Source organism: Lutra lutra, chromosome 10, assembly GCF_902655055.1.
Source record: "Lutra lutra chromosome 10, mLutLut1.2, whole genome shotgun sequence".
In the NCBI taxonomy this organism is placed as follows: domain Eukaryota; kingdom Metazoa; phylum Chordata; class Mammalia; order Carnivora; family Mustelidae; genus Lutra; species Lutra lutra.
In genome coordinates, this window is record NC_062287.1 from 20,313,042 (window position 1) to 20,384,948 (window position 71,907).

At 43.0% G+C, this 71,907-nt stretch overlaps 1 protein-coding gene and 1 long non-coding RNA gene across 16 annotated transcripts; one reads left to right on the forward strand and one right to left on the reverse strand.

Annotated features, from left to right (window-relative positions):
* Positions 1 to 2,862: 2,862 nt before the first annotated feature.
* On the reverse strand, positions 2,863 to 34,577 carry MSANTD2 (Myb/SANT DNA binding domain containing 2). 11 transcript variants are annotated; one of them, XM_047691079.1, is made up of 4 exons: positions 33,816 to 34,577; positions 10,426 to 10,525; positions 8,776 to 8,836; positions 2,863 to 4,395 (listed from the first exon to the last, which is right to left on the reverse strand). In XM_047691079.1, exons 1-4 carry the CDS (start codon positions 34,575 to 34,577, stop codon positions 3,543 to 3,545), a joined length of 1,776 nt encoding a protein of 591 aa, XP_047547035.1. In that variant the 3' UTR covers positions 2,863 to 3,542. The 11 variants fall into 11 exon arrangements, 10 of the variants coding, with proteins under 10 accessions (XP_047547035.1, XP_047547034.1, XP_047547038.1 ...); XM_047691078.1 differs by having other exon boundaries at positions 10,426 to 10,681; XM_047691082.1 differs by lacking the exon at positions 33,816 to 34,577 and adding an exon at positions 14,422 to 15,483.
* On the forward strand, positions 34,395 to 52,862 carry LOC125078428 (uncharacterized). Of its 5 annotated transcripts, none has more exons than XR_007120890.1 (6): positions 34,395 to 34,532; positions 36,134 to 36,295; positions 38,294 to 38,352; positions 39,280 to 39,441; positions 43,384 to 43,478; positions 50,448 to 52,765. It is a non-coding gene; the product is annotated as an uncharacterized LOC125078428 (long non-coding RNA). The 5 variants fall into 5 exon arrangements; XR_007120891.1 differs by having other exon boundaries at positions 38,302 to 38,352; XR_007120894.1 differs by lacking the exons at positions 39,280 to 39,441; positions 43,384 to 43,478 and adding an exon at positions 52,823 to 52,862 and having other exon boundaries at positions 50,448 to 50,547.
* Positions 52,863 to 71,907: the final 19,045 nt, after the last annotated feature.

The window sequence follows — 71,907 nt, forward strand, 5'->3', positions numbered from 1 at the left end:
GCATAACAACAAATTCTTGGCGCTGCCTGCTCTGGGTGGCAGTTGACTGGGAAAAAAGCAGCCAGGCCTCCGATTCCATTTATTCCACACAGTCCCGCTCTGTTTTAACACCAGGTGTGGTCCAGGTGCCTGCGTGGAACGTCTTTTTCTAGAGTTGCCCCACACACCCTCTCGGATGCCTCTGCCTCGTGTGACTTGCCTGACTGCTCTTCAAATACCTGCCATGCAGTGGCTTCGAGAAATGCCTATGCAAACACTAGACCGCTCATGCAACCCTGGAATCCAATACTTAGCAGCTGAGAGGCAGCAAAGGCAACAGAAACAGATAACTGCTAATCTCATACCCTTATGCAAGGGCCTGGCAAGGGCCTGCAAACTTGGATTGTCAAGGAGAGAGAGAGGGTGTGTGTGTGTACTTGGGGACTGTTGGTTTAGTTTTTCTATTCTGTCACATTCAAATTTTCCTTTAGTTTATGCTGCAAACCACCTCCTGTAAACATTCCTCCTTCATTTCCAGACTAGGGTTAAGTTACCCCAAATCGGTAACTCCTTCCAAGAAAGGTAGTACCAAGTCTCTTGATTGTATCCCAGGAACACCGAAGCATCTAATTACATGGGCTGTGCTCACTCCTACCAAGTGCTATATATTCACTCTCTGTACACACATGCATGCGTGTGTGTGTGCGCGCGTGCGCACACACACACACACACACACACACACACAATTTTCTTACTCTCTGTAGCTAACTTCTTTGGAAAGTAGATCCCAAATAATATCTTCCCCATGTAACACAGGGGCCATCCCGTTAGGACTCTTTCAATGCCCTCGCCCCAACCAAAAGATCTCCTGTTCTAACTCCTATTCCAACCACTTCTTTCCACTGACCCCGGGTCAGTCAAAGTGACAGAAATTAGCAGAGTGGCTCCGTTCCTTTCTGAAAGTTTTTGCCAGGATGCCTTTTAGGATGAACACTGCTGTCTACCCTTGTGTAAAATGAGAATGTTAGCAGATAACCCATGAGTGGCCTGGGGACTGCTTCCATAAACGGATTGAATGAGAGAGCTAAGTTCATGGTTTCCTATGTTAGGAGACATGCAGGTCACTAGTGTTTCTTCCGATCGTACTTCATCTCATTTCTCAAAGCATAAACATAGTGTCTCCATCCCCCTTGACTCAGTTCTAAGGCTTAAGGTCCATGTTGTTGTTTTTTTTTATCTTTAATAATGCTCAAATTAGTTACATGATACCCTGCTACCCTCTCCTCAAGATTGTTCTGGCCAGAGAAACTGGATATTCAGTTATCAGCAAGCTGCTTTCTTTCCTTTCCAAGCTTTCATTTCCCAGTGCTGTTTTGTCCTCTTGCCCCTACTCTCACTCATCCCACGCTGAGTGGTAAAAACACACTGGTTCTTGGATCCAGCCAGCCTTGGTCCTCTTCTCCATGCTGCCCACGGTGCTCTAGTAATGCCCCCTTCTCAGTAATGTTGGGTAGATCTGAAATACCCTCACTAAATGGTCCCCCAGCTTAAGTAACTCAACAGCAACAGAAAGCGGGATAGAAAAAAATGCACGAAGCATGTTGGTTTTGGGTTTGGTTGGCGGCAAAGTTTGGGGGATGCCATATGCTACTCCTGGTAATGCTTTTTCCTGTAGCACTTAGCACTGAATGTTAAGAAATTACTGCTAAAAGATGGTCAATGGAGCCTCAGCCTTTAGGTCTGTAATTCCAAGTTCCAAAGAAGAGCAAAGTCATGAGAATTTTCTAAGGCCCATACCTGTCAACTGTGCCCAGAGAAAAGAGGTGCTACACTTAAATTCCAAGAATATTTGTATTCCCCCTGAACTAGCATCCACTTATATTTTTGTTTGTTTGTTTTATTAAGTAAGCTCTACACCCAATGTGGAACATGAACTCACAACCCTGAGATCGAGAGTCACATGCTCTACCAAGTGAGCCAGCCAGGGGCCCCAACTAGCATCCATTTTTAGCAGCTCATATCAGAAAACAGCCAACTCCTTAAACTTAGACTAAAATACATTAAATAAGACATTAATAAAACTCATCCCATTGATTATAAGCTCTCTAGCCATCAGAATATAAGCGTCAGCCAACCAAGAGGTATCAGGATGAGAAAATCACTGATTTAAGGCCATTCGGGTTGTAGGAAGAAGACGACTATTTTTTTTTTATCAATATGCAATTTTATCTTCAATAGTATAAAAAAGATGGGTGAAATTATAGCTCTTACCTGGATTTGCAGTCCATCTAAAGGAGAGCACCTGAGACATGTTGAGGAATCATTGAAGATACACCATCAAGCTAACAAGTCCTGGCCATGAAACCAAAGTAATCTTTGCCTGCCCTTCCAGTAAACTAGTTGTTAGCCAAGCTAACCTCTAAGTGGAGTGTTCGTTAGTTGATGCCAAGAAATCCCTGAAAGGTCTAAATGGGATAGCTGCCTTCCTAATGGACAGATAGGAAGCTTTATTGTGGATCACTTAAAAAAAGTTTTTGGATGTTTCTGTTATATTTTCTGTTTTATAAACAGCATGATGACAATAATTCCCCACTATACTCTTTGAGAGAGTGGCCCCTGCTGACTGAGCGTTAAGATGAAGAAGGAGAATCTCTTGCAAATTCACGTACGTAGGGTCAGAAAGAATATCCCATTTTTCAAAAAGAAATATAAAATGTAACATCCAGTGACTTTGGTGCTCTGACAAATAATGACATTGGTCAGCGGGGTGCAGAGAGTGAAGATATCCTGCTCCCTTTGTTCTGTATGTTGTGAGCAGCGAAGTCTGCATAGGTCATACCACCGGTGTGCCTACGCCCTGCTACAAAAAAGCTCAAACAGTGCTCCAAGAGGCCAAGAATTACTTTAATAATTTTTTTTTAAAAAGTTCAAATGGCAACACAACCGTAAAGTTGGTACATCACAGAAACAAAGGTCTTTGCAGGCAACACTGATTGGGAATAGCAAAACACTTGGCTGGTGAAAAAAATGAAACTCTAAATTATATACAATAGTAGCTAAGGGTGATATTGAAAAACAGTCTTATTTACTGTGACTCGCGATTTAACTTGCCATTATCTATTGCTTATTTATTCAGGGTTGTAAATAATACTTATATAGAGACATAGAGATGTGTAAAAATGAAACATTGTGAAAAAAATACAATTTTTCAATTTCATATGAAACTCAAAGTGTTTTTGTCCAATATGGAATGTACCTACATTTATTTATAATAGGGCTCTAAAATCCATTTAAAAATTGTCTTTTTGTTTTTAAAAAAAGAACAGCTGACCCACCATGCAAGTTCGCTGTGAATCTTGTTTGCTCAAAATGAGCATTTTCAGGTGAGGTCTGTTTTTTCTGCCCAAAGTCTGGTATAATTCAGTTGAAGTTGTACTGGCCCGACTGTGGAACGAGTTTCCATGAAGAGTCTGATGGCAGCATCTGGATAAGGGGGCAGTCTCGGGAATGCAGAGTGAGTAGAGAAGGGAGGTAAGAGCCCAAATCCTTATGAAGGATGACGTTCAGTTGTTAAATTTTAAGGGGTATCCAATGGCTTTTTCCAGGCACTCAACTAAAGAGCCGGCGGAAAGAAAATCCCTCTCTACTTCTACGAATTTGATATAGATAGATTTGGGGGAGACTCCGGGATCCACAATACAGTTCTGGGATAAAAACCCATTAATACCAACCCAATCTTTGCTGAAGGTTTTGGTATTTGCTTGGAAATGTAAAAATAAGCATTGCTGGAGAGTCCTGACCTCAGCAATCCCGAGGTAGCAATAGATTATTCGGGTGGGCTCGATTTCCACCTGTAACGAGGCTTGCGCCGAGAGGGTCTCCAAGTCAACCCGGCCCTCCTTTCCTGGGTCCAGAGAATGTCGCTCCAGGTGTGGAGATGGGGGCCTCTCCATACATTCTTCGTAGCCAATGGCATAAAGGCCTGGACTTTTGGGAATGCCTCCCGGTAATAAATACTGAACCACGTTCCCCCCGGTTGGTTTGGAATGGGCAATGGGTATCCAGTCAATCTCCATGTGCAGTTCCAAGCACCGAGCTTCGCTAATGGTGATCTCTAAAAACTTGTAGTAAACATTTTTCCAGTTCATTTTCTGCACGCGGGTCATAATGATCCGTCCCTCGGGCTTCTCGGAGTTGAAGTATTCCCGCAGTCGCTTGCCAAGGGGCACCTGGGAGCTGATCTCAGCATAATGGTAACGAATATCCTCTTTCCAACGGGTGTTATAACCGATTCCAAAAATGGCCAGTTTGTTAGAAAGATGAAGCCTTGAAAAGTCCGTCCAGCTCTGAAACAGTTCCCATTTCAATTGTACTGATTCCAAAATCTGGACGATATTTTGCATGATGTCTCTCTTCCTAGAAAGAGAAATACAAGGTCAAATTCTTCAGGTGTCTAGCTCAGCATGGTGCACCAGCACTTTCTGCAATGATGCAAATGTTCTCATCTGTGCTGTCCAATATGGTGGCCATTAGCACTTAAGATGTGATCAGTGTGAGTGACATATGAAATTTTTAGTCATAATTTGAAATTATGTTTAAATAGCCATGTCGGGGCGCCTGGGTGGCTCCGGCATTGAGCCTCTGCCTTCGGCTCAGGTCACGATCCCAGAGTTCTGGGAACAAGCCCCGTATTGGGCTCCCTGCTCAGCAGGAAGCCTGCTTCTCTCTCTGCCCACTCCCCGTTCTGTTGCTCCCTCTATCGCAGTCTCTTTCTCTGTCAAATAAATAAATAAAAATTTATAAATAAATAAATAAATAGCCACATGTGACTAGTGGCTACCGTACTGGACAGTGCAGGCCAAGATGAACATAGTATTAAAATCTGAGAAACACTCTTTCCTAGGAAATTTCTAGCAATTAATGATAAAGTGCTTTCCATTACTTCTATAGTCTGGCTATATTAAACTTAGTAACTATTGATATGTAAGCCCCTGGGGTTTTAGAAACCCAAATCAAGAATTTAGAATTTTTTAATTTATTAATCAATTCCAGTATAGTGAACACACAGTGTTATATTGGTTTCAGACGTACCATCCTGGGGCTCAACACCTCCACACAACACCCAGTGCTCCTCACGACAGGTGCACTCCTCCATCCCTGGCCCCCATTTCCCCCTCTGGGAGTCATCAGTTTGTTCTCTATAGTTAAAGAGTCTGTTTCTTGCTTTGTCTCTCTCTTTTCCCTTTGCTTGTTTCGATTCTTAAATTCCACAGATGAGTGAAATCATATGGTATCTCTCTTTCTCTGGCTGGTTTATAAAGTGGCTATTATAATGCATAGAATGGCTTTCCAATCTAATACCAAAGGCAGGCGAAGGGTGCTCTATTCAAAATGGCATCCTGCATCACTTAAAATAATGAAGAGCTTAATTTCTAACCTGGAAGTTCTTAGAGTTCAGTAATTTTGGCCCATATGTGTTTGCTGTAGGAAATGCACAACCAATTATGTCTAATGGCCTGATGCAGAAACAAAACGGTATTTTCTTCTGGTTGTCTGAAACTCATACTACTCCCAAATGTCGAAGAATTGTCAGTTAAGCACAGAATTAAGATCTGAGAATTCAGATGGAAAAAGTCTACATCAAGCTTAGAAGGGAAAAATGAATGGGGACTATTGCTAAAGGGGAGCAAAAGTATAGAAATTATTTCAATTTGGATTTGGAGAGTTAACAGAGTAAGGCTGAATGTGCTGGGAAGTTTTTGTTTCAAATGCTGCTTAACTCCTAAAACCGTAACTGATACTTTACTATAATTCATGCACTATATATGAGCATATGTAATTACAAGTTTGTTTCTCAGGTATGGCAAAGACTTTGACATTGAAAGATGGAAGTCTGTTAAATGTTTACTTAATAACAATCTACTACAGTCTACATCGGTCATAGGTTTAAGCTACAAAAATACTCAATGACCACCCTTTGTACGATCAAATGCAGGCAAAGAGAAGAGGGTGTATAGCTTCTTGGAGGGAGACAATGCTTGAAAGTTTCCTATTAAATCCTTTTATCTTCTAGGGGAAGAGTTTGGGGAACAAACTGGGGAACCTCCCACGTACTCATTCTCAGTCTGTCCTCTTACTCTCTTTGGCTTTCTCTGCAAGATGACAAAATGCTAAGATTTTGTCGCCTGCTGCTTCTCGAAGCAGAGACTGCCCTAGACTTATCTTCCACTCTTTAGTTTGTCACAGAAATTCTCAAGTACTAGAGTGGCCATCTCAATAAAATCACTGCATTGCTGGAGAACTGCTCCTTCTCAGAGTACACAAAGGCACTCAGTGATCAGTCATACTCAGCTTGGTGCTCAGGAGATAAAGATAGAGGACCGTGTGTCTGCATGAATGTTGAAAGAAAAGCTCTCACATACAGCCACCATCCTTCCTTGTCCTCTTTTGAAATGCTACAATGATCTCAAGGACCAGGCTAAGGAGTTGGGATGGTGGAGGGCAGAAATTTTCATCGCTTCTGCTCACTGATCAACATCCCAGTGTCTGCCATGAAGTAGGCACTTGGCAAATAAATGTCAACTAAATGAGCAGGTTAGGTGACTCTACTTTATGGACGAAGGATGGCGCATATATACATATTTTTTTTTGAGAGTTTTTTTTTTTAAGATTATTTATTTGACACAGAGAGAGACAGAGAGAGAAAGCCCAAGCAAGGGTAGCAGCAGGCACAGGGAGAGGGAGAAGCAGGCTCCCCAAGGATCAGGGAGCCTGACACAGGGCTCGATCCCAGGAACCCAGGATCATGACATGAGCCGAAGGCAGCTGCTTAACCAACTGAGCCACCCAGGCATCCTGAAGGTTGGTACGTTTTAACTACACACTATGTCCGCTATCTTAGGCTCATCCCACTTATACTTGGAGAAATAAATATCCAATGCCCAGATGAAGTTATTTTATTCAGCATTGTCTTGGCCTTAAATCATCCATAAGGAATAGTTCTGAGGAAACTTGCACTGGAAAATAAATGGCCTATTAGGAACCACTTTAAAGCTTCTCACTGTGTGAGCTAAAACCTGGAGCAGAGGCAGCAAAGAGGTCCGTTTCTACGGAACTTGCTGATCTGATGTCTGTCTGGAGATCCCTGGGCCTAAAACTCAACACATTTTCAAAACTAAGGAGCACAGTAAAAATGAGACCTGGTTATTTAAATGGCTCCAGAGAAGGGTCTATTTTAGTTCCTGATTTCTGAAATTCCAACCACGGGAAAAGTGCAGATGGTAGGGACACCCATTCTGTGAGATCTGAGTTCATCTCCAGTTAGGTCACCTGGGTCTCACCTCAAGGTCCCAAGCAGTTGAAAGGGAGAGACGGGACATTTTAGTAAAGGAGAGACGATGGCCTTTTTGGAGACTCAGGGCCTGAAGGGATGGACTAGTAATAATGCATTTTTAAAAAATATTCATCATCAGAGTTTCCCTTCCTTTGGGACATTCTGATGTCCCAACTGGAAAACAGATCTACTTCCCAACAAGAAACAGCCTCAAGCTTACTGACTTGAGTCATAAACTTCTTTGTTGAGGCATGGGGAGTGGTTATAACTTTGAGAAATAATTCTTGATCCCTAAACTTTTACCCTTTCCCCCGACAGGGGAACAGCTGATACTGGGAATTCTTTTGTTCTACAGATACTCTGAAAAAGACAGGAGCATTTGCAAAGTGGGTGATGGTAGTGGTGGTTGGCTCAGTGAAAACAAGTTTCCTTTTTATATTGCTTGTTGCTTATCACAGCTCTTTCCATCTCGCCTATTCCCCCTTTGTCCACTGTCCCCTCAAACATCAAGCTCGCATGCGCACAATGAAGTACAGAAGGAAAAAAATGGGTGCTATCAGGGTTTCCGGGTGACCAGATTGAAAAAAAAAAAAAAAATGGTGTCCCTCTACTTTCCCCCTAAATTGATCTTTTAATATATTTATTTCATAGACTTAGTGAGGGACTTCCTTAAAGTTAATTAAAAGAACCATAGGGACGCCTGGGTGGCTCAGCCATTAAGCGTCTGCCTTCGGCTCAGGTCATGATCCCAGGGTTCTGGGATCGAGCCCCACATTGGGCTGCTTGCTCAGCAGGAAGCCTGCTTCTCCCTCTCCCACTCCCCTTGCTTGTGTTCCCTCTCTTGCTGTCTCTCTCTCTGTCAAATAAATAAAATCTTTAAAAATAAATAAATAAAAGAACTACAAACATAGTATCACTGAAACTCAAGAGTCCTGTGGTCTCCTTACAGAAGAGAGAACTGAACTCAGGTGATGTAGCCAGCAGAAGGACCCCAGCCCGGGATTCCATCTTTCGTCTGTCAATGTCTTTCTTTTTCAAATGGATAAAAAGGCCACCTAGGAGCTTGCTCTTGATCCCCGCAGAGTAATATCATAAGGCATGCAAGTGCCCCTCTAGCCTTTCTGGCATCGCAGCCAACCCCAGATTAACTCAGGGCCCTGTAAGTCATCTCTGTACCGTAATGAAACACCTACATAGTCACATTCAAGTACAGGCAAACACCATCAACACACTTGTTTTTGTGTTAACACATTTATTTCTTCATGTCATATACAAAATTCTCAATGTAGATTAACTACTGGCAAACGTAAGCTAAACAGATGAGACACTGTGAATACAACTGCTCCCTCAATGGTATGGCTGTATTTTCCATACATGTCTAATGACAGCAGTGACTTTCTATGTCTTCCCAACGGTCATTAAATTTAGGTTAATATACTTTGTAGAAAGAAGCATCTACTTACTGTGCCTCTTCAGAAGATTCTTGTTTTATTTTTAATGTTCTCTTTGTGAGAGGTATTTCATCTGAAAAGCAAGGTTTTTGAAACAAATTATATTTTTCTAAGTAGCATACATTTAGGTAGAGAAGTAACTGTGTTTACTGTTCATTTCATACTTTGAATGCAAGGCTGTAATTCTAGTGTCAAACACTGTCCAATGCCAGATTTATAAATATAACTCTTATATAATGAGATGCATACATTTATATGCAAGATCAGAAACCAGCTCTACAAGTATAAAATTCTTCAAGGTCACCAGTGGATTTCTAGCTAGGAGCTTAAAGCTTAATTTCACGGCAAACATGATTTTTAAAGAAACGAGAATGAAAAATGATTCTCTCCTACTCAGATTTTCTATGTAGGTTTTACAGAGCAATTATTCCCCCAATATCACGATCAATATACTCTGCATGTTATTTTTTCCCAAAGGTTTGGGTGGAACTTAACTCTCTAGGGCAAAACCCGAGTAATGGGATGCCAAAGCCATTTAGACCTTATTACCATTTAGAAATTAAAGGGTAGCGATCACTTGGCATCAGCCCTTTTTAGTCTCCCAATCTTTAAGTTTCTCACATTGTGTTCATCTTATAGTTTTATAGCCTCTTTCTTCTCTCCTTTTCCCTTCCAATATTTGAGAGATTTAAAAAATGTAGCATTTGTAAGAGATATTAGCATTTAATCCTTTTTCTTTTGAAATTAGCATTTCTCTATCATCAGGAATTCTGTAACAGCGGGCCTGTGGACTTTTATCGTGAGCTAAGGAAGCACATTTACAGTGCCAATCCTACTTACGCTTCCTTGGAGGCTGCCTGAGCAGCTCACTGGGGAGTCAGAACGTTTACTTAGAAGTGAACACTCATCACACAACTTGTTACTGAACCACAGTGCCTGCACCGGACACTGGGTTCGGACTTCCAAATTATGAAAGCCCAAACTGGAGCAATTGTTGCAAACACAAACAAAAACAACTACATATACCTCTTTTTCAATTAGGCCATCCCAGTTTGAAATCAATGGCCAAGAGCTTTGTTTTCCATTTTTAATGCTAATCTAAATCATTCCAGCTACTGCTTGGTTGGGATCCTTAGTGAATTCTGAAGGAGTATGATCACTGATAAAATTCAAACATCAGCTCTTTTCAATGTAAACTGAGTCTTCTTTTTTGTTGTTGTTGTTGTTCAGACTAAAGTCTGGCTGGGGACCTTTTCCAATTCATAAACAGAAAAGTATTTGGGATAAAGCAAGGAAAAGATAGTCATGTCCAGAGAAGTTGCACCAAGAGTTAACACTCCTGGCAGCTGTCTTAGAACTCAGGAGGTGCAGGATATTTTCAATTGCATAGGATTTCACTTGTTCCTGATTAGGAATTCTGCATCTTCAGGAATTTTGTTCGTAGCCGCATCCAAATGACTCACACCAAGCTCTAGCTGGCAATTTAGGGCCAAAACAATGATGCCCACGTTGCCCCAAGAAGGCTGGCTGTGTGCCTCGTGTGGACAGTGGGAGCAGCACCAGAGGCTAGGACAGCGACTAAGGGTGGGTGCACATATGAAGGGGTACACACACACACACACACACACACGTGTTAAATATCATACATATTGGCTTTCTTACCCAATTCCTGATCTGTTGGATAGCCATGGAGATCCTGACTGTGGTTTCCCCAGTCCTCCTGTGAATAGTCCTCCATAGTGCTGCCATCTGACTCCAGCTCCTGGTACAAGCCACTACTGTTAATAAGTACAGGCTGGCAGGGCTGAGCATCCCATCCTCCCTGACCAAACACCTGTTCCAACTGTTCAAATGTGTAACTGCTCTTTCTTTTCCCAACACCATGTTCTTTCACCCGACTGTAACACCTGCGAAGGGTCTAAGACACAAAGTCTTTTGTTATTCCTTTAAAGCTGTACTTCCTCTTCCAGGTACGGACCACAGATATTAATTACTATTAGACAGACACAGACAGACAAACATAGACACATTGTTACAGGAATGCTAGATTTCAAATTCAGTATTATATTAGAAAAAAAAACTAATTTAGCATTTACTCAAACATGTTATAATTCAAACAATTATTTTGCAATTAATCATCCATTAAACAACAAGAAACATTACAACATTATTGCATGTACCCCATACATATATTTTTATACCCCCACCCCCCCTTTAAAAAGAATAAGAAAAAAAAAAAAGAAAACAAGAAATACCAGCCAGCCAATAGGATGCACACCTGCCACAGAAGAGAAAAGAGCTGCTATTGTGCCCAGAATTTGGAAAAAGTGAGGGAAGGGAGGACAGAAAGAAGAATTTCCCAAAGCAAAGAATATAACCTTCCTTACTCCTAAGAAGGAAAACAGGGTCAAAACAATTGTCTAAATGAATCAGCTAGTAAAACATATTACTTACGAAGTCCATAGTCCTTAACTAACTTACTCTATCTTTAGGGAGGTTGCTAAAATTTGAAAGAGGTCAAACGGATTATGCTACAGATCCCCAGTCTCAAACACCAACCATCCAGAAACAATACACTCATTCCTACATCGAAAGATTAGCCAGTACTCATCAATTCAACCAACACAAATTGCCAGCTAAAACCAACAAAGAAGGCCAATAATTTCCTTTTGGGGGGGGAGGGGAGGGAAGTGAGGTGGACAGGGTATCATCTTACTTCCTTCTCTGCCTTGTGCCACACAGCAAATAAAAATCACTATGTGAGTCCACAGAGAAAACTCGGACAATTTTATTATCTTGCACAACACTTCCATTTTCTTCATGGTGTTTCAATGCATACTTCCGATCATTCGCCTTGCTTCTTTAACGCTGTCTTACATGTTTTAAAGGATAAATCAAGGACTTAGTTCCAGCATACACATTTAGTTCAGTGCTATCCAGTGTCTATCCCATCTCTGCTGCTTTTGTTCCTTTGAAGCTCCCTTCTCCTTGACTGGATTTCACTCAGAATTTTCTTGAGAGAGACAAAACCCTTTCTCCCTGATGGCTCTCAAATACTTTCTGACACAACTCTACAAAACCCGTTCACCTCAGACTTAATGTATACATGTTAGCCAGACTGTAGGTTTCTCCTAAATGTGAGATTACCTTCCATAAGCCAATATATCACATATTCTCACCAAATTGAAACAACTCTTAATAATCTTTACAGAACCTCCATGAAAGTTCCGCATCTTTAAATCACAGTTGACAAATGACAAGACACCGTCAAATACTTTGCAGATCTGTCCTTTGAGACCAGAAATCCAGATGGGCAAAAGGAATAATCTAAGCAGGACACACAGGATGATCTTCCTCAGACATAAACAGAGCAGTGAGCAGGCTCCCGTCAGAAAACCAGCCAGCCTACCCCCTGCATACACACCTGCCTCTTCCCGCCTCTTTCTAGAAATCTCTTCTGGTGCCTCCAACGATGCCTTAGAGAACTGAGGTTTCTGATTAATACACTCTTTAAAAAAGTGTTCCCTCTCTTTCTCTTTGTAAAAGATAGTCACAACTACATAACACAGAACTTTCTAGAGAAAAATCGGGCAGGAACTTGGGAAATGTGTCACAGGGCAACCCTTCCAATGGAAGGAGACAAATGCCTGCAGCAGATCTCATTTGACTTTCTATATACTCCCCTTTCCCAGTGCCCTCTGCCCTCCTTGCAGGGATTGGAATTTGAATTGCAAACATCTCCTGCCAATTTATTTTTATCTCACAATGTCTAGTTTCTGCCTCCAAGAACACCCCAACCACTCTTTTCAACTCCTCCAAGGACCGTACATGGAGAGTCCCAGCCATGTGCCTTTCACCCTTCCAAGGCCATAAATGGAGATGCCACCACTCACTCCTTACTGGCTGCCTAGAGAAAAGCATGCAGCACACAGAAGAGCCCAGTGGGATCTGTCACTGAAGGTTATTTCAGAAGTCAAGGAATAAAACTGATGTTCCTTTGAAGAAAGGTGCCAGCCTTCTCAGGATGTGATATGAGCATAAAGCAAAGCCACCAATCATTGACTATATACATGACAGGAAACCACAAAAAAGATTGGCTTTCTTTGAAACCACCAAATTGAGCTGACAATTTTACTTGGCTTATGTAACTGTGAATAAGGAAACTAGTAATATCTAATGATTTTAGAGACAGAAGAATAGTCAGGATACATTCTATATTTCATCAAAAAAGGCTGAGATCTTGCCACCTCTTTCTTCATAGTGTACTTCTGTAATACACTTTAATAGTGTAATGTGCTGATAGGTAAAATATCTATCAGGGGCCTGCAGGAAAAAGGTTTGGTAATTCATAAATCCATATGATAGGAATTTGATATGTTGAAATAATGTTAAAAAGATTTCCAGATTGACTTTAACTCTCTCAAGACATAAGTACACATAAGAGGTACCTTCTGAGTTCAGTAAAAGATCCACAGATCCAAGGAGAGGCTGTTTGAATAGGGACACATCAACTAAGATAGAAAAAAAAAAAGGTGAGAACTCAAACATGAACTTGACCACCACTACAGGAGACACTGGAATTCAGTGTAACTGCAGGGACTTTAGAAATGGATAAAAGGAGCATATGGAGACCTTCCAATCAGAAAAAGTTACACTTCCCACACTCTAAATGATGAACCAAAGCAGGCAATTAAATAACTGTGTGTCTGTGTCAACAGTCCTAAATAAGCCAACTTAAAAACCTACTCTAAATCTGAGATTAAGAGAATGCTCCAGAATCTAGGAAAAACAAAGTCTCACCTCCCATTTCAGACAGCCATGCCAAACCCAACAAGAATCTCAGTTTAGCTTTCTTGAAGGCCATTTCCTACCCAACACAAATACCCACCTCACTGCCCTTCCTTCTTTCTTTAGCTCACTAGTCTTAGAAATGTATGGAAAATTAACCTCTAACATTTTTTTTTTTTTAATTATGATCTCGGGGAGGGGGTAGGGGCAGGGAAAGAATTTGCTTAAAATTATTAAAGACCAGTCTATTCACAATGGAGAAGAGTAACACTTTCCTTATTACTAGAAACTTCCTGGTAAATCAATATACAATCTCCCCTCTGGGGAAGAGGAGTGAGATAATACTGTATCTTGAACGAAGTCAGAGGGATAGAGGTCAGGAGGAGTCAAGAAAATCTGGAAAGAAGAACTAAAGGAGAGGTAACAACTTGATCAGGTGGTCAAATCAGAAGAGTATGGAGGTATTCGGTTTGGAAGAAACGCCAAGTGGTTAATGACTCCAACAGGAAAAGAACCAGAGAAAAGGCTTGAAAGATTTTCCCATTACCAAAGCAGGGAGGAAAGCAAGATGGCTGACAATCGATAATTTATAGACAGAGGGAAAGTTTCACCAAAGTTTAAGACTGGAGTGAAAGGAAATGAGAGAATAAAGATGACATTCATTGTGGATGAATGTAAGAAGGGCCTATGGGGGGGGGTGCGGGTAAACAAAGGCAGGAGTTCTAGATTGGCAGGATTGGGGGTTTAACGGCAGCAATGCAGAGAAAGACCCAGGGTTACAGTACACGTAACATTAAATACAGTGCACAATGCAGCTATCTTGCCAAAGTAAGTAAATCCAGTATTGGGTTGTATAAGCAGAGGAATCACATGTAAGCTATGAAGGTGGCTCTTCCTCTCTATTCAGCACCGGTGAGGCCACAGCTGGAGCACAGCATTCAGTTCTGGGCATCGAACCAGCTACAAGAGAGGGAAATTGTAGAGTTCAGAAAAGGGCAAATAAAATAATGAAAGGCTTGGAAAATAAGATCTATAAGTAGGGCCAGTGGTTTCATCAAAGCCCTTCCTGACATCACATGAGCTACTTTGGGGGTAAAAAATAAGGTGTCTTTCACTTCTGTGTCCTCCAATTCCTCCTTTGACTTTCAGGAAGTGGGAGGAATTGAATTCTTCCCTGCTATGGCAAAGCAGGAAGCAAACTAAATAATCATATGGGCATATGCCAACCAATTCTGCTACTGGCTCAATCATTGTCTCAAAATTTGCCCCATTCCATACAATCATAAAATAATCACCATGACAAAACCACTGTTCTAACCGAACTGACTACAGGTGGGACAGGGTCTGTAATAAGGAAGAATAGAAATAAGGCATAATAGCCACATAAATGTGTCATTTAGGAAACACTGGCATGATCCATCTAAGATGTCGGATGAAAAAGTCAAACTGCGAGGCAGGACAGCTTAGTTGTAATAGCAGGAAACAATGTTATAAGAAAACACAAGCAGTGAAACAGATTTTCAAATGTAGTTGTGGAACTGGGAACACTAGAAATGGATTACATAGTTGACTTAACCCTTTGGCAACTAAATAGGATAAATTTGAGATGTTTTAAACCCAAATGGTTACATAAAGAACATACTTATTTGCAGTCAGAGTCTTAAAAATCACATGTTCTATTCCACAAAAGATAGGGGAAATCATCCTGGGGGCAAATCGCCAAACTAATCGTTTATAAAAGTGTTAAAAACAATACCTCAGCCTAAGCACACATCAGTTTTTTAGCAAAAAGGTCTTTGTGAAATACATCTATCTTCTTCCTTTAAAGTTACTGCTTTAGGGCACCTGGGTGGCTCAGTGCCTTAAGCGTCTGCCTTTGGCTTAAGTCATGACCTGAGGGTCCTGGGATCAAGCCCCACATTGGGCTCCCTGCTCAGCGGGGAGTCTGCTTCTCCCTTGCACCTCCCTCCCCACCCCCACCCACCTTGTGCTCACTCTCTCTCTCAAATAAATAAATAAAATCTTTTTTAAAAAGTTATTGCTGTAGTGTAACTGTTACAGCAAGCTGCTCTTAGTTAATGAGGCAACAACAAAACCACTGAGTTTCTTCCAGTATCTTTTAGAGAAACTCAAAAGTTCTTTAATTTGTTTTAGTTGCTTACTGGGAGCACAAAAGGTGGGAAAAAAAACAAACAAACCCCGAAACAGGAGACATAAGCAAATAAACACATTTCTTCATACAGTAAGAGAGATATTTTAAGTCTAGCATATATTACTACAAATGCATGTCTATTACACAGAACTGTAACTAATGATTAGGAAGTCTCTCAAGGTGAAATCCATCTGGGGGCCTGCAGAAGTTTTACTACCTATTTTTTTTAGGTTTTCCATCAAAATCTGGCAAGTGCATTTGCCAATCATCCAAACGCTTTAAAATCAACCCCAAACCCCAACAGATCAAAACCAAGACCAAAAATAAAACACTTTCACACTCTCCCACTTCTTAGCGCTACAGAGGAGGTTTTGGCAAGTGAAAGATCTTTCTATTCTTAAATTTCTCTTTTCCTTTTCCTCTCCAGAACAGAGGTTCTTAACTTTTTTGGGTCATAGATCCCCTCCCCAGCAAAACGCACATATGAAATTGTTCCATACAATTTCAAGGGGCATATGGACTCTGAAAGCCCATACAAGAATCTTGGGTTAAGGGACGCCTGGGTGGCTCAGTTGGTTGAGCCGCTGCCTTCGGCTCAGGTCATGGTCCCGGCATCCTGGGATCGAGTCCCGTATCGGGTTCCTTGCTCAGCAGGGAGCCTGCTTCTCCCTCTGCCTCTCTGCCTACTTGTGATCTCTCTCTCTCTGACAAATAAATAAATAAAATCTTAAAAAAAAAAAAAGAATCTTGGGTTAAAAAGCTGCTCTATACCACGGTGTTGTTTCTTCCGTCAAAGAATAGAACAGGTATAGTCAGAAGCCCTAAAATAAGGTAGGCTTAATTTGTGTATTAGGTATTACAAGAAAGATTGGGACAACCAGTTAAAGTACAATTTAACCAATTTGCTCCGTATCCTGCTCCTTTAGATAAAGCAGCATTAATATTTCCTTTAAGAGATAAATTAGCCAAATTCCCCTGCTTTTTGAAAGAAGCAATAGCTAGCAGTAAAAACATACAAGGATATCAATTTACTTATTACAAAAATATAGGACTTTTCTCCCACCTGCTAGGGAAGAAATCTTTTTCCGAGGTGGTAATTAGGCAATATTAAATGATTCATAAATTTTACTGATTATTAATTGGATCACATAATATGTGATTATTCATTATCTGATTCACTTATCAATACAGATGCTAGATAAATTACCTACGGTAACAACTTACAACAGGGAAGTTCACAGATCTAGAAACAAGTGTAATAAGTCTTGACTACTTTCCTTAGTAGTCATAATGGCTAAGCTCTAGCATCCTCCCATTTTAATACTGCCTAAAAGACCAAAGGGTCTCAAGGAAATTGGCAATGTCTACACTAATTAGTCCTTAACCCGATGAGACTAAGTCTGATCTATTATTCTGCTGGAATTGTTCATATCATGGTTAGCAATATCTTAATTACTAAGAAGAATGACCCTCAAACTTTGTCCTTAAGTCATATGAACACTTGATACTTTGTGTCTATATCACCATCCTTGCCAGATAATCTCTTTGGTAAAACTTTCTATAATATAATGATTGACAGCGAGTGGGGGAGCTGCCTAAGGCTCTAAGAGCAAACCAGGTTCCATCTTCCAAAATATTATGGATGTTTTGAATGGAAAAGCACCTCAGAAATCATGTAGTCCACCTTCTTCACTTACCAACTGAGGAGACAAGGACCCAAGACAACTAAGTATTCCTTCGAAAGGGATTTGGGTGGGGGGAGGGGAGGTACCAAATGCCAATATGAATGTTCCCTAAGAGAACTATTCCCTTAGATCATAAACTCTGGGAGGTAGAAATTATGTCTGCCTAGTTCACGGTTTCCGTGAGCCCAGAATAGTGCCTATCACATAAGGGTTCAATAAATATATTTATTAAGTAAATGAATTAAGGTAATTTTCACATTGTAAATCACTTGCAAGAAGAGCAATTTTTTTTCTTAGCGGAGAAAATCAGGAAACTCATTGTATAATCAGGGTTTTGTATTATATGTATAGAATCAATAAATCCAAGGTAGCTCAGGCTCCACCTTGAAAAAAGTGGGAGCAGAAAAGGGAATGACACATAGATACGGCTATAATTAGCAAAGCAAATTCCCTTCGTAACAAAGGGAATAGCTGCAGAGGGCAAGGGCTATTTTAACAATATCTACCATGCTTGCTGTTATGGTTTCCTTTGGGTGGGGGAGGGGTCCACCCACCAAATAGGGCTCTGTCCCTCTGTCCAAATTTGATCATTTCTTATGCCTTACACATTAAATAAAATATTCAAGGATATAAAGTACAGTTCTGTCAAAGATAGAAAAGGAAAAAAAGACTCAATTGTTTCCTGGATTCTGATAGGGCCAGACAGAAGAAGGACCACCAGAAACCAAGAGATCTTACCTCTCTGGAGCCCCAGTCTCTGTGGGGAACTGGCCAGGATTGGATTTTTTTTCAGCTTGCGCCACATTCCAACTCTGGCTACGAGTGACTCACTTTTGTGTCTATAACTGGTCAGTCCTGGCTTCAGGAGGGAGAGACTCTTCAGGAGATTTTAATCCTCAGTGAGCATCAGCTCCCCTACGTTTTCTAGGTTTCTCCGTGCTAGCAGGTGAGGGTCTTGTCCATTCAGATTATGAAGAAGAAAAACCCTCAAGGAGGGCAATAGTAACTGCTGAAAACACATCTTCCATTGCTCAAGGAACTATGTTCACAGGACTATCCATTTTCAATCCTATACTGTAGGTAAGGCATGTGGGTGTTCATACAGTATCTCGTCTTGGCAGGAACACCGTACAAGAGGACCTAGGAAGTGTGGTCATGTTTAAGGGCTTCTTTGGGATACGAGAATCCTTCTAGGCATGAAATCCTCAAGTGCTGCTCTATTGAGAACAAGACAGGTCAAAAAATTAGGGCTTCCTGAACTACTGAACTCTTTTGGACATAAACAACCACAGAGAGTTACAGCCTTCAAAGACGGTCACATACCACTCTTTGTCTAGAGCTTCCTCCCCATCTAAGTGGGGGAAAATCAGTTGTTTGGTAAAGAATTCACCTGGATTAGGTTATTTTCACCTGCTCTCCTCCATCACTCCTGAAGCTGCTGTATTAGCATCTCTGTTAAATCCTTTTCTCAGTACTTCACACCCTGGGGCAGAACCTCAAAGGGACATTCAGATGATATTTAAAATGTTAACTTTTGTGAATATGTGAGAACTAAAAAAAAAAAAAAAACCAAAAACATATTCAAGAGAGTTATCTAAAATATTTCTAGGATAGCAGGGGAAAACCATTCATCTGTAAAGGCCTCCCACACAAACATCCTGCATTGCACACTAATTCGTCCATAATTGAGAACTATCCACGCATACACACACACACACACACACACATTACAAAAACACCTCACACAGCTTTAGCATTACAACGTTGTACTGCTTCCCAAACACAGGGTACTTTCTGCTAGTAATGAGACCAGTGTTTAAAAGGAAAATGGTGCAGAGCAATTCTCCCCCCACCAAAAATACAGTAAGCCACCTTACTCCTTTCATGTGAACCATGAAAGTTTTGTACATATTTTCTTACCAAAAACTACCATCTATTATGCAAAGATAATCTATACTACAAATTCTTTCCCTTAGTAAATTTGGCGTATTTTGTTGTGACATGTAGACAACATCATCTAAAAAGCGAGGTTATTAGAAATCCTTCATCATGGTATCTGGGTACAAGCATTAGTCTTGACTGAATCTGGGACAAGATTCAGACAATTGTTTTTAAAAGGGTAAATATTGAATTAAAGTTGAACTTCGAGTAACACGGATTTGAACTACAAGGGTCCACTTATACATGAATTTTTTTTTACAAATACAGGACTGTAAATGTATTTTCTCTTTCTTATGATTGTCTTAATATTTTTCTTTAGCTTATTTTGTTGTAAGAATACAGTACATAATACATATACAAAATATGTCAATCGACTCTTCATCTTATCAGCAAGTCTTCTGGTCAACAGTAAGTTATTAGTAGTTAGGTTTTTGGGGAGTTAAAAGTTACACCCAGACTTCTGACTGCACAAGGGGTTGGTGTCCCTAATCCCCATGTTGTTCAGGGGTCAACTGTACTTCAAAAAGTGGGGTTTTTCTTTTGCATTTCCATGGTGTAAACTACAGATCATAAACACATGCACAGAACACATCTTCATATGCTGACAAATACTTTTTCAATGAAAGCCCTGAAAATAAGCATGTTTTAAGTTTATGCATTTGTCCTTTGGCAACCTGAACTTATTTAGGAAGTTGTTAGAAAGAAATTCAAGCAATCATAACACTTTCTATAGCTCATTTGGTAGCATTTTTATATTTTACTCTTACCTTTATGAGGCTTGCTAAAAGCAATAGCCATATGAAAAATGTAGTCTACAAAAACCAAACATTTTCCATATGTGGCTCAATGTCCCATGCAATGAAGGTAAAAACCATTAACTACCATTTTTCTCAGTGCCTACTGTATGCTGAGATTTGGGCTAAGCAGTTTATATTTATTATTCCTAATGTTTACTTTAATGCTAAAAGAGAGGGTCCCAGGAAACAGTCTGAGGAGCCAGGGCAGCAGTCTTATGAAGGAGAACTCTTGAGAATGCCTATGAGAGACTGACCTGAACAGGGTTGGGGAGACAAACAGGTTGTAACAGAGGCCTCAGTTAACCTAAAGTGAGGTGAGGGAACTGGGATGAGCCTTCAGAGTTGTCCTGAACTGGGGCAAGGAGGCTGTACCTTTGTATTTCAGCACTGGCCAGCCACTGGATTCAGGCTGCCCCTGGAGAAGGAGCCTAACCTTGGGAGAGACAGCTCCCTTGGGCAAAGAGAACTTCCTTCCTGGAATTCACCAGGAAGCCATGGCCAGTCATTGCTCCAAGCAGCCTGTGGTTGGGAGGTGGGGGGGGGGTGGGGGGATGGGGGTAGACTCACTAGTGTCTCACTCCTGGAGGAGGGTCTGGGGAGTGTATCACAAGTATATGAAAGACACGTGATACATCCCTATTTAACTGAATAGAGAACTAAGGGCAAGGTAAGAGCTTATCCAAGGTCTCTATCAGAGCCTCGTTCACGCAGATGTAGGATTCAAAACTAGGACCTGGTATTCCTCTCTTCAGCAGACATTGAAAAGTAGAGAAAATCACTGTATTTACCTTTCTGTCATAGTTGCCAGAAGTTTATAACAGAGCTCATTTTAATATTTAGCGGAAGTAACCGTATTTACTTGGGTTACTCCCTGCACTGATTTCTTATTTTCTATTTTTAGCTTTCTTCCTATGCATATTTACTTTTTTTGACCCATTTACATTATGTATTACAAACAGCTCATCTCATCCTCATCATCTCTAAGAAGAGTACCTAAACCATTTACACATTAGGTGAGTGACGGCAGGCTTAGGTAATGAACACTCCACGGCCTCCTTTTGGTAACTCACATCCTTACCTGCTTTCACTGCCAAAAAGTAATTCTACTTTGTAAATTCCTTCTGCAGTTCAAACTTAACTTCCTTTAAGAGGAGTTGGTAGTTCAATAAATACCATCATTTATATAAAGATCTGAGTGAACTTAGTCTTTGACAATAAGACTATTTGTGTTTCAACACCTGTTGTAAACTCTTCCTTGGGTCTTCCAAGTCAAATGTTTTTCACTGTGCTTATAATCTTAGGACACCATGAATTACCTGCAAGAATTTTTAAAACATGTGCTTTCCATGTTAAGTAACATATATGAGCATAACATCCATGTTGCTATGAGTCTTTGCTATTGCATTTGTTTATGATCACACTGTTGCCAAAAACTTAGTTCAACTGTCAACATTTTTTAAAATGTGGGCTGATGATTCATAAAGGTGTTAACATAAACAAGTGGTTAAGAGCATGGATACAGACTGCTCAGTCCAACTTCACCACCTGCTAGCTTTGTGACTTTAGGTGAATTCATCTCACTGTGCCTCAATTTCCCCATCTGTTAGGTGGGGCTAATAATAGTACCTCTATCATAGATTTGTTGTGAGTGTTCAATGAAAAAATACAGAGCACTTAAAATAGTATCTACTGAATAGATTGTCCTCAATAAATGTTAGCCATTCTAACAAAAATGATAGTCACACCAAATGGAGACCACTTATAAAGGTTAGTTCAAATAGAAAAAGACAGCCCCAAAGTTTTATCACAAAGCACATGGTTAAGAATAACAAATCGTAGCAGTCCGTATCAGAATCTTGTCTGGAAAGCAAGTTTCAGCTAAACCACATCACCCAAGGTTAAAAGAATGCTAGCTTGATTTTCTGATTCTTAGTTTTATTGGTATGTAGAAGTATTTTAAAGTTATTTTTGTTTGATAGCATGTGAGATCAGCAAGTGTTATACCTAGATTTAGGTTTGTTACATATTAAGTAACATTGTTGCATAGATATGCTTTATTCAAGTTTCAGAAACATCAGGCTATACTAGCATAGCTTCTTCAACTTTTTGCTTGTCTTTCCTCTTTATATATATAAACCAATCATATAACTATTTTCAAAGGTCTGTAGTCTTGGCGAGAATATGGTGACTAACATGGACATATAAAGAAAAGGGGAGAAAAAGAATCCTAACTAACTACAGGAATAGGCCTTACTCATCGAGCAACCTGCTTACAAGAAGCAGTAGGCAGAACAGCATGAATCAAATAAGTATGAATGACCCATATTATTTCTTGGAGTTTAATGGAACAAAAAGCATGTGGATCTCTCATTCTTTTTTTGGTGCATGAAAACTTACTGGAATTAAAATCATGGAGCACCTGGGTGGCTCAGTCGGTTAAGCATCCAACTCTTGGATTTGGCTAGGTCCCGATCTCATGGCTTGTGAGATGGAGCCCTGCTTCAGGCTTCAGGGTCTGTGCTCAGTGGGAGTCTGCTTGGATATTCTCTCCCTCTGTGCCTTCCCCGCCCTCCCGCCCTGCCCAACCACACCACCCCCCCGCCCTCTCAAATAAGTAAATCTTTTTTTTTTTAATTAGATTCACCACTTTTTGCAAAATAACATTTCACAGATATATAATTATGCTACCATGAAGTTAAAGTATCTCCACTGATTTTTCTTAATTTTATACTGTGGTTGTATATTACCATATAAAGGAGAAATACTCTTTTATACTGTTCAAAAACAGGCACAACTCTGATCCCTCAAAGTCCAACTATTACCCATGTCTCCTAATTTGCAAAAGAGAGAAGGGACATTACCTGGTTATGCAAAAGACTGAGTAAGGGTGTTCATTATCTAATGACTGAATGAATATGAACAATGTTGTAGTTCGCTGCTTCATGGGGCAAACTTCAGTGACAACTGGACATATCACGATAAAAAGGTCTAATATAAAACCATATCCTCATTCTTAATTAAGAAAAGGCAAACTGAACCTCTATGACTAACATACAATGAAAGATAAGAGTCAAACATTCCAAGGCGCCTGGCTGGCTCAGTCAGCAGAGCATGCGAATCTAGATCTCAGGGAGTTCAAGCCCCAGTCAGGCATGGAGCCTACTTTAAAAAAAAAAAAGAAAGAAAAAGAAAAGAAGCCCAAACATTGTAAGGTCAATAAGGTTGATATATTTGATCGGCTTTCTTTCTATTGTGCTAATTGTTTTGAAAATTGCATTATTTTAAATATCATATTGGTTTCTATCAGAAAGTAAGCTCTTTGAAAGGGGTTTTCTTTGATTTTGTCCACTGATACATTTCTAGCACCTAAATCAATGCCTGGCATGCAGAAGCAGCTCAGATTTTTTTGCTAAATGAATGAATGAATGAATGAATGAATAAAACTTCCTTAGTATTTTATATGGTGACTGAGAGATCAAATATAAGGTGAGATTCTCTTTGACCTATCACACACTCTTCTTTCTAAATCATAAACCAGCTCCTTCCATTTAGAGAAAATATCTGTAAATTTAAAATAATAATAATAAAAGCAGTTTTTGATAGATACGAACTTTATTCTGATTTTATTAATATCGATTACAAACATAATTGACTTATTCGAATAAATGAAATCTGAAGGTAGATATTAGAGAAACAATATTGTGAGTTTCAAAAATTCAGGCTATTACAACAAAATAGTCTTACATAGGCTGAGAATATGCAACTAGAAAACAAATCTAAGTAAATAACTTCCAGTCTATTGTATCAATTTATATTGAATGAAGTATTACTTGGTAGCTCAAAATACGTAATTTATGAATACAGCCAAGAACACATATATAAAAAACAATGGCTGTTATTCCTAAAATATCTGAGGATAAACACAGATTTGTATTTTACTAAGGTATAACAATACATCCCACTAAGTGACAAGATAACACTTGCTTGACTTAGTGCCAAGAAAAAAAAAAGGATTTCCATTGGCTCTCAAGGACTCTCTCAGCCACAATAGGTAAGAATTAAAACATTTAAGTACACGCCTTATTCCAATACCCATTTTCCAGTGATTCAGAACAGCAGGGGGAAAGCTCCGCATAGATTACAAACTCCAGATAATTTGTAACATATGCATACGAGGCACAAATTTGCATTCATTCCAGAACACTGAATGAAGTTTTTGCGATGGTCATTAGCAGGCAGACGACCAAACTGCATGAACCCACCACAGAAATAAGATAAAAGAGAACCTGATAATCACAGCAATCCTAACAATCAATTGTTTCAAATCTACAGCTTTGTGGTACTGGTCTTTGTTTTTCAAAGTCAAGACATTTTTCCTCCCATATTTAAACCTTTTTAAACATTACATAGATATAACCTTCGAAAAGGAGGTGGGGGAGCTGCTATTCTACCTGATATGAGCATACTTCAGAGGGCCTGTACGACAATTAACATCTGAAATTGGAGATGGGACTTTTAGTTGTTGCCCTCTGGTAATGTTAGAAAAAGGAGGGGGAAAAAAAGGGCAGGATCATCAGTTCTGAAGCTCAGGGAGAGGAGAATCCAAAAGAGTCTAGAATATATCCGCAAGGTAACATAGAGCTATGCTAAAATGGTGTTTTAGTTGGATCTCATTGGTTCTAGAACCAACTCTAAAAACGTAGGTTATGAGGCACTGTGATGATCTCTGAGGCTACGACAAAGATCCCATGTAAGCTGGTGGAAGCTGTGTGCGGGGTTAAGATCTATCAAACCCTAGAGATTAGAATTTTCGGATTTCCCAAGCAAGCCCTGCTGACTGAAATCTACTGTCTTCTCTGTTTTCTAACCACAGTGTTATTGCACTTCTTGTCCAGCTTACTGCTAAAAGCCTCTGAATGATCTGTGCTTCTGGTTTATGTCTCCAGTCTCATTTCTTATCACTGCCCACCTCCTTCCACCCTCTTTCCACCAACCCTAGGCTCACATTTCACCAGAATATCTGGGATGTGACCTGTTCCAAATTATGATGTTTCTGAAGTTCTGATACCTTTAATCTAAGAGCACAATGACTGGAAATATCTTGATCTCACCTCAGTATCTTCTCATCTTTTATCTAACTGCAGGTTATAGCCCATTAGTGGGCTGGGTTGGGAAATCCGAATTTCAGTAGGTTGTGATCACCTTTCTGCTATTTCTGGGGCGCCTGGGGGCTCAGTGGGTTAAAGCCTCTGCCTTTGGCTCAGGTCACGATCCCAGGGTCCTAGGATAGAGCCCCACATCCGGCTCTCTGCTCAGCAGGGAGCCTGCTTCTCTTCCTCTCTCTGCCTGCTTCTCTGCCTACTTGTGATCTGTCTGTCAAATAAATAAATAAATAAATCTTTAACAAAACAAAACCAAAAAACCACCAAGGCATCAGAAAGAGCCACAGCAGCAAACTTTTAGAACTCAGTGTGCTGGGTGAGTGAGCAGCACACACTTGGCAACACCTTCCCCAGCCCCACAGGAGCCCAGGCAGGTCTGTCTCCCAAAGGGCTGAATGTAAACATTAGAGGAGGGCAGACAGAGTGACAGAAGGAGGGAGGGTGTGTTGAGGGTAGGTGGGAGGGATCTGTTTGTCCCCTGGGGTTGAGCTTTTAACCTGTCTCCCTGCTTTAGTTCCTCCAGCATCTCCATCCTGTATCTCCTGGGTGTGCCCCGTGTGGGGACCAATGTGACCCTGAGCTGCCAGTCCCCGAGGAGTGCCCAGTACCAGTGGGAGCGGGCACCCCCATCCGCCCAGGTTTTCTCTGCACCAGTTTTAGGTGAGGGAACTTGAGGCTGTGGCTGGGGGAGGGAAAGATGAGAGGCACCAGAGGGACTGGGGTGAAAGGGAAGGCTGTGCTGCAAAGTAGCGGTGATAGAGGAGGAGGAGGACGATGCAGGGAGTGGACTGGAGAAAGGGAGCCTACCAGACGACAACGTGTTGGGTGCTTTCAGATACTGTATACTTATGACACTCAAGAGGACATAAGGCCTAGTGGATTTGGAGCTAGGTTACTTGTGCTCACATTTAACAGAACATACCAGAGTGTACTATACATCGTTAACTAGAGAGTCATTTTGTGGATTAAATAAAGGAATGTCTGTGAAACAGTTTCAACAGTGAATAGCATGTGGCAAATGTTATATAAATCTTAGCTATAATCATCATAATTTTGTGAAAGTGTTTCAGTTACACATATGTATCATGGGAATATTAGGCCACAGGGTAAAATATTTGCCTTCTTATTGTATGTTCAGAAGTTGTACTGCTTTGGGAGCATCTGGGTGGCTCAGTGGGTTAAAGCCTCTGCCTTCAGCTCAGGCCATGATCCCAGGGTCCTGGGATGGAGCCCGCATCAGGCTCTCTGCTCAGCAGGGAGTCTGCTTCCTTCTCTCTCTCTCTCTCTCTCTGCCTGCCTCTCTGCCTACTTGTGATCTCTGTCTGTCAAATAAATAAATAAAATCTTTTAAAAAATTAATTAAAAAAAAAGAAGATGTACTGCTTTGGTTTTTCTTTCCAGTATATAAGAATGAGATATATAACATGGGGCGCCTGGGTGGCGCAGTGGGTTAAGCCTCTGCCTTCGGCTCAGGTCATGATCCCAGGGTCCTGGGATGGAGCCCCACATCGGGCTCTCTGCTCCACAGGGAGCCTGCTTCCCCCTCCCCCTCTACCTGCCTCTCTACCTACTTGTGATCTCTCTCTCTCTGTCAAATAAATAAATAAAATCTTAAAAAAAAAAAAAGAATGAGGTATATAACAGACATTTGCACAACTATAATCCAACACTATAAAAAGGTTACTCATCAACACATAAAATTGTCTAGAATTGGTATGTGCAAACTACTGTTATTCCAAAACTACCTGCTCTGCACTTTTCTTGGTTCTTTAGAATACCACCAACTAGTCATTTGTACATTCTAAGTCCTACCTTCACCAATACCATGTCCTATGGCAAACTGTTCCTCAACTGAAAGGCACGACTTTTTATGAGACTGCCGCACTATCCACTGTGCTAACGAGGCACCTGAAAGCCATGCATTTTCTCTTAACAACTTATCACTTAAAAATATTTTTGGAACTACAGCATTTAGATGTTTCCAGTTTAGGATTCATGAACAAAATATATTTTACTGTATTTGCAGTTTGCACTGTCCTCGGTTCTGCTGTTTCTGGCCTCTTACCCCAACTGCTCATCTCTCTCTACTTTCTTCTGCTCGGTCTGGTCCCACTTTACCTCCAAGAGCCACCTCCTGAGAGTCTATGATGACATGTCTTTCCTGTGTGAGTCCAAAGCACCATGACCATAATGCCAATGTGCTGCACACACCTTACTCACAACACCGTCACTGGTGCTTTCGTAGTCTGACTCCTTCACTGGAAGGTGACACTTGATAGTGGATAGTACCCTGCTGCACATCTAGAACCTTCCATGCAAGGTACTCAAATATTTGTGAGTGAATAATTAAAAAAAAAAAAAAAAGTAAGTGCCTAGTTCAGACTTTAGTATTTGAAGAAACCCTGTGATCTGTCAGTTGAGTCTGATGAAAGAGAATGGGCAAGATCTCCAAATCTTCCCATGGATTCTTGCATTCTAGCCAAGAGTTAAGCTCCAAAAGTTCCTCCCGTTTCCTAAGAGCAGTGGACTCCAAGGGCCCAGTCCCACTATATCTGCCAAGAAAGATATCAGAAAGATGCTCAGAGTTCTAAAGCAATGGCCTCCACTGGGGTATCTTCTACTCTTTCTTAAATGATTAATGAAGGCCCCTTAAAACCTTAGGGATTCCTGGCATTCCCAGTCTAGGTCCTTATTTCTTAGGGGTAAAGCTTGGCCCCTTAATTTAGAATAACCAGAGCAAAATAGGTTAGTGATACTGTATCTTTACACATACCTTTACATCTTTAAATATAAGTGGAATATTGTCTGATCATCAACATTTTCAAGATGCGTTTGATAAAAATCTACAGATATGAATTTTGTGTGGATTTTTCTGATTCAGAGTACATTACTGAGTAAATTTATAGCAAATCTGCATCTTATTCACCTCATACTAGATTTCCTATTTCCTATATCCTATTATCTTCTGTAGACTTTCATATAGAATGAAAAAATGTTAATGTCAGCTTTAAAATTCTTGGGAGTACATAAACAAAAAAGCTTAAATACCATTGTTCCAAAGCTGTTCTGGCCAATACAATAGCCAGTGACCACACACATATGGCTATTTAAATTAATTAAAATTAAAATAATTAATAATCAAACAAAATTTAAAATTCAGTCACAGTAGCCACATTTCAAGTATTCCGTAACCAGCTGTGGGTAGTGGCTACTGCATAGTGACTGACGGACAGTGCAGACAATAAGACACTCATATCACAGAAAGTTCTATCAGACGGTATCATCCCAGAGAACCAAGAATAGGACAAACTTTGCCTAGGCCACCTGAGGTTAAAACACATTATTTATTGCACTAAAAGCTTTTCCTCCCTAGTACAGTGGACCATTTTTCTTGACTTCTTGATAGAAGTTACTTTACTTCTGAGCAGAAGTAAAGTAACAGGGAGGACAAGAAAAACGAACTCTGTGCTTTCCCTAAAAGTTTGAGTATGTAGCTAAGAGAACTGTTTCATAAAATAGACTTCTTTAGGACTCCAAATAACTTTTTACCTACACTGTTCAATATGGTAGCCACTAACCACATGTGGCATTTATAATTTAAAATTAAAATAATTTAAGGGGTGCCTGGATGGCTCAGTCAGTTAAACGTCTGACTCTTAATTTCGGCTCAGGTCATGACCTCAAGGTCGTGAGATCGAGGGCCTCCCCTTCTGTTCCTGCCCCACTCACTCGATCTCTAAAATGAATAAAATATTTTTAAAAAGATTAAATTATTTAAAACAAAATATAACTTAAAATTCCTTCCTCTGGCACACAAATCACAGTCCAATGTCTCAAGAGCCACAAGTGACTGGTGGCTATCACAGTGAACTGTGTTAGACATAGAACATTTCCATCATCACGGAAAGTTTTATTAAATAGCACTGTACTATGTGCTTTTGAAGTTCTTTTTTCCTTTTACACATCCTCTTAATGAAGGACCCATAATCATTTCACTCCAGTCTTCACTAGATTTCCCAAAATGCCAAGAAATAAGCCTGGAAGCCTCTTCCTCCCAAGTTTTAACATGTGCTTGTTAGATGCTTACCTCCTAAACGGAAAGACTGTAAGAGTACGTTCGGTAGTCTAAGATGGTCTATTCTCTAAAGATACACATTAAGCCTGTATCAGATTCACATGCAGACAAGCATTCTGGAACACACAAGCTTCTGGGTGACAGTGGCAAGGGAACAAAAAAAAGGAATATGTCAAAAAATGGAAGCAAACAAATCTGACTAAATCCTCCTTACAAACTATTTGAGCCATATTCCGTATTTCTTGGAAATCTTTCAATGATAATACAGAGGTACCATCTTGGCTGCAAACATCAGAGGAGTCCTCAGAGATGGGTGGAGGCTATTACAATGCTTATACAGGGACAAAGATATCTTCTGGCTCCATGTCACTTTACCCTAGTGGTTCTCGCAAACAAATAATGACAAAGCTTGAGAGCCAGAAGTGAAAGACCAAATATACTATATGTTATTTGTCTGCTAAAGTACCAAATTTGTTCTAAAGGTTATGACAATGACTGATGAATAAATCTAAGAAATATCCCTAAAGAAACTGATCATTTTGTTGGCTAGGCAGAAGACTCCCGACCACTTTTAAATTTGTCTTATGAGCAACCCCTACTGATCCAGCAAAAAAAAAAAAGCTTTTTAGGTCATACAACACCTTGCATTTCATCTTGAGGCAGAGCTAGAAGTACACATCTGTTTCAAAGACATAAAGCCAACTCTCAAGAGGCAAATTTTTGGAGAACACCCAAAAATATGGGACTTGAGAATGAGTTTTGCAGTGCATCAGATTAACTGACTGAAGTGTGAATACAGCATCTGGCCCCGAAGTGAATGCTTTCATGAATGCCAAGTCTACATAGATCTTTCAACTACTACAGTATGGACTGTGATGGGATCTCTCCCTCCTTTGAAGTCATCGCATTTATTGTCTGCTTTAGTCATATGACACTTAATCAAATACTGTATCACATACCAGTCCTTGTGTTGTAGAGCTTTTTAACTCTTTGCTGCGTGTACACAGACTTCAACTGCACTGGAAGCTCTTGGGCTGTATATTACAATTTTTAAAAATTTATCCTAACATCTAGCATACAGCCCTGCACATAGAAAGCACTCAAGTATTTGTGGATGGAGAGAGGAGAAAGTACTCTAGAGGAAGAGAAAAATCATGCAAGGACCAGACAGAAAACCACCTTATTATGTGTTTATCTGACTCTAAAATTAGAGTGGCCAATGGAATTGTTAGTGGACAAATTTCCCTCTAGCAAACAAAAAAAGCAACAAAACTTCAGAACCAGTCTGTGGAGTAAGGCAGTCTCAAACACACCCATTTCATCTAAAGGACTGAATAAATACCAGTAACTGGCCAAGTCAGACTTCAAAATGAAGCCCTTTACAGCAATAAACAATGTTTCTACGTGACTTTAAGCTAAAACCCTGTGCACTTAGACATACACATTTTCACTTGGATGGTATTCAAAAATAGTACTCTGGTAGCAAAATCCAAGAGTTATTAATTTCAAAATTTACAATTTTAATAGACAGGGAATCTAAAACAGTCAAGAAAAGGGAAGTGATATGCTTTCAGTTTATTCAGGAAGATGGCTAGGGAAGAGGCTGGGCTACCACTCAGCTTTCTGATGCCTTCTTGTGATGAGATGGAAGGCTGCTACATTAACATGCTGAAACTAGGATTAAAGGAAAGTTTCATGGAAAAACCGAAGTTACTGTATATCTCTTCCCTCCTTTCAAATTTACAAAAAATCATTTACGGAGTTTTCATAATTGAGTTTTAATAAATATTTCAGATACATTCAGCCAGAAATTTAATTGACACAAATGATATTCCTTCCCTGAGAACCTTTGACATGAGCTCACATTTAAGTGAGCACATTAGTCTGTTTAGTACGTTCCTCATGGTCCGTAACTTCCTGTACTACTTCTTTTCTATTTTACAAAATCTAAATAAAGCAAAAAGGATGGTTGAATTTCTTTTTGCAGTTCTCATCAAGGCAATAAAGTTAAAGAAGAGATTTCTGAACCACGCATGGCATTTTTGAAACTGGGATCTAAAGATTTGTTTTCAGGGATTTGAGATTCCCTGGCAATATTTTTAAGGTTGTGTTATTTTCATAAACATATTCTGGATTACTTGGACATCCACCTCATAACTGGGTAAGGCTATGATTTCAGTGACAACATTTGCTTCTATGCTTAGCATTACATTTAACCTCAGTCTTCTAGAGGGACAGAGCTTAGTTTTCAATACAAAATTTTTCAAACAGGGTTTCAAAGTCTATCTTTGGATTAAAGCTTGAGTAACACTAATCTAGATTTCTATATGTTCCAAAATTCTCCTTTTAGACTTTATTTGATAAATTTAATCAATACGTATCCAGTGACTACTATGTGCTAGACCCTGGAGATACATTACTGAATAAGAGAAACCAGAACTTGCCTTATGGTACTTATAATTCTGGCAGGAAAGACCAACATTCTTATAATGAAGTAATCCGGTTCTTTGGTTGAAATCACTTAACAAGTAGAGAAAACACACACACACACACAGAGTTATCTGTCCCCTTCATCAACTACAACTGTTGATCAGAGAATCCATTATCATCAACATATTTTCCAAATATTCTAAGAGGTTGAGGTCAATTTGGTCTTACCTGTTTGAAAACAGGCAACTGACCCTCTTTTAAAAATTCTTCAGAGAAGCCTAATCTCCAGTTCTTCCTTTAGGTTATGCTTCTCATAACGAGACAAAGATGCAACCCAACTAGATATTTCCTGGTTACTTGAGAAACAATTTAATGGAGGGATTTCTATTCAGTGAGGTTTTGACAGCACAACACTTTTTCCATTTGGGAAATTTCTATGGGCAAAATCGATCAAGCTGAAACCGTTACAAATGCCTAAGTACACTTCTAAAGTCAAGAAAAGCTGATGGGTGGATGCTAATCAGCACAGTGCAATTTAACCTTGATGACCTTGAAATTGAACTTATAACTATTCTTTAATAGAAAAATGAAACAGTGGCTACTATTAGGTACTATTTTAGTCCTGTCTATAAACAATTATTTTAATGACATCTTATTAAGTGGGGAGGAGGGGCAGGGAAGAGGGGACAAAAGAAGACCTAAAGGTACATGTTATCAAGTAAACCAACTCAATTTTGTAATTGAGAAATGGGTGCCAAATTCCTTGAACAATAGTAAGTTTGAAATATCTGTTTCTGACCCAAATTTTCTAAGAAACATTACCCCAGGATGAACACTACTTGAGCCAAGATCTCCTCAACTTGGGAGCAATCTCTGATTTTAGTGTGATTGTGATTGTTCTCAGTGGATTTTTACCCCCAAAGAGCTCTGAAAAAGTGTCATCCCTATCAGAAAAGAAGTACACACATAACTTTGACTTTTAACAAGAAGTAGTTCATTGAAAACTGGGAGAAAGAATCCTAACAGAATGTTTTAGCAGACACTATGATGAGGGAACTAGCTTACCTATAAAACCACTCCCTAGCTGCCAATAATACAAATCTGAAAGCCTAAATTAAAAGTCAGTAGAAACAGCGAAAAGATAACCTGGCTGGTGATAAAAATTTCTAGCCCAAATTAAGCCTCTGTAGTTAAACATTCAGATACACAAAGATAGCCAGATGCACAATGAGAGCTGTACTTGTCACCACATCCGGCAAAATAACTAAAGCAGGGAAAACTGGCTTTCGTGAAGGAGCTTAGTCAGAAACAGAGCAGGGCCTCAAGCCAATCTAACTCTGGAGGCATCGACACTCCACAAATTCCAGACCAACTCTCAGTCAGGCTAACTTTAATTGCGCCCCTAACTCCACGATAACAATACACTATCTGACTGCAATCAAGCCTTTCCAATTCTCCAAAGCATCTCAAGTCTTATTCGTCCTTCGAAGCTCAAGTTAGAAGCAAGGCGACTGACACAAAGGCCAGTCGTCCAAAGGCGCTTTTTGCATGGCTCTGCACAGCCACTCATTTGAAAATTCCTAAACTGGGGGCTCACCGGCCCCCCTCTTCTACCCTTCCTCAATCCCGCCCCGGCTGGTAAGCCTCTGCCTGGGAGCCCCTCGGCCTGGAACAAAGCGAGGGGCCCCGGCGGTGGGGGCGAGAGGCGCCAGCAACACGGGGACTGCCGCACAGCGCACAATGAGAAACTACCAACTTCAGAGCGCAGGAACATCCTCAATTGGCAAGAAAGAGGGGCGGCGGCAGGCACGCCCAACTTCAAACTCAGGAAACCTACGGGCTGGCGGCCATCTGGAAAAAAGCCCCCTTCCCAGGGAGAGAAGAAAAAGGCGGAGGAGATGCGAATCGCCCACCGGGCCCCGGAGGGGAGCCCTGCGCTCAGACCGGCCCCCGCCCCCGAGGCCCGCTTCCCCGCCTTCTCTCTGCCTCTGGTTCGCTGCCCCAGGCCGGGCGGCCGGTTACCTTGATGCGCTCCCGGCACTGGGACGGGGTCCGCTCGTAGCCCAGCTCGGCCAGGGCCCGGGACACGCGCTCGTACATGGCTGGCCCAGGGGCCTTGCTGCCGAACACCGTGCCGGCTCCCTCCAGCTGCTGGTACCGCGCCTCCACCAGCCGCTCGTTGCCCCATACTGCGATGAGCGCGTTCGTCTCGGCCGGCGTCCACGACATGCCCCGGCAGGCGGCGGCGGCGGCTGCCGCAGCCCCGCCACCGCCGCCACCAGGGGAGAAGGAGACCGAGGACGAGGCGGCGCTGCGGCCCCCCAGCCCCAGCCCGAGACCCCCGGACGCCGCTGCCCCCGAGCCCGCTGCACTGCCCGGCCCGAGCGGGGAGGCACCCCGAGGCGTGGAAGGGTCGGATAGCGATGGATTTCCGTCGCTCAGGCCACCAGGAGAAGCCGGGGAGAGCACCTCCATCTTCGGGATTTTTAGCGGCGAGTTGGCGGGCAGCTCCGAGCCACAGGGCGCAGCCATCTTCCAAGCGGCCGCCGCTGCACCGCCCGGAAGTGACGCGCCCGCGCATCCGGCTGCCGCGGTCTCCGGGGCTGCCCTCGGGCCTGTCTCGCCTGTGGGCGGGCGGCTCCGGGCTCCTGCTGCCGAGCCGGCGCTGTCGGCTCCCCCAGGCCTCTCTCCGCGAGCCCTACCGCGCCGCGCGCTCCTCTCCCGGGGCGAGGGGCGGGGGTGAGGCGCGCCGAAGCCCCGAACGGAGGAGAAGGGTGGGGGCATGAGGGCGCTGGTGTGAGGAACAGATTGGAGCCTTCCCACTTCCTCTCCAATCTCAGCCCCCGGGAGGAGGGGTGAGGCCCGCGAGGGGGCCCGGAGTTAAGGAGGACTTGACCATTTCGCTCGCTCGCTCTCCTCTCTCCCTCCTCTCTGCGTCTCCTCCCTCCAAGCTGGCCTCGGGGTGCAGAGGCTGAAGTCCAGGGCGGGGACTGGGGAAAGCTGCGGAGGGTATACCCAGGAAGGGCCAAGGCTGAAGGAGTGCATTTCTGGGGGAGGCTTTAAAAAAGCAGTTGTGGACCGGGATTAGAGTTGGTAGCTGTGGCTTTTCAAGAAACCCATGCGCATTATTTGAAGAACAGCAACTCTGACTCCAGTTAAGATCTGTTTTCCAGTTAGCCTGGGTAACTCTGACGGTCTGTAGAATGAGATGTCATTATCGCGTTTCTAATTTGTAGCTTAAATATGTTACAAACTCTGGAGCCCGGCAGAAAAGTTACTTTCCGGTACCATTCCCCATCCTCCTAATTTGGAAGTTGCATCATTTTCCTACTGTATTTCACACTCTGGAGTATAAGGAGATTGAAAAAAAGACTGTCTCTGGCAATTCTTGTGATCTCTAGTAATTAGTTTATTAACCGTTACTGAATAGTTTTCCAAATGCTGCAATTTAATCAACATTAGCCCGCCAAATCCAATACATAGCTGAAAGGTATTTCAATACTCTTGAAAGCCAAAACTCTAACTGTTTATCTTGGATCCTTAACTTAAAAGCCTCAGTGGACCTTCTTTCAAATATGAATAAACCATGCGATTTTTTTAAAAGCAAATATACATTAGTCTGTTTTTTTTTTAAATAGATCTGAGGTTAGCTACATTTAAACTCAGAATCACCCGAGAGAGAGAGAGAGAGAGAGAGAGAGATGGTTAGAAAGCCAAAAAGAATAAGCAATAGGGATGAAGTAGAGGTTCTGTATTTCACATTACAATGCCACCCTAGTTTTAAGTTACCAGTATGAGGAATCAAAGAAGTTCCAGAATTTATGCCATCGTTTCCTCTTTTTCTAAGAAGATGATATAGTCAGCACCTTAGTTAAGAGTATGGATTCTAGGGTTGCCTGGGTGACTCAGTGGGTTACTTGGCTGCCTTCAGCTCAGCTCAATGGCCCCAGAGTCCCAGATGGAGTCCCACATCTGGCTCCCTGCTCAGCAGGAGTCTGCTTCTCCTTCACTCTCTGCCCCTCCCTGCCTCTCCTGCTCTCTCACTCTCTCTCAAATAAATAAATAAAATTTAAAAAAAAAAAGGAAAGTATGAATTCTAGAGTCGATGCCTGGCTTCAAATTCCAGATCAGCAACCTCAGCCAATTTACTTAAGCAATCTCTCAGTACCTTGGTTTCTTCATCTATAAAATGAGGGTGACCTGACAGCATTGTTGTGAGTAAATGGGTTAATACAGTTAATTCTCTTAGAATGGTGTCTGTTTCATAGTAAACACTGTATGAGCTATTACCTCATTTTGGCTATGCAGTAGTCCCATCTTCTGTGCGGTTTCACTTTCAGGGTTTCAATTACCAGTGCCAAAGACAGTCTCGAAAGCAAATAATTCTCTGATCTATGGTCCAGAAGGTCAACAGCAGCCTGAGGCTACTTCACCATGCCTCTGTCATTCGGCTCTCATCATCTCATCATATAGGCAATTTATCATCCCATGTCATCCCAAGGGTGAGTACAGTACAATAATATATTTCAGTAGAAAGGAACCACATTCATATAACTTTCATTACGACACATTGCTATAAGTGGTCTGTTATTATTGTCATTAATCTCTAAACACGCCTAATTTATAAATTAAACTTTATCATATCTATGTATGCATAGGACAGAGCATAGTACATGTAGAGTTGGGGACTGTGTGCACTTTCAGGCATCCGCGGGGGTCTTGGAACAATCCCCTATGGATAAGGAGGACTATTGTACTTTCAGTTAATAGAGAATCTTTCCTTTGTCGCTTTCCATCACTAGTTTCCAGTGTCTTCACCGTCAAGTTTTTTTAAGGGCTCTGGTGGCATCTCAAACACCTGTCAAAGCACAATTCACTCTCATTCAGCCCAACAGTAAGGTGTTTTTTTTTTTAATAAGATCAGAGACTCTGAAGAGTTTTAATATCTCTGCTTATCCTGCTCTCATTTTCCCACAAGCCTGAAAAAGATCCTCCCTCCTCCTATTGTTAATTCTGGATGATTCTCAAATCAACTCTGACTCATGCAGGAAGCTTTCCTAGATAAAGTGGGTTGACTGGGAAGTCTCCCTTCCCACAAACTTCTGTTTCTAGACATTATTTCTCTATACCCTCCCTTTATTCCCACACTCATCAGTCTATCCAATGAGAAAAAGTATAAAAAATAAAATTTCCAGTAACATCCTGAGGTTAAAATTAATTCAATAACATAAAAGCTATTAATATGTACTACACAGTGTGGAGACATTGCTATATAGGCAACCTGCATCAGGTGCTTGTCTTGTTGGCTTACCATGGCTGATCCTGGATTCCAAGGGCTGTGTGATGGGCTTGTTCAAGGCTTCATAGTTCAATCAGAATGTATGGAATGTGTTTGAAGTACTGTACCTTTTTTTGTGGATTCAAATGATAGCATAAGTAGATTAAAACCTACTTGAGAGATAATGTGCACAATGTCTCAAAATAATGTGCAAAGGAATACAGAACAATACATGGTAATTGACCTATAAAATGTCAAGTCCTCGGGACACCTGGGTGGTTCAGTTGGTTGGGTGGCTGCCTTGGGCTCAGGTCATGATCCCGGCGTCCTGGGATCGAGTCCCACATCGGGCTCCTTGCTCAGCAGGGAGCCTGCTTCTCCCTCTGCCTGCCTGCCTGCCACTCTGTCTGCCTGTGCTCACTCTCTCTGACAAATAAATAAATAAAATCTTAAAAAACAAAACAAAACTGTCAAGTCCTCCCTTTAATTGTATACCTCCCTTTTCCACTTCCTCCACAATCTGTGCCCAGAATTTCTCAGCTTTTCTCTCCTTTTTTCCCTTCATTGATTTTCTTCCCCATGCTGTATCTTTTATTCCCATGACTTATTCATCCCATAACGGGAAGCCTCTTCCACTCCACCTTCACCTGTTTTGTCCATTTCCCCATCTCCCTCCCCTCCGGCAAGCATCACTTTGTTTTCTGTATTGACAAGTCTGTTTCTGCTTTTTGTTTGTTTGTTTGCTTTGTTTCTTGGATTCCACATATATATGAAATCATATGCCATTTGTCTTTCTCTGACTTATTTCACTTAGCATGAGACTGTCTAGATCCATCCATGTTGTCACAAAGGGCAAGATCTCATTTTTTTTTTTTTTTTTTTTTGGCTGAGTAATGTCCATTTTATATATATTTACCACCTCTTCTTTATCCATTCATCTGTTGATGGTACCTCAGGTTGCTTCCATATCTTGGCTATTGTAAATAATGCTTCAATAAACATAGAGGTGTATATCCTTCAAATTAGTGTTTCCTTTTCTCTTTGGGTAAACATCCTATGTAGAATTACTAGATCATATGGTATTTCTATTTTTAATTATTTGAGGAAACTCCGCACTGTTTTTCACAGTGGTTATACCAATTTATGTTCCACCAATAGTGTATGAGGGTTCCTTTTTCTCCACATCCCCACCAACACTTATTTCTTGTCTTTTTTGTTTTAGCCATCCAGGCAGGTGTAAGGTGTTATCTCATCATGGTTTTGATTTCCATTTCCCTGATGGTGAGTGATCTTAAACATCCTTTCGTGTATCTGTTGGCCATCTGTATGTCTTCTTTGGAAAAATGTCTGTTCAGGTTCTTTGCACAATTTAAAAAAAAGATATTTATTTGAGGGAGAGAGAGAGCATGCCAGAGCAGGGGGAGGGGCAGAGGGAGTAGAAAGGAGAGAATCCCAAGCAGGCCACCTGCTGAACACAGAGCCTGTAGCAGGGCGCAATCTCACAACCCCAAGATCATGACCTGAGCCAAAATCAAGAGTCAGAGACTCAATTGACTGAGCCACTGAGGGGGCCCTTCCTCTACCCATATTTTAATGGGGTTATTTGTGGTTTTTTGGTGTTGAGTTGTAGAAGTTCTTTATATGGTCTGGATATTAACTCTTTATCAGATATATCATTTGCAAATACCTTCTCCCACTGGGTAGGTTGCCTTTTTATTTTATTGATGGTTTCCTTCACTGTGCAAAAGCTTTTTATTTTGATGTAGTCCCAGGAGTTTATTTTTGCTTTTGTTTCCCTTACCTTTGGAGATATATCTAGAAAAATGTTATGGCTGATGTCAGAGAGATTACTGCCTGTGTTCTATACTAGGAGTTTGATGGTCTCACATTTTGGTCCTTCATCCATTTTGAGTTTATTTTTGTGTACAGTGAAAGAAAGTGGTCCCGTTTCTGTCTTTTGCATGTGGCTGTCCTGTTTTCCCAGCACCATTTGTTGAAGAGACTGTGCATATCTTCTGTGTCCAGTGCTTATATTGCCAACTTTTCTAGGAAGCGTCTCTTAACCAGCTGGACAGAAGCCCTCTGTCTATTACCCACTCCTACAATTTAGCGCTCTACTTTAATGTGTTCTGTTTCCAAAGCTTTGTTAATTCTGTTGTACACTCTCTTGCTGTGTTTTTATGACTGTCGGTGTGTTTGTTGCTTCAGCTTTTTTTCCCCTTCACGTTCCACATCAAGTCCTATTACCTCCACCTCCGAAATATTTCCTAAATCTGACTACTTCTCAGCTCTAGTCCAAGCCTCCGTCGTGTCTTTACTGGACAACTGGACTTCCTGCTTGCATACTTGCCCACTGACATGGTAGACAAGGTGAATTTGGTTTTATACAACATTTTGCTTGTGAAATATAACATGAATATAGAGGAGTACATGAAACATATGTGTACAACTATTATATGGCTTATTATGTACAATTACTATATGGTTTATTTATTGTATGGTTTATTATTATATGGTTTATTATATGGTTATTTAGAAAGCAAATACTACATAGTCACTCTCCGGGTCGGAGAAATAGAAACACTCCAGAAGCTCTGCCTCATAATCCCTGCCCTGTGTTACTTCCTATCTCCCTTTTAATGATAACCACTATACTGACTTCTCTTTCTTTATAGTGTTATCACGGTATCATGCTTTGCTAAAAGTTTTCCCTGGTTTTGATTTTTTTTGGTAAGCGAAATCGCATGTAGTCTGTATCTCCCTTCTTTCATTCAATATTATGTTTTTAATTAAGATTCATCTATTCCATATGAAGCTACAGTTTATTCATCTTTGTTGTTGTAAAATACTCTTATTTTATGACTATGTCACATTTTATTTATCCATCCTCCTGTTGAATTTTTGGGTTGTCTCTAATTTAGGATATTATGAATAATGCTGCCACAAACATTCTTGTACATGTCTCCCAGCGCATATGTGCAAGAGTATATGCCCTCCTCCCTCTCTCCCTCCCTCCCTCCTTCCCTTCTTGTCTTCCTTCTTTCCATGTGGATACCCAATTATTCCAACTCCATTTTCTGAAAAGACCATCCTTTCCCTCCTTCTCTTGCAATGCTATCTTTGACATAAAGCAAGTGTCCATATGTGCATGGGTCTGTTTCTGGGCTCTTTAGTTACATTGGTCTATTTGTCTATTTTTCTGTGTTCCTTGCAGCACAATAATGAGTCACCCTGGCTTTATAATAAGTCTTATGTCAAGTAGAGAAAGTCCTTCCTTCTCCTCTTCCTTTTCCTCCTCCTCCTCCTTTTTCAAGAGTGACTTGATATTCTTGATCCTTAATATTTCCATATATATTTTAGAATTAGCTTGTCAGGTTCTACAGAAAAAGCTGTGGGTATTTCGATTGGTATTGCACTGAATCTGTGGGCCACCATGAGAAAAACTGACATCTTTGTAAGTCTTACAGTCCTTTGAAATGATATCTCTTGGAATATTTCCTTGGGATGGTACCCCTTCGTCAGTCTTTAGTTTCTCTTTAAGGTTTTATAGTTTCCTACAAAAAGATCTTACACATTTTATTGCACTTATCCATAGGTAGTTGGTGTATTTTTTTAACACTCTTGTAAATGGTGTCATCTCATACATTTTATTTTCTAATTGTTTTTGCTGGTATAAAAAAATACAACTGATTCTTGCACGTTTATTTTGTATCTAGTAATCTTGCTGAAACAGTCTTCTAAACTTGTAAATGACTGCGCATCATTTCTTTGCTAAAAACTCACCAATGGCTTCCTATTGTAGAAATATAATCCAAACTCATTGCAGCGACCGTGATGATTTTAAAACATATTCGCACATTATTTGACATCGTCCAACAAGAAGCTGAGTCTATGTTCCCTCCCTTTGACCTGGGTGAATCTTTGTGACTCCCTCAATGAATCAGACATGGTGGAAGTGACACTGTGTGATTTTTCAAGGCTTTTCAAGGTTTCAAGATACCCTGAAGCTTCTGCCAGTTTCTCTGGATATACTTGCTTTGAAAACCTGTAGCCGCCTTGTAAGAAATTGGCTACCCTACACCCATGTAGAAACCATGTATCTATAGAGCGAAAGCCAAGGGGCCAGAAATGTTCCAGCCTCCAGTTGATTGTCCACACAGCCAGACATGTGAATGAAGAAGCTTTGAAATAATCCTCGTCTCAGCCACCATCTGACTGTGTACACATGGCGAGAGCCTTTGCAAGAGCTGCCTTGCTGACCCCAGCATGCCCAGATTTATGGGCAAAATTCATGATTGTTGGTCTGTGCCATTGATTTTTAGGGTGTTTTATTAAGCAGGGATAGGTAATGAGAACAATGATCTCCAAGGCCCTTTTTACTCGAAGCTCAGCCTACCTTCTGCACCATCCTCATCTCCCACCTCAGGCACATTCCAGCCACACCGGCCTTATATGTGTGCTATCAAACAAGTCAAGCTTATTTCTGTTTGGGGGCCTTTGGAGTTATCAAAGATCCTTGTCTTAGAACAATTTTAACTCTTCAAGTGACAGCCTCCTTCTTATAATCCATCTCCTCAGATGTCACCTCTCCAGAGAAGCCATTTGTGCCTCTCTATGACATTACCATTTTATTTTATCAATACACATTTTCCAAAATCATTTATTTATGCACGTTTTTCTTTCATGTATTTATCATCTGTCCCCCCCCAAATGTAAGCTGTTTGAATCCAATTAGTGTCCAATTTATTTGCTTCTACTAGAGCCAGCACATAGAATGTTGCCAGGCAGGCTTTCATCATCAATGAAGATGGAGTAACAGAGACTAATACCCTCCTATCTTAAATAACTAGAAAACTAGACAAAATATATGAAATAATGGATTTCAATACAATGGTGCAACCACTTACAAATCTAACAAAAATCGTTATATGACTGCTTATGACAGCTTTAGTCATAATTGCCCAAATCAGGAAGCAACCAAGAAGTCCTTCAACGGGTGAATGGAAAACTACACAGCGAATAAAGGAAATGAGCTATCAAGCCATGGAAAGACACAGAGGAATGTGTATTGCTAAGTGAGAGAAGCCAGTCTGAAAAGCTACATGATTCCAACTATATGATGTTTTGGAAAAGGCAAAGCTATGGAGACATAGAGAAAGAACAGTGGTTGCCAGAGGCTGGGCAGGAAGGAGGGAGGGAGGGAGGAAGAGAGAGGTGGAGCATAGATTTTTAGAGCCATGAAAATACTCTGTATGATACTGACATACACGTAGATAGATACTGACCTTACTCATTTGTCAAAATCCCTACAGCCCGACAACAAAAAGAGCAGATGCTAATGTGAACTATGGACTTTAATTAATAATAATATATCAAGGGTGCCTGGGTGGCTTACGTAGTCCATTAAGCGTCTGCCTTCGGCTCAGGTTATGATCTCAGGGTCCTGGGATTGAGCCCCCGCCCCAGCAGATTTCCTGCTGGGGTGGTGGGGAGTATGCTTCTCACTCTCCCTCTGTGCATTCCCTTTCTCTCTCTCTCTCTCTCAAGTAAATAAATAAAATCTTAAATAATAATAATAATGTATCAATAGCAGTTCCTCAGTTGTAACAAATATACCACAGGAAAATAAGGTGTTAGTAATAGGAGCAGCTGCAGGGTGGGAAGGTCTCCATACTTTCTGTTCAATTTTTCTATGAACCTAAAGCTGCTCTAAGAAAAAAGGTTTCTTAGTAATTTGTTGAAAAATAAGCTTCCATTGCAACATATTAATTTTTTAAGGGGCTAAAAAAATACACAACAGGTTTTAATACTGGTAATACCTAATTCTGGTTTTCATTTTGTTGTTGATCTTTGTCTTCTCAAAAAGAAATGATGGTTTTGTGATATTTGAGAAGACAAAAAAATTCAGTTATTTTATCTTTGTTATTTTTTAATGAATTTGTTTATTTGAGTGTGGTTGACACAGAATGTTACATTAGTTTCAGAGGTACAAAGGAGTGATTCCACAAGCTTAAGCATTATGCTCTGCTCACCACAAGTGTAGCTACCATCTGTTGCCAAACAACACTGTTACAATACGATTGACTATATTCCTTATGCTGTGTCTCTTATTCCCATAATTTACTCATTCCGTACCTAGAAACCTGTATTTCCCATTCCCCTTCCCTCATTTTGCCCATCCTTCTACCCCTCCTCCCCTCTGGCAATGATCAAGCTGTTCTTTGTTCTTTCTTCCTTTTAAGACCCAGTTATTTTAAAAAGAAGTATTTGAAGAAGTGATGCAACCATTTTCCCTCCCTCCCATTGCTATAGCACTTGTGGGACACGGTAACACTGAAGGCGGACTGTGTCAATTTCTTTCCAAATGGGGACAGAAGACCTAGCTCTTAGGAAATTCTGGAGCATAGGTAAGATAATGATGAAGTTCCCTTAATGAAAGATAGCTGCTAAGGAAGGTCTCCCAATCCCCAGCCCTGACCCAGACCAGCAGTAACAGCCTTGCCATCTCTATCTGACTCGAGACTATAGGGACTAACCTCATGCCCTTTTCCCTGTTTAAGTCACTCCACATGGGAAGCCCAGGAATACAAGGGCATCTTAAATGCATTTGAAATTAATAACGCTGGGATTCTGTAAATTCTCGTCTCTGATTTTGTTACCCACCCCTTCAAACTCCTGTGTCCTCTAGTGTTTGTGATCAGTGGTAAGAAAAACTCCCTAATGTCCTTGGTTTCCTCTCTGAGCCTTCTTTATACCTTCTTGCTCTAACTCAACCGTGGCTGTCCATAGCTTCCCACTTAAGCCCTTTAAGTGAGTGCTGTTCCTTTCCATTCACTTATTACTTCCTGTCTTTATAGCACTTATTGTCAAAATCACAATCCTGTTTAAATCCAACTGTCTGCCTATGCACCTTGCACCATATTACCATATAACCACTGCCGGTGGTTGGAGAAATACACCAATCAGGCTGACTGGTTTGCTTCTCAATCAAATGCTGATTGCTGACCTCAAGTGGCCCCTTGATATGCTTGAGCAATCATTTCATTTCTTTCATTCATTCTCTCACTCTCCTGTATGACTACATTATGCAATGTCTTTGTTTGTCTCATATTAAATATTTGTGAGGAAGGGATCCAACTCCCTCCCTTTTTTTTTTTTTTTTTTTTTTTTGCATCTGGATATCCATTTGTCTCAGCACTATTTGTGGGAACTACTATTTGCTCCCAATTGAATTGTCTTGCCTACCCCCTGTCGAATATCAATTGACTGTAAATGTGAGATTTATTTCTAGACTCTCAATTCTACTCCACTGATCTACATATCAATCACTTTGACATAAGCACTCTGTCTTCATTATTGTAGCTTTATAATAAGTTTTGAAATTGTGAAGAGTGAGTCTTCCAATTTTAGTCTCATTCGAGATTGTTTTGGCTACTCTGGGCCCCTTGTGTCCATATGAATTTTAGCATCAGCTTGTTAATTTGTACTCCCCGCCCCCCCCCAAAAAAAACCCAGCAAAGATTTGATAGGGATTGCACTGGTCTGTACATCAGTTTGCCATCTTAGCAATATTAAATCTTCCAATCAATGAATAAAGAATATCTTTCCATTTATTGAAGTCTTCTTTAATTCCTTTCAACAATTTTTATGGTTTTCAGAGTATGAGTTTTATACATTTTGGGGTTAAATATACCCTAGTAGTTTATTCTTTTTGATGCTACTCCAAATAGGATTGTTTTCTTTTTTTTTTTTTTTTAGATTTTATTTATTTATTCGACAAACAGAGATCACAAGTAGGCAGAGAGGCAGGCAAAGAGAGAGGAAGGGAAGCAGGCTCCCTGCTGAGCAGAGAGCCAGATGCAGGGCTCGATCCTAGGACCCTGGGATCATGACCTGAGCCGAAGGCAGAGGCTTTAACCCACTGAGCCACCCAGGCGCCCCTAGGATTGTTTTCTTAATTTCATTTTCAAATTGTTCATTGCCAGTGTCTAGAAATTCTGTTGATGTATGTGATTGATTTTATAGCTGGCAACCTTGTTGAACTTGTTTAGTCTGATAATTTTTTAGTGAATTCTTTATGGTTTTCCACAAACAAGATCGTGTCATCTAAAAACAGATACTTGGCGGTACACAGCTGGCTCAGTCACTGAAATATGCAACTCTTGATCTTGAGGTTGTGAGTTCGAGTCCCACGTTGGATGTGGAGATTATTTTAAAAAAATATTTAGGGGTGCCTGGGTGGCTCAGTCAGTTAAGCAGCTGCCTTCAGCTCAGGTCATGATCCCAGAGTCCTGGAATCGAGCCCCACATCGGGCTGTCTGCTCAGTGGAGAGCCTGCTTCTCCCTTTCTCTTTGCCTGCCTCTCTGCCTGCTTGGACTCTCTCTCTCTATCTCTCTGTCAAGTAAATAAATAAAATCTTTAAAAAGGACACCTGGGTAGCTCAGTGGGTTAAGGCCTTTGCCTTTGCCTCAGGTCATGGTCTCGGGGTCCTAGGATTGAGCCCCGCATTGGGCTCTCTGCTGGGCGGGGAGCCTGCTTCCTCCTCTCTCTGTCTGCCTCTCCACCTACCTGTGATCTCTGTCTGGCAAATAAATAAATAAAATCTTAAAAATCATTAAAAAAAAATAGAGGGGGCGCCTGGGTGGCTCAGTGGGTTAAGCCTCTGCCTTCAGCTCCGGTCATGATCCCAGGGTCCTGGGATCGAGCCCCACATCGGGCTCTCTGCTCTGCGGGGAGTCTGCTCCCACCCCACCCCCCACCTGTCTCTCCGCCTATTTGTGATCTCTGTCAAATAAATAAATAAAATCTTAAAAAAAAAAAAAAAACAGAGATGTTTTCACTTCTTCCTTTCCAATCTGAATGTCTTTTTGCTTCATTTTCTCACCGAATTACTTTGGCTAGAACCTCCAGTACAGTGTGGAAGGGGCTAGAGTGGCTATCCTTGTCTCATTTGTGATCATAAGGGGAAAAGCATTCAGTCTTCCACCATTAATAATGATGTTAGCTCTGAGTTTTTGGTAAATGTCCTTTATCGAGTTAAGGACATTCTGTACTATTCCTAGTTTGTTGAGTGTTTTTATCATGAAAGGATGCTGGAGTGTTGAATATTGTCAAAGAACTTTTTCAGCCTCTATCGAGATGATCCTGTATGTGATTTTTGTCTTTTCTCTATTGATATAGTGAATTATGTTAATTGACTACAGGTCTTTGAACAACTTTGTCTTTGGGGGAATAAATCCCTTGGTTATGAGTTGTAATTCCTTCTATATGTTGTTGGATTCAGTTTATAAGGTTTTTGTTTGTTTGTTTTTTGTGGTTTTTTTAGGATTTTTACATCTATATTCACACTGGACAGTTAGGCTTCACTGATCGCCAGCTGATTTCTCTCTGTTTTCTATTATGAAGTAAGGCCCAAATTGCCCCACAGTGGGAACCAGTTAAGTCTGGTCCTCTTTGCAGGCGTAGCTGGTTTTTTGTGGTTTTTGTTTGTTTTGTTTTGTTTTTTAAGATTTTATTGAGTAATCTCTACACCCAGGCGCCTCTACAGCTGGGCACCCCTGCAGGGGTAGTTTCTGAGGTAAGCTTTGGAGGTTTGTCCTCCCCCCAGGAGTGCTATTCTTAGCTGACTCTGGTAAACTTATCGGCCTACAGTTTAGCTTCTTGTCCTCATGGAGCTACCAACTTTTTCATTGCTTACCACCTAAACCTCCATTGTTTTCAAGAGTGCCTTTAGGCTTGAACTTCCCACACTCTGTTCCATATAAAGTCAGTTCGCTTGGTGAAGGCCTTGGCACTCTTATGGCTACCTTTCTCCCTGGGCCAAATCTTTGCACTTATGCGTTAGAGCTGGTGGCAGGGACAGTGGTCCAAGTGTCTCAGAGTGACCTGCCTCTCCAGGGCACAGGGTCGGGATCATAACCGTCTGGTCTTCTTGGCTTGCCTCTGGCCATGTGGAGCCTCTGTTCTATGAGTGAACTGAGCTGAGAGAGATTGGGCTCCCAGTATTCTAGGCCTGTCATGCCTGGGTAAAGCCTCTGACCTATGAATGGGGACTTAGGAAAAGAAGAAAGATTCCAACCTTTTGGCAACATATCCCTGGCATTTAATGTCTGCAACCCAGAGTTGGGAGGTCTGGAACATTCTGGTGGCCACCATGCACAGGGAAATAACACAGTCTATGATGGGGACCTGGGGTTTGGGAGGTTTAGGCCTTGTCTTCAAGGCCACTGCTGCCATGCTGAGTTTCTATCAAGCTGAGATGGGAGAGTGGTCAAGAGAGGCAGGGGGTTGTGGCTGAGGTGCCACAGACTCTCGTTCAAACAGATCTAATAAATTGTTCTTGAATAAATATTTCTTCTTTTGCTATTTGCCCTTAGGACAATTTCCAGAAACTGAAAGTTTTTTTTTTTTTTTAAGAAATAATTTTCACTGGTTATGGCTATTTTGTGGGAGAGAAGATCCACAGAGTTCCTCACACTACCATTCCAGAAACCATCCTCTCTCTCCTTCCCTCTTACACAAAGTTTCTCAAAAGTGTTGTCAGTACTTCCTGTTCAACTCCTGTCTCTTTCCTCCTGCTCCCTGCCAACCTCTTTCTTGAACCAACTCTAAGCAGGCTCTGATCCTCCACGGACTCAATGAAACCACTCTTGTCAAGGTCACTGTTGCCCTCCTTGTTGCTATATCCTGTAGGTGGAGTCTCATTTTCATCCTACTTGACCTGCCAGCAGTATTTGACACAGTCGATCCCGTCTCCCACCTTTGGATGTTTCCATCACTTTGTGTTCAGAACACGACATTCCCCTGCTTCCTGGTTTCCCTCCCACCACCTTCACTGTTCCTCCTCGGTCTCCTTTGCTGGTGTCTCAGAACCAGTCCTTAGACCGCTTGTCCTTCTTATCTGCACTCATTTCCTTCGTGATCTCCTTCAGTCTCACAGTTTTCAGTAATTCTCCATAGGCTGGTGGTTCTCAAAAGTAGCATCTCCAGGCCAGGCCTCTCTTCCAAGCCACACACTCATGTAATGCGCTGCCTGCCTGACATTTCCATGCGGTCACCTGACGGGCTTCTCACACTGTGTGTACAAAACAGCTCCTGATCGTCTCCTCCAAACCTGTTCCTTCCAGTCTTCCTCATCATCCCAGTTGCTCAGCCTCAAAAGGATGATACTGTCATTGACTCTTCCTCACTCTGTGTCCAAGCTATCCACCAGTCTTGTTAGTTCTACCTTCAAAATTACTCAAAATATGACTTCCTGCAGCTTCCACCAGTGTTCCGAGCCACTAGTATCTCTTGCCTAGATGATTTCAAGAACTGTTTGCGTGGTCTTCCTGCTTCCATTCCATTACCTGTCTGACTTCATCTCTTTTTGCAACCTCCAACTCCAGTCACACTGGCTTCCTTGCTGTTTCTAGAATATACAAAGCATGTGGGTGAGTGAATGGGGTTGGCAGTAGCTTGCCTATTACCACACATTAATGCCAGGAGCGAAACACGTTCTTGAAGATACTAAAGGTTGTATTTGGAACCCTCTCACTTCTAGATTCTGCCGTATGTGTCTCTTCCTCTGACTGGCTCTAATTTGTATCCTTTCATTATGATAAAACTACAATCATAAGTCTTGAGTCGTGGGAATCTTTCTAGCAAATTATTGAACCTGATGGTGGTCATGAGAGCCCCCTAATTTGTAGCCAGCCAATCTGAAGTAAAGGTGGACCTAGGTGTCCCCAAAGTTGCAGCAAGTACCTGGATTCTTGGACACACTTGGCAGCCTGGAGGACTGTACGCTTAACCTCAAGTTTGGCTACTCATGGTGGTGTTAGAAGAGGTTAGGCAGGAGTATCAGTATCTTGGCTTGGGCAAGATAGTGGTGTCCTACAGGCAACAGTGGTTTAGTTTACTGAGTTTCCACATCCTGCGTTAGATCCTGGATGGCATCTAGAACCTCTAGGTAAACATCATAACGCCATATATTTTTATATCTTACCTTTGCAAATTGCTTTCATATTTGAGCCTCAAAACAGGTAGCGTCACCCTCCTTTGACAGGTGAAGAAACTGAAGTGAAGGGGGAAATACTCGCCCAAAGTCATTAGACTCAAACACAGGTGTTCTGCTTCATTGCAGAGCTCTTCACACCAGGACCCACAAACTGCAGAAGTGGGTTACATCACTTGCACAGGCGGTTATCTTTATGATCAGTTCTCCTTTAACACCTTGTAGGAAACTGAAGGCAACTGGGTCCCTCCAGACTTAGGACTCGGGATTCTCTCCCACCTATGTGATCTTCTCCTTTGGGGACAGTGAGATTTAGGAGAAAATATCTAGAAACCTGGGTCTTCTCCAGTTAGACAATGACATATTGATCTCCTCCTACGAATGGCCCTCCCCAAGAGAGAAAATTTGTTACCGTCAGAAAGACCCAAATTGAGTATGTCAGGAATCTTTTATTTCAGAGACTTAAGAGAACCTGTCCCAGAGTTGGTATCCAAGTCTCCAACTACTAACATATGCAAGTTCTCAAAGGTTTTGAAAGATGATAAGTCATGCCTACAAACCAAATAGCAAACATATGACTAGCTGCTTTCAAGAAAATACAATTGGCTCTCAGGAAAATATGTCCAATCTCACTCATCATACGCCAAATACAAATTAAAACTACAAGAAGATTTCATTTTTACCTGTCAGGTTGGCAGAAAAAAATAATTTGGAAAATGCATTGTGTTGTACGATCTGGAGAACCCTCATCTGGCATCATACAGTGCTGGTGAGGTTAAAAATTGGTCTCACCTCTGGGAAGGGTGACTTGGCAATATTTCACCAGTAGGTATTTGCATTTGACTCAGCAAGTTCACTTTTAGGAATTCTAAAGATGTATCCACGTGTTAACTGTGAAGATGTCTGCTGTTGGCTGAAAAGCATTATCACAATATTTCATAGCTCTTTCCATTAAGAGATGAGTCTTTCTTGGACTCCTTACATCTGGGATGGTCCTGTGGCTTGCTACACTAAAATGTAGCAGAAGTGATGCTGTTCCAGAGCCTAACCTCAAGAGGCTTGTAACTTCTACTCTCATGCTCTTGGAATTCTGCCCTTGGACCAGTTGGTGGTTAGAAGCTGGAAAAACCCCAAAAAGGCTGTTAGCAAAGACTGGAGGAATGGTGGACAAACAGTTGCTGGAGGCTGGGAATGCAGTGAAAAAATCGTTATCAGAGGCCGAAGGGGGAGACGACTCATGTTATGTGGTGATGCAATCATTGGCAAAATGTCGCCTGTGAAAACTTGAAAGCTAGAAAATGTACCTCATAGCCTTTTTAAAAATATGATTCAGGAGATTTCCAGACAGAATGTTAAAAGTGCCATTTTGGCTTCTTCTAGCTGCGTAACAATGGACAAGAAGAGAGAGATGAGCAACAGAAGGAACTATGAAACTTAGAAGAAGATTCTAGAGGACATCTAGAAGCCCAAGGATTTGCTGGTTTGGAAAATATAACTCTTGCCCCAGTTCTCCCATCTGGTAAAAATTTCTCAAAGCGAAAAATCAAACCAGGGGTATGGCTGTAAGGACCCTTGTTCAGACCCCTGAATGATTTAAGTAATGCCTAAAGGATTGTTTCAAGTAGAGCTTTTGAGATCTTAAGGATATTTTCCCACAGCAGCCTCAAATCGTTGCCCAAAAGACCATATCTATAACACAGAACACCATGAAGCTCCCCTATTTTGATGGCACTATGTTAATTGGATCACTGGAATACCAGAGGGGAACAAATAAATCCTAAATGATTGGGGCAGGGTGAGGGGGAGTCTACTATATCAGTGAAGGTTTTAGGAGACCAGTTGTCTGAAGAATCCCAAGACATCCACACCATGTTTGGGGACAAGTACCTTGCTTTTCCTACCACTCAGAGATCCAGTACTGGGTAGGCCTCTTCAGACTTTGGTGATACACATTTAGGAATACTGCTCCCATCTTTATAGTAACAAGTTTTGAAGGGGAGCCAGAGAAAGACTAGACGCTGCAACAGGTTCTGGTTGCAGTTTAAGTGGCCTTGCTGCTTGGGTCACAGGACTAGTAGATTCCAGGGTGCTGGTTTTGTCATGGGTGTCCATGCCACGCAGTGTCCGGCAAGCTCCATTAGGAAATCTGCCGTATAGACCTTTAAGGGCTCTGCTGCACATCCATTCTTTTTAATGTTCCCAGCAGCAGATCTTAACCAATGCTGGATAGAGAATTGGTAAATAAATATCCTGGTTAACTTGCTCCTCACATGGTATAACTCTGAGATGTGTCCTGTGCCATCTCCCAGAGCTCCCTGATGGGCTTACACCCTGTTGCCCACAACCCACCGTTTACTGACTTCCTTCCTTTCTCTCCCACACTTCTAGTTTCCTACTGGTAATTCTATCTCTGAAATTAGCTCCTTGCCCTCTAATCTTTGTCTCAGTATCTACCTCTGGAAGGACCCCACCTAACGGACCAACAATTCAGAACATCTTTGACTCTTTCTCGGAACAGAGCTTTTTTCCAGAATAGAAAGTTGCTATGATGCAAGACCCTGGTTTCCTGATGGTTCAGTGGGCTTTCTGCTGTTCTGCAGGTCCATTCATACTCTGTCAGGTGAAGCTTTGCCAGAACCCACCTGAAGCCACAGGAGTGATCTAGATAGGCTTCTATCATCATGGAGCTTCAGGTCTGGAGATACAAAGAGCTTTCATTCACTGATGCTTTCTAGTAGACAGAATATGAAGCATTTCCTATACATTATCTTTTTAAAAGAGAATGTAAATGTAATAATGTAAAGATAATGTAAATGTAAAGCCTCACTTTACAATGAAGTTAGCCTACTCTCAGACAAGTTCCTTGCCCCAAATCTTATCACTGGTAAGTGGTGGATCTCCACCCTAGACCAGAGACTGTCTGATGCCGGCTTATGCCTGTACTGTTTTCCTTATTTCAGTTCCCTTATGTCAGTTCCGCCATTTGCTAGAAAATGTATCTTTTCAAGGCAGAGTAAGACCCTCTGCCCACCTCCACTCTTTGTCTCTCCTCCTGCCTTAAAAAGGATTAGACACTAGATTAAGCACTGGTGGCAGAGATTTGGGACAAGAAACAAGGGCCAGGAATAGAATGGCAGGAGGTCCTACTGCAACTGGGAACTGTTAACAAGTTCCCACAACTCCTTCAAACTGCATCTCTCTGCTGGATAACTTAGGCTTTTCAAGATGTGGGGGAAAGCTCCATTTTCGTCCCTTATGTAGGCAATGGAAATTCCTTTAAATGAGTAATTGAAAGAAGACAGAACCAAGTTGGTGTATTATGCTAATAAAGGCTGTTAAAGGGAGCAATGGGAAAAAACAATTATAAATTAATTTCAAAGACCAAATGTTGGTTTGAATGAGTCTAGATATTTGCCTTGATCAACCCTAGCTCAGTAAAAATTAGGGGTTTTGGTCTGTTTTGTTTTGTTTTTTGAGTCTAGTTTCCTGGTATGAGAGTCAAGAGGATAGGACATTCCGTAAGTGTTACAGATGTGAACCCACTTCCATTTATTGGTGGCCTTAGATGGCCTATAACCAGGGCATAACCTTCCAGGTAAACATTTAACTTTGGAGAATTAGTAGAAGATGCTTCGCTAACTTCTAAAGTTATTCTTCCCTCACACGAACACTACCCCATTAGATTTGTAGCGCTTTTTTTTTAAAGATTTATTTATTTATTTGTTTGTTTGTTTGTTTGTTTATTTATTTGACAGATCACAAGCCGAGCCGGCAGAGAGAGGTAGGGAAGCAGGCTCCCTGCTGAGCAGAGAGCCCTATGCGATGCGGGGCTCAATCCCAGGACCCTGAGATCATGACCTGAGCCGAAGGCAGAGGCTTAACCCACTGAGCCACCCAGGCGCTCCTGATTTGTAGCTTTTAAGTCCATATACTCAGATACAGGTGTGAATAAATACACATATATTATTTCACTGTGTGATGGTTTACGTAAGGCCTTCTTAGTGCAAACGGGGTTGTTAAATTTGCATCTCAAATTAGTTTCTGCTAACTGAGCAACTAAAGCAAATTCCTTTGTGGAAAAAAGTTTCCAAGCATGACCTGGTAATTGTTTTAATGGATTTTCAATGAAGGGTGAAGTGCCAAGCAATGTGCCCCGAAGGCATTCCATAAATATATTTTGAGTGACTCTGTTCACCCACATAGAACACACACACACACACACCCAAATGTGTACTATTTAAATAATACTTTTTCTCCATAGTCTCTGTATTTACCACCCATATCCATAAATATTGAGGGTGAACAAGGGAGCTGACCCCACGGCAGAGAACTGTCTAGTGAAGGACTCTGGGCAGGGGAGCTTTGCTTAGTTTGAGACCCTCAGAGTGCACCTGGGATCTGAGCACTCCCAAATGAGGGAGAAGGCCTCATGTTGATCAACTGAGAGACTTAAGGACCCCTGCAGGCTAACAGGATAATAACCCACCTGTGTTAGAGAGCCTGATACTGGTATATACAGTTTCCTGTTTTCTATGTAAGCAGTAGATCTGCTCTGACTTTGGCATTGGGGTGGATACTACTGTATTCTCAGTATCTGCTGTTCCCACACTGGAGATGAGATGTATAAAACAGAAATCTTCACCTTACTTTCCCTCAAAACTTTCATTAGGTTCTGCTGTAAGAGATACATACATATATCCTTTTTTTTTTTTAAAGATTTTATTTATTTATTTGAGAGAGCAAAAGAGAGCACAGGCAGGGGGAGGGGTAAAGGGAGAGGGAGAAGCAGGCTTCCCACTGAGCAGCGAGCCCTATGAGGGGCTCCATCCCAAGACCCTGGGTTCATGACCTGAGCCGAAGGTAAACATTTAATCCACTGAACCACCCAGGCTCCCCACATACATATATTCTTGTTGTAAGTGTGTATCTCTTGCTTTAGTTATTGTAGGATTTAAGTTTTGTTGACTATTGAGTATCATCTGAGGCTCACGATCATTTGGGGTGTAAGAGAGATCATGCAAGTGTCCATTAGATTGCAAGCTGGAATTTCATAAGAAGGCCCCTGAGCAGATTCTAGGGTTAGAATAAAACTTGTTTTCTTTTTTTTGCTTGTTTGTTTGTTTGTTTGTTTGAAAAAGGTTCAATATGAGCAACAGAATAAAGCACTCTCGGATGGTAGGAAATAGAGGGGTACCTCCCCAACAATGGCCAGGAGAATGAAGCCGAACAATGTACCTATAAAATGGTTTAGGGCTGCCACATGTCTTTATGGCACCAGAAACCTCATTCTTCTAAAAAACCTCATTTCCTCTAAAAAAAAAAAAAAAAACACATTCTTTTTATTTTTCTTAGTTAAGTAACCCGTTTTCTTATATCTGCAACAGGGTGTACATCTTTCCCAGAAGGAAAAACTGGAACGTCTCATTGATCCCTTTCTGACTGTTAAGGAAGCTCAGGGAATCACTCGAGTACCCTGGCTGCAGTTACAAAGGTGTTTACAAGCAACTGCCCTCCTGCCTCAGTTCCCAAGTCTTCTAAGTAGAGAAACACCCTTTTTGTCCTAGCTCTGATTTGAAAAAAGTTTGTTTAGGCCCGGCTTCAAATAAATGTAGGGTTATTCACATTCCTGAGGAAAGGTCTGCCACCTGGTGGTAAGAAGTGAAATGCCATTTGCTCGACTCCTCCAATCTCCCTCCCTTCTTCCTTCCCTCCCTCCCTCTTTCCTTCTCCCCTTTCCTCTCCTTCACTCCCTTCTTCCCTCCCTGCTTCCCTCCCTACTCCCACTCTGTCCATCCTTCCCTCCCTCTCTCTGTCAATTCAATTTTTGCAAATCCATGCTCAGTTTCTGGCTTAAGTCTTGCTTGCTTGCCACGTGCCAAAGGCTTCTAACCGATGATAAAGATACACCTCCAAGAGAATTTTTTGGGCAAATATCTGGAATTTGACCACCTTAAATCACCTTTAAATTGTTTCAGAACAGCTGGGAGGAGCAGAGTGAAGAGGAGGGGACTTATAAGTGTTAAGTTTCTCCTAAAGAGAGAGAAAAAAGCATAATTGATTTATTCATACACATTCATTGATTCACTACTGAGTACCAAAAACCTGTGCTAATTAGTTTGCAAACAGAAACGTATATGACAGCACCCCTGCTCCTCTAATGACAAAGGGATGAACAGATGACCAAACTAAGTTGGGAAAATAAATTAGGGTCATTCTTGCTTCCATTTTTAAGGTGGAAGAAAGCGCAGAATCCTTACAGTCCATTAGGGGGAGTGCTAAGTCCCCAGGAAAGTCGCAGGCACTGGGCTAATTCCAAACCATTCCCACAATTCCTTGGGGACTTAGCCTATCTCTCCCTTACAGAGAAAGGAGCCCCCAGTACCCCTGGGAGCTTGAACTGCCAATAACCATTTCCAGTACCACACGTACAATACGTCAGCATTCAGCTCCTACTTTTGCTTCCCATCTTCTTGTCTCAAAGTATGGTCCCAAGCATCAGCATTGTCATCACCTGGGAAACTTCTAGAAATGCAGATTCTCATACCCTACCACAGACCCACTGAATCAGAAGCTGGGAGTGTTTTAACGAGCCCTCTGGGCATTCTGATGCAAGTTAAAGTCTGAGAACCACCGGTCTAGTAAACCATCTGGGCGTGGACCAGGGAGACCAGTGAGAGTAGAAGGAAGGAAAGAGCAATGGATCCTATAAGCCACACACAGTGAGCCCCACAGGGTTAGAGGAGGCAGAGGGGCAGCCACAAGGAGGGACCACAGAGTCATAGTAGAGGTTTCTGCCAACTCAGGTTGGAGTCTGTGTTGTGGACACTAACCCCCAAATTTACTCTATGTCAGATTGGTTATGGTACCATGACCTTCATGCTGGAAACTTCATGGACTCCTCCTTCCATTTCATGCTGCTTTAAAGAGGGAGCCCAGACAGTGTCAGGCCAGGCAGGCTGACCCAAGGCTGTGCCCATCCCTACCCAGGCTCAGCTCCAAGTCTCTTCACTCTCCCAGGTCCACGGAAGCCCCGTTGGGTAGCTCCGTGGCAGTGTGGTATAGTGGTGACCCCTCTCCAGCAACTCCTCCCATCCCAACACACAGATACACTAGTGTGGGGATGCCTGCATTGAATGCTAACTCCACCACACTCCCGGGGACACTCTGCAGGCTGCTCCCTATGTTGAATGGGAAGAATACTACCTACTAAAGGAAGTGCTATTTAAAGTTACAGTATTGCTGTATATATAGTACTCAGGGCAGGCGTCGGTCCTTAACTCTGTGGGTGTGTGTTGCTATCTTTTCCCAGTCTCCCCACGGACCCCACCACCATCCTGTCTGCCTGTACCTCCTGACCTGGCATTTCCTGCACAAAATGGGCACCTGATTAAAAAGAGTAGAAAGAGGGGGCACCTGGGTGGCTCAGTGGGTTAAAGCCTCTGCCTTCGGCTCAGGTCATGGTCCCAGTGTCCTGGGATCGAGCCCCACATCGGGCTCTGTGCTCTGCGGGGAGCCTGCTTCCACCTCTCTTTCTATCTGTCTGCCTCTCTGCCTACTTGTGATCTCTGTCTGTCAAATAAATAAATAAAATCTTTATTTAAAAAAAAGAGTAGAAAGAACAACTGAAGCCTGCTTCTGCTATTTTTCCTCATTTTCCTGGAGCTGCTGGCAGAAAAGTGGCAGCTCAGAGCCAGGGGTGCAGACTTTGCTTGTCTCTTCTGGAAAACAAAACAAAACAAAACAAAACAAAAACAAAACGAAACAAAACAAAACAAAAAACACTTTTTTTTTTTTTAAGGGGAAAAAGGAATAAGCTGATTAGGGCATCTCCCTGACCTCCATTCCTCCCCACACGTGGGCACACAAAGAGCCCAAGCGCCGGTGTGAGTCGGGGGACAGGCTCCGTATGTCCGCAGTCCCGGGTCACCTCGGGCCAGGTGCTGGTAACTCAGCTGCACACTGGAAGATGGGGCCTGGGAGGGGCACGGAGCCCCCCACACCCCGCCCCGCCCACCTCCCCAGGCTGGGTGACTGTCAGGCCACATCTGCTCCAAATTTATAGCTGCTCCTCCGGCCGCCGCCGTCCTCTCCACGGCCTCTTTACCAAGTGCAGCCCCAGCTGAGACCCCTCCCGCGGGGAGGGAGAGGACTCACCCGCGCCGGCCCCGGGCTGGGGGCGGGGAGCAGGTGTGAAGCGGAGGTCGCAGCCGCGCGCGCGGTCACCCTCCACCGCACCGCGGAGACCCGACCTCACTCTAACGTGCACACAATGGCGCGGGGGCCAGGAGCTCATTACCGGGACCGGCCGGGAAGCGGCTGATGAAAGAGGAGGGAGCAGGGGAGGACGGCTGCCCGACCACTACGCGCAGACCCCAGCGCGCTCGCGAGGGCGGAGGGGCGAGGTCTGCACCGAGTACGCTGGTGTAGCGGCGGCCTGGAGCGACCCTCGCCGAACGCCTACAGAGGGTGCCAAGCTGGGCCCCCAGGGCGGGGCGGGAGGAGGAGCCAAGGGACAAAAAGAGGCCTGCGGACTGGGGAGAGCCGGGACTCATCAGGGAGCACGCTCCCTGTAGGCGTCTCCCCCGCCTCAACCCCCAACCCGCCGCGCACGGATCCGCTGATTGCCTATTGTCCGTCGCCCCTCCACCCCCGCCTGGCGCCCAGCGTCCCGGCCCCGCAGCCTCCCTTGCTCCCGGCTCGCGTAATTCATTCTCCCAGCCCGCCCCTTCGGCTCTAAATGAGCAGTTAGCGCCGCACACACGTGCCGGGGGAAGGGTCGTCCACTGCGGAGGGAGAAGTGGGGGTGGAGGCAGGAGGGGATGCAGCCAGAAGAGACTGCACGCGCACACACACACACGCACACACACACAGTCTGGGTCCATCACTGCCCCTCACGCGTGTCGGTGGATAAGGGGTCTTCCCTCACTCCCCACATTGACAGCCCTCTTCTCTAACCCGAACTGCTCCGGGGAGACTCCCGCCTTTTATTTTTATTTTTTCCTGGGCAGTGGATGCCTTTGTCTGGGTTCTGGAACGCAGAGGTAGAAGGTGGGAGGTCGGCCAGATGTTGTGTGCACCTTTAAGGTTGAGGTGAAACAGGGGGAAGAGGCAAGGATAGAAGGGCGCTGGCAGGGGTTTTAAGGAAGCCTGCTAGGGTGTGACAGCTCCTAACTTCCAGCTCCACACATCCTCATCCCGTGTGTCTTCCGTCCCAGGGAACTCGTCCTAGTGTTTATGGCTCTCTTTAATGTTCCTCTCTAAACACCATCACGTCTTCTCTGGGAGATGGGCACCTCTGGGAAAGGAATTGAAAACCAGGAAAAGGTTTGGGAAAATGAGGTCTAGTAATAAAGGTTCTCACCACTGATGGTTTCGATCATGGGCAATTTACAGGTGAATGGAACCACAACCTGGCTACCCACAAACCCAGGGGAGGCAACAGACACCTTTTGGCCCAGAAAGTATTTTTAAAACAGTGTGTATGTATATGTGTGTGTGTGTGTGTGTGTGTGTGTGTGTGTGTGTGTGTGTGTGTGTGTATGCACATATATATAGTCTATTTTATAGATATAGAACATTCTATTGTGGATAAGAGTATATTGTGGATAATAAACACATCCAAAATTAGAGAGAATAATAGAATGAAGCCCTGTGTATCCATCACCCAGACTGAGCACTTAACATTCAAAGGCAATCTCCTGTCATTTATACCCCCATTCTCCATTCAGGATTTGGAAGCAAATCTTGGAAATCATATTTCTTCTGTAAATATTTCAATATAGTTCTAAAAAGTAAGGACTCATTTAGTAGTGTAATGACAACACCATTATCAACCATGTATCATTATATATAATCAATGTTCAAACTTCCTCAATTGTCTCAATTATTTGTCTTCTTGGTATTGTTTTTCAGATTAGAATCCAAATGAATCTGTCCAGGGCAATGACTCTTTTAACCTGATGTTCTCTACTTAATCTCTTTTCCCCCCTTGCAATTTGTTTGTTGAAAAACTGGGTCATTTGTTCTGTAGAATTTTCCACAGTCTGGATTTTGTTGAATGTATCCCCATGGTGCCATTTAACATGTTCTTCTGCCCCTATATTTTCTGTAAATTGGTTGCTAGATATAGAAGCTAGATCAATTAATGTCTGATTTTTTTTTGCACGAATTCTTCATAGGCAATACTGTTTGTGCCCAGAGTAAATGGCTCCTTGTCTGTCGTGTTGTTGTTGTTATATTTAACAACCAGCAATGATCAATGCTTAGACCCATTATTTCATTAGGCTTTGCCAAATTGTGACATTCTAATTCTGTGATTCCTTCTTCATTTATTATCTGGAATACTTCTCTAAAGAAAGTTGATTACTTAGCATGCTCTAAAGGGAAGCAATGACTTAAAATTTATATATATATATATATATATATATATATCATTATGATTTCATGGATTTCAATACATGTGATGTATTTTACACCAACTATGTTTTGATTGCATGGGTGTTTTTAAATTAGGAGATACCATATTAAAAATACTGAGCTCTGGCTTGTCCTGTAGATGATCTGTCAAGCCCGAGCCCCTTTCAGGCCTGGCTGGAGTAGCCTGTGGTTGAAGGGGACTGCCTTCGGTGGGCATTTGTTCTCACCCTGGTCTTCTTAGATCTTTTTTTTTTTTTTTAATCTTCCTGGACCCTGTAGGTATGAGTTTGTAAGCCTGATTAAACCCACGTTTCATCTTACAGATGAGAGAACTGATGAAGTAAATTATTTACCTGGGACTAGCAGATAAGCTTCCCATGAGGGGAGAAGTATCTGAACTCTGACTTCCCTCCAATCTGAAATGAGTCAGACACCTTGGAATACCTCAGTATCATCTTCCTCCCAATTCCCAAAACCTTTGCAGAGGAAACTTGGGAAATATTTGAACACCCCCCCCCCATTTCTCCTCCCACACCCACTCAGTCCCCTTGCTTGCTAATTGGCCTTCCTGCCTCCATTCCTGTCTCCCTCCAAATCATCTTCCTCACTGGAAAAGAGGTTTTCCAAAGCAGGAGTCTAACCATGTCCCCATCTGGCTGTAAAATGCTTCTGTAACTCCTCATTGCCTTTAGGTTAAAACAAATCTACCTTCTCTCCATAGCATACAAGGCCCCTATTCACCTGGGTCTTACCACACCTGCCTCCTTTCCTCCTGCTGTCCCCTGGTCTGGACCCTGTCCTTCAGCCGGATCAAATTACCCACACGCAGAGCTCTGCACACACACAGTGCAGTCTAGTTTGGTCCTCTGTATTTGCCGTTTGCTTCTTTAGGCACCGCTCCTTCACCAGCTAACTCCCACTTAGAGTTGAAGTCCCGCTTCAAGCTTTGATCCTCTTAGGAAAACCTTTCCAGGCAGGCCACAGCTGCATTCCATTGTCCTGCTCTGCTCTAATGTGGTGTCCTGTGCTCCCTTTAAGAACCTCCCCGTGCCCGCGCCTGGGTGGCTCAGTGGGTTAAGCCTCTGCCTTCGGCTCAGGTCATGGTCTCAGGGTCCTGGGATCGAGCCCCACATCGGGCTCTGTGCTTGGCAGGGAGCCTGCTTCCCTTCCTCTCTCTCTCTCTCTGCCTGCCTCTCTGCCTACTTGTGATCTCTGTCAAATAACTAAATAAAATCTTAAAAAAAAAAAAAAAGAACCTCCCCGTGTCATGGTGGGTTTTTGGTGTTGCTTTTTCAAGTTGGACTGGGTTTTTTTTCTTTTGTCCCTCCTGGATGGTTTGGGAAGTCCCTGAAGTCACTGCGTCTATGTGTCCAACGTCCCAAACCACAGCACACTGCGGGCGCTCAGCGAGGATGTGATGAGTAAATGAAATTAAACGAGAGAGATGAAGGTTGGTGGGGTTTTGGGGACAGAAGTTCCCCCTTCTCTCCTAGGGAGGGAACTTCATGCGAATGACAGGTCCGTGGTAGACTCACTGGACAGCTGCCGCGGAGACGCTGGCTGCTACCTGGGGCCGACTTAGCATCCTAGGCACCGAGCCCAGTATCTGCCGCCCTGGCTGGGTCACGACCCAGGACCTGCCTGGGCTTGGCCATTCTCGGGCTGGTGTGTGTGTGTGTGCGCGCGCGCGTGCCCGCCTGCGGGTGTGCGCACACCGCGGGGCAGTGTGTGTGCGAGAGCGCGCGTGCCCCCGCGCGCACGTCGCCCACCCCGCCTCCTCCCGCTGGGAGGATAATTAAAGCGCCAAACGGTGAAGCTGGCGGGCAGCGTTCCCGGGGGCGCATTTCATCGGGGCTGATTAACGAGGCCGGGGAGTTAATGAGGAGAAAGCTAAACGGAGAGAGCGGAGCAGCGGAAGCCGTCTCGGAGGCCCTGGAGGGGTCTCTCCGAAGGCATCTCCCGCCCTCTCTTTTCGGGAGAGGCTTAGCGCAAGCCACATGGTGCCCCTGGCTCCCGCCAGCGCCTCCGGCCGGGGGAGAGGAGGGGTCGCCGCCACCGCCGCCGCGGGCTGGCCGCAGTGGGGAGCTCGCTTCTCCTTCCTCTGCGTGGGCCTACCCTGGCTAAACAGAAAGAGACCTGCCCTCGCCGTCTACAGCACACCAGAGGACCTCGGAAGATCAACCTTTTCTTTTCACGTCGGGGAACGTCGTCGAGCAGAAGTCCCAGAGCACCTGCAGACTTCGTTCCCACCCGGCACACAGAGCCAGCTCTGCCCTTACCAACCGAGGGACCTTAAACGAATTCCTAGTCATTTGGGCCTCAGTTGCTGCGTCTGTCAAATTGGGTCACGCTCCTTACCCACCCCCCCAAAAATGGTTAACCTCGACTGAGAACTTCGTATAAGCCAGACCCTAGTCTAAGCGTTTGGCATGTCTAATCCCATTTATGGTTCCCAGCAACTCTAGGAAGTAGACTCTGTTATAATTATCTGCGTTCCACAGATAAGGACACCAAGGCAGGAAATACAACACCACTGGCCCAAGGTCACCGTCCTACTGAACAGTAGGGCTGGCAAGTAAATCTACCGTGGGACTTGGGAACCCGTGTCCTGAAGCATGAAGTGATAGTGCAAGGTCACAGGGTGGTTGTAAGGATCTAATCCTCTGACTCCGGGAAGGACTTTGAAAACTGTAAAATGCTAAGCAAAACTGAGAAGAAGCCACTATGATTGATATGAATTTTTTCGTTCCCAGTTTTGAACCCAGGGTGGAAAGGAAGCAGTGAGGGATGGAGCCCCTGACACAGAAAGAGAGAACAGACAGGATGATGGTCTCCCCAGCAGTCTGTGGCCTTGTGTCCTAACATACACAGAGAGGAGCAGAAAATGACCTCGCCTGAACCCCCATACCTACCCTGCATGCACACCCTTCTGTGGTCACCAGAAGTGTTCTCTGTGTCCCCATGAGTGGCATAGGAGTAGTGGCCTCACTTTTCAAGGGTAGAGCACAGAGCAGAGGGGGCTGGACTCAGAAGAACCATGTTCCAACATGGATTTGCCCTTGACCAGCCATGTGGACTTGGCTGGGTTGCTTGAGGACTCCAGGCCTGCCCACTGGGAATGATAACTGCCATACCTGTTTCCTGGGGCTGATGGGAAAGGACAGTCATGAAGCTCTGCCTTGAAGAGCCCTTGTAACTTGATGTGCTCTGTATCTGGAAATGGTTGGAAGGAAAGTCCAGGTCCCTTCCCAGGGGGTTGCCAGGAGTTTCCAGTAACGGACAACAGCGCCCGAGCTCCCTAATGAATACCTCTCCCTTACCCCAGTAATCTGACTTTGGGCTCTACAATTACATACTGATCTCTAGTCAAGAGTGATTTGAGACCAGAAGCCAGTCGGCTCCAACAAAGTCTTGGTGAGTTTGAAACAAGTAATTTCCTCTGGATGAGTTTCTTCTGCAGAGTTGGGAAAATGGAGGCTAGCTAGCCAGGCCAACTAAAAACAAATCGATCTGTCCCCTCTTGTCAGACCCCTCCACCTTCCCCACCAACCCCTGGACTCAAGCCCCCCAGCCCACACTCATACTTCACACCACCCCCCTCACTGTGGGAGTGGGCCAGCACTGGCAAAAGGGGGAGCATCAGTGATTTTCTCCAAAGGAGCTTGTGTCTAGAGAAACCAATATTTAACATCCCCATTTACATTGAAAGCGTGATTCTGATTATGAGATGGTAATGAGGGGATTAGCCAGAGAGAGCCCCCCTGCCTGCTGCCCCCTCCCATTCTTCTCTCCATCACCCAGCAAGCGTGCTTATTCCTGGGAAAAGGGGGTGTGGGGGAGGGTGCGGGCACTCCCACTGGGAGAGCATCAGAAATGCCAGAGCAGGGCAGGGGTCCTCCAAGACCCCATCTGAGCGCCCCTTATGTCTGGAATCAATTAACCTTAGAAGGGGTGAGTACAAGACACCTGATTCTGAGGGTCCTTGCTTTCATCCCTGGCCCCTAGCCTCTGCTGAGGCCCTCTGATTCTGCTCAGCATTTCAGATAGGTGAGTTTCTCCTGTCAGGCTTTCCCTCTGAGGCAGAGGAGTGAAGCAGAAAAGTCTGTTGAGGGAACTTTTGCTTGGCTCCTGGCTTCTCTGACTTCCTCTCAAACCCAGCCTCCTCCCCTAAATTCCCTGCTTCTCTGGAATGGCATCCCTTTTCTCCTTGTCCCAGACCCTGCCTTTTAACCAGGTAGCCGTTTATCTCTGGCTCTTCCTGTGGGCCGAGGGGTGGGGGATGGAGAGAACCCAAGGGGGTCACCCATCCTGAGGCCCCGTTTGTGGGTGGACAATTGTGTTCAGACGGGATAATTCAGTGTGTGATTGTGGTCACGCCCCCCCTTTTGTGCCCCTTTCAGAGCCAATCTCCCAGGCCCAGATGGGTTAATCCATAATGCAGACGAGCAAGTAATTGGCTGTCAGCCCAGCCCCCTGCACCCCCTCCCCTATTAGTGCCACTGCCCTAATGAAGCCCAGCTTGGAGAGCCCCCTTCTCAATGAGGCGCCAGCCCCAACCCAGCCAGGCACACATGTGTCTCCGCTGCTCTGCCTGAAGCCTGGCTCCCTTTAGGGACCCCCAGCCCAGCCTCCCCGGGGTGACCCAGCTGCCAGGGCTGCAGCGGCCCCCGGGGGGGGGGGGGAGGCTGTGATGGATGGGAGGGAGTTAGTTAATAGAGCCCAAAACACATGGGCCCTGTCCCCACACCGACCCTCCCCCCTCACACACACACACACTTTTTTTACAGCTCTCCTCTGACAGCAGCCCTAGCCTTTTGAAATAGCCCTAGAATATTTCCCACTCCCTTCTTCAACCTGAGCTGTGCCAAAATAGGACCCAAGTGGGGGCCATGAAGCTGCTTCTTTGGACACTGGGCCAAGCCATTGCTCTGCCAACATAGGTCCTCTTGCGTGTTTTGGGCAGAGCATTAAAAGGTGGGCTTGGATGGGGCGCCTGGGTGGCTCAGTGTGTTAAGCCTCTGCCTTCGGCTCCAGTCATGATCTCAGGGTCCTGGGATCGAGCCCCCACTTCGGGCTCTCTGCTCAGCAGGGACCCTGCTTCCCCCTCTCTCTGCCTTCCTTTCTGCCTACTTGTGATCTCTGTCAAATAGATAAATAAAATCTTTGGAGGAATAAAAAAAAAAAGGTGAGCTTGGCCCTGAGTCTCCAATGTCTCAACTAATATTAGAACCTTAGCTAAAGATTTCTTTTCCTTGATTCTTGGGTTGATGCCATCTGTTTCTCGATCCTAATTGTCTTCTGAACCACTTCCCAACCAATTATTTTGGGAGCTAGAACTGTGGCAGATACCCACAGACAAGACCTCTTTTCTTTGTTGGAGCTGTTTCCATTCAGACTTGGCTTCCCCACCAGGTTTTGAGCCCTGTGTCTCTGGAAGGATTCAAGCCAGGACAGGATGAGATCTGTTTAAGATGTCATAAAGGGAGGTTTGGGGAGGATATTTGCAAAAGGACCTACCATTCTTTGATTCCGTGCATTTATTTCCTATTCCTGTGTCTCTGTTCCCTCCTTCGCCCCAAGGCAAAGGGTGGTGGCTTTGCTGATCCTTTTTCCAAACCAGTGGAGGAGAGGTGAGACTGGCTGCTGCCTTGGGCTTGGGCTGCTCTTGAGTGCCCCCGGAAGTGGGAGTTTTTGTCCTGAGGACAGTCCTGGACCCATAATCTACCTGCCTCCTTCCTCTATTTAGCACCTTTGAAATGATAATTTTATATTTTCCACTGTTAGTGAACAAAATATTTTTAAAAGGAGAAAAGATGGAAAAATTATATCTATGCCCTTCACACCTAACCAAACATTCCTTATATTGTGCCTTATGCATATAGGAAATCATTCAACACAATGAAAATATTTGCCAAGCACTGTGCTTTTAATTTTTCTACCCTGGTCATAAATCCAGTTATGTTCTCCTCTTCTATTGCCCTAGAATAAGCAAAACTTCTCATCATGGAATATTTGAGAATTCTCACATTTAGACGTAGGAGTCTCAGGGCCTATCAAGGTTGGAGCCCATGAGGGGCTCCAAAGTTACAGTGGGCAATCCCTTTATGATTAAGATTATGGAGAGGAAGATAAGGCCCCCCATGCTGATAAGTGCAGGGCTCAGGGGCTGAGGCAAGTGACCCTGTGAAAAGTCTAGCCCCATTTCTGATTAGATGAAGGAATAACACTGAGCAGTGAAATATCATTCAGAGGTTGCTTCTAGGAAATGTTGAATATTTATGAGCTATGCAATCAGGACCTAGGAGGTAAGGTTTAAAAATAAACAGGCAGTAGGAGGGGAGTAGGGAGGACAGAAGGGGAGAGAAACATGGGAAAAGGAGAGGGCCACATGAAAAGAAGGAAGGAAAGGCAGCCTCGGTTCCCATTACTGGTCAGAATGGTGACTTCTCAGGGCACCTGGGTGGGTCAGTGGGTTAAAGCCTCTGCCTTCAGCTCAGGTCATGGTCCCAGGGTCCTGGGATAGAGCCCGCATTGGGCTCTCTGCTCTGTGGGGAGCCCACTTCCTCCTCTTTCTCTCTGCCTGCCTCTCTGCCTACTTGTGATCTCTGTCTGTCAAATAAATAAATAAAATCTTATAAAAAAAAAAGAAAGAAAGAATAGTGACTTCTCTGCTGCTTCTTAAAATCTAGTCAAATCTCTATTCATCATCTAGATGGGGAATGAGGTCACAATGAGGTTGAACTTTTCTAGGTCAGACTGTCCTTCTGTGGGAGCCCAAAGAGATCTTGGTCATTCCCCTCCAAGGAATTGAGCTCCAGGATATGTCACGAAAAGGCGCCCCTTATGGTACGGAAAACCAAGGATCAGTATAGAGCAGTGGAAGGAAGGACTCCAGAGCAGAGCGATCCCTGCAAGTAAAGGAGATGGGTCTAGTATTCAAGGTAAACATAGACAAGTCTATGAATACAAGTCTATGAATGCAACCAAAGAAACATGAAAAATAAAGACTCGGTAAAGTAAGGTGGGAAGCCGTTCACATATATATTTAACGCAAGAAGTATTTCCCTCTGAATGTAAATCATTAGAGGCAAGGGAACAGTCCTCTTTAATTGAAAAATGGAACATCCTCTGTTGGGCACAGGGGATTTGAAGATCTTAATTAGTCTCTTCCTTTATGAATTTAATGATCATGTACAGATTGAGAGATAAAGAACAGAGTCCATTTCTGACTTCCCTGGAATTGTAAAAGTATCAGGAATTACAGAAATGAGGAACTCCTGAGTGGCTCAGTCGGTTAAGTGGTTCAGTGTCAGCCTTCAGCTCAGGTCATGATCTCAGGGTCCTGGGATTGAGCCCCAGGGCAGGCTCTCTGCTCAGCAGGGAGCCTGCTTCTCCCTCTCCCTCTGTGCTCTCCTTCTCTCTCTCTCAAATAAATAAATATATTTTTTTAAAAAAGGAATTAGAGAAGTGAGCAAATATAAAGAGTGGTATGTTTGATAATGGTAGGTACCAGGGACTAAGGAATTTAGAAACTAAAAACAGAATGGGAGAAAAAGACCTGGATGTCTTAATGGATTATACTCAATGTGACTGTAGAAGTTACTCTGTTACTAGAATTATATAGAAGAGTAGAATTTTGCGGGGAGGAACAGGGGGAGTCTTCCTTCTGCTGTCCTCAGATGCAGGTCTTTTTTTTTTTTTTAAAGACTTTATTTATTTATTTATTTATTTATTTATTTATTTATTTGACAGACAGAGATCACAAGCAGGCAGAGAGGCAGGCAGAGAGGGGGGAAGTGGGCTCCCTGCTGAGCAGAGAGCCCGAAGCAGGGCTTGATCCCAGGACCCTGGGATCATGACCTGAGCCAAAGGCAGAGGCTTTAACCCACCGAGCCACCCAGGCGCCCCAGATGCAGGTCTTTTATAGAAATGTGATGGACTAAGCAGACAGGTGTAGGTTTGGCCCAAGTTGGAATACTGGATCCTCTACTAACCAAGTAACTTTAGGCAAGTTATCTGATCACTCTGTGCCTAAGTCTCCCCATCTGTAAAATGAGGGTAACAACAGTACCTGTTCATAGAGTTTTAGAAGAATTGCACGAGTAAAGCACTGAGAACAGCCCTAGCGACGGTATGTTTACAGTAAATGCTATCTACCATAATTCATGTTTTCTTTAACGTTAGATGAGCACTGACTACACACTGCCCATTAAGTTAGACACCAGCGATACAAAAAGAGATAAGACAGAGTCCCTCTCTCTAAGGGAAACTTGGACCTTGTGGGAATATAAGCAAATAATTAAAACATTGTAGGTTAAGTGATACAGTAGGGGAATAAACCAAGTGGTTTGGGAGGACAGTGCAATCTATATGGGAGAGCTGAGAAGACAAAGCTGGATGGCCGGGATGAAAGGAACCCAGCAGGTGGAGAATGGAGGGGAGAGGCCTTTTCAGGAATAGGCGATGGGAAACACCACACTTGACAGAAGTAAGGTAAGTAAGGTAAGTTGGGGGTGGGATATGGATGGCCAGCAAGGAGGGGGTAAGTGTTGGGGTGATGGAGCAGATCTTGGAAAGGCAGACAGCATCTGGTCTATGGCCACACCTCAGTGCCACTTGTGTGGGATCTATCCTGTAGGAATTGAGGGGCCATTATAATCTCTGAGTGAGGGACATGATCAGATTTGAACATTAGAGTTGAGCATGTAACTCAGTGCTTTGTAGGCGCTTATTAAATGGAGGTTGAACAACCATAGGAGTGTGCAGCAGTGTGGAGAATGGATTCTCAGTGCAAGACCGGATGTGGGAATTGGTTTGCCATTGTCAGAATGAGAGATGGTAAGGTAATGGCATGCAAGCGGGGCAGGAGGTGCAGAGCTGAGGCTATACCTCTCAGAAACTCACAGGAGGGGCACACTCAGCTCAGAGTTCAAGGGGAATATGGAGAAGAGAAGGGTCCAAAAGAAAGAACCTGTGTACATTTGTAACACGACGATAATAAACATTGGAATCAACAAACAAGGATCATTTGTGATCTACATGATGAAAACTTTAAAATTACTAGAGGACCTAAAAATGAGGCTGGATTTTCCTCCACAAACCTGTACCAATGGTCCTAAAGGGGGATAAGTCTACTCCTTCCTCTTTATTGTTGAATCTGAACCACTCTCCCTGCCACCTCCCAAAAATACTCCCCAACTTTCAGTCTGTCATAAGACTCTACTGACCACCATCTAAGGACCACCCACTAGCTACTCCTGGGTCATGTCACCTTGTTCCTCCTTGTTCCTGGAGGGTTTTAGCTGCTGGGTAGCCATCTCTCACCCACTCTTCCCCTGCTCTAATTCTTGGTGGTTTTAATGACCACTTAGATGGTCCATCCAGTATCCTTTGTGCTCAGTTTATTTACCTTTCCTACCACAATCTTGTCCGCTCAACCCTAGCTCTTTGTTCCTGTGCTCATACCCTGCAGACCTTGTCATAATCAATAACCAAACCACTTCTTGCTCTTAATTTCAGGCATTCTCATTTCCAACCACCACCTCCTGTTTTTTTCCCTATTTATTACCTCTTCTGATGTTCTAATCCCACCAACTTTAGATCCCATGAGGACAATCCCTTGATTAATTCTTTCCATTGATCTCAGCTTCTTTTCAATGTCACTTTTTTCAATTTATCAACTCATGGCTCTACCTCCCTTTTAACTCAATCATCAGAATCAGTTTCTGGCATACATTCTCAACTTCCCTACCTGACTCTCATTTCTTTAGGCTTTTCTGGCTAACCCACAAAAATGGGAAAATTCAACTCTCTACCTCTTCTGTGCCTGCACCCAAGCAGCTGAATGGACATGGGGAAAAAATGCAAAACCATGCACCATTGTCTCACTTTTATTTTTATTTTATTTGTTGACAGAGAAAGAGCGAATGGGGGAGGGGCAGAGGGAGAGAGAGAGAATCTCAAGCAGGCTCCTCCCCCAGCATGGAGCCCACAGTGGGAGTTAAATCTCAGGGTCCTGAGATCATGACCTGAGCTGAAATCAAGAGTTGGACACTTAACCGAGCTGACTGAGCCACGCTGGTGCCCCAGTTGCCTCACTTTTAATTCATGACTGCTCACCTCAAGCAGTCCTCTAATGCTGCTTAGCAATTACATTGTTTCCTCGTGTGTTAAGTCTTCTGCTGTCCCACAGGACTGTTACACACTCTCCTCTCTCCTCAAACTATCAACACTTCTTCCTCCATCTCCGTTCTAGCTGATATTTTTGCTTCCTATTTCATGGGAAATCGAGCAACGATCAGAAGAGAATGCCCACTGGCACTTATCACCTATTTGTATGTGCCCAGACACCCTACCCTTTGTCTGTCACTGTGTCGTTACTGTGGTTTCTAAGTGAACATGTTCACTTACGGACCATCATGTCTCCCCCGTAAGGACATTGCGTCAGCACTCTCCCCTTCTCTTCTTTGTATCATGGATTTCCTTTCTCTATTAGATAATTTCAGTCAGCACATAAACATATTTCTCCCATTTGTTTATAAATATATATTAACATATTTTTTTAACTGTCTCCCTACAAATCTTCCCATTTTGGCAAAACTAATTCCTTTCCTTCCATTTACTCTTGGACCCTCTCCAATCAGATTTTGCCTCTGCCAGTCCACCGAAACTGCTTTCCGCATGGCCAACAGTGGCATCTACATTATAAATCCAGTGTTAATCTTTGTCTTCATCCTAATCCTAATTGATCTTACTACACTTATCGTGGACCCCCTCCTCTGTCACTTGGTATTTCCTTTCTTAAATTGGGTTCCAGGACATCACGCTCTCCCAGATTCCCTCTCATCTCTCTGGCCCCTTCTTAGTTTTTTTTTGCTTCATCCTCAGCTTCCTCAATTCTAAATGTAGAGTACCTAAAGGTCCAGTCCTTGGGCCTGTCCATTTTATTCTATCTCCCTTGATGATCTCATTTACTTCTGTGGCTTTATGTACCATTTATATGATGAAGACTCTCAAATTTATAGCTCTAACCTAGACTGCTCCTTTGAACTTCAGACTAGATCATCCAACTGTACATGTGATGACACCACCAAGATTTCTAATAATCATCTCAAACTTAACATGCCCTAAACCTAATTTCCTAATACTATCCATCGAATCTAAGCTTCCCCATCTCAGTAAAATCTTGTCAGCTCTAATTGCAAAATATATCCAGAATCTGGCTGTCACTCTTCCTACTGGTACCTCCCTGGTCCTATTACCGTCATCACTTGCCTGTGTTATAGCAAAAAGTTTCCAGCCGTTTTCCCTTCTCTACCCTTGCCTTATCTTCTGTCTGTTCCCATCACAGCAGCCAGAGAAATCCTATTAAAAATAAGTCAGGGGGCACCTGGGTGTCTCGGTGGGTTAAAGCCTCTGCCTTCGGCTCAGGTCATGATCTCAAGGTCCTGGCATAGAGCCCCGCATCGGGCTCTCTGCTCAGCAGGGAGCCTGCTTCCTCCTTTCTCTCTGCCTGCCTCTCTGCCTACTTGTGGTCTCTGTCCATCAATTAAATAAATAAAATCTTTAAAAAAATAAAAATAAGTCAGGTTATGTCACTCCTCTGCTCAAAAGTTTTGCTGTGTGATTTTGGGGAGTTTACTTAAGTAAAATTACTTCACTTACTATCCTTTCTTATGCCCAATTTTCTCATTTGAAAAACAGAGATAGCAGTACTACATCATAGGGCTCCTGTGGGAAGTACACAAGATTACGTCTTCAGAGTGCTCACACCAGATTCCTTGTCTGTCTTTCTCAGACAGGTAGCCCCTACCTACCCAGCTGTGTCTGGCACACAGCTGGTACCTGATGAACATCTGCTGACTAGTTGAATGAATAGAACTTCTCAATAGACATTAGCTGTTCTCAGGGATTATTTGTCTCTACAGTTTCACTTCTAAGAACTTATCCTGCAGTTATGCATGTGCACAAAGATATATGTATGTTTATTTGTCTTTTTAAAAAGATTTTATTTATTTATTTGACAGACAGAGATCACAAGTAGGCAGAGAGGCAGGCAGAGAGAGAGGAAGGGAAGCAGGCTCCCTGCTGAGCAGAAAGCCCGATGCGGGACTCGATCCCAGGACCCTGAGATCATGGCCTGAGCCGAAGGCAGAGCCCATGAGAGCCCACTGAGCCACCCAGGCACCCCTGTATGTTTATTTGTAACACTGTTTATTTAAAAAAAAAGATACAATCCAAATTTCCATAAATAGGGGACTGATTATAAGTGTATGATACATACATACATATATACATATGGAATATTAAGCAGTCATTAAGTAAAAAAGATGGAGATATATATACTGATATGAAACCATGCCCTGAAAATATTGATGTTAAAAAAAAAAAAAGGGGGGCGCCTGGGTGGCTCAGTGGGTTAAGC

Bases quoted from the DNA above. Each gene is read 5' to 3' on its own strand.
- MSANTD2 (XM_047691078.1), bottom strand. From the start codon at position 34,577: ATGCCCCCACCCTTCTCCTCCGTTCGGGGCTTCGGCGCGCCTCACCCC. The intron at 8,837-10,425 runs GTAAGAAAGCCA...CTTGCTTTTCAG, and splicing joins TCCAACAGATCAGGAATTGG to ATGAAATACCTCTCACAAAG. The intron at 4,396-8,775 runs GTAAGTAGATGC...TTCTCTTTCTAG, and splicing joins GAATCTTCTGAAGAGGCACA to GAAGAGAGACATCATGCAAA.